This window comes from Lissotriton vulgaris, chromosome 3_1, assembly GCF_964263255.1.
Source record: "Lissotriton vulgaris chromosome 3_1, aLisVul1.2, whole genome shotgun sequence".
Taxonomy (NCBI): Eukaryota; Metazoa; Chordata; class Amphibia; order Caudata; family Salamandridae; genus Lissotriton; species Lissotriton vulgaris.
Window position 1 is genome coordinate 607632835 of NC_141689.1, and position 72089 is coordinate 607704923.

General features: G+C 46.3%; 1 protein-coding gene across 1 annotated transcript; it reads right to left on the reverse strand.

Annotated features, from left to right (window-relative positions):
• Positions 1 to 32197: 32197 nt before the first annotated feature.
• On the reverse strand, positions 32198 to 33733 carry LOC147726831 (uncharacterized). Its single transcript, XM_086963516.1, has one exon. The coding sequence runs from the start codon at positions 33731 to 33733 to the stop codon at positions 32198 to 32200; it is 1536 nt and encodes a 511-aa protein (XP_086819642.1).
• Between the last annotated feature and the right edge of the window lie 38356 nt (positions 33734 to 72089).

Below are 72089 nucleotides of genomic sequence, written 5' to 3' on the forward strand. Positions count from 1 at the left end.
TCCAAAAGCAAATTCAACTGGAGAAATACCAGCAGAAATCGGTTTTACAGATTTGTCACTTAAAGAACACGGAGAACAGTTTCTAACCCACCTGTCAACCATGGCGTCCATACTAGGCCACCAGTAAAATTCTCTAATCCTTCTCTTGGTCGTAGACATTCCAATATGGCCTTCATGAGCCAAACCACAAATGGACTCTCTAACTTTTTTTGGAGGAACAATTTTAACATCTCTATAGACCATGTCATCAATTACCATCAATTCATCTTTAACCTTAAAAAAGGAAGCCAAATCACCACTCAATTTCCTTTCTTCAGGCCAACCATTTCTTAAGAAAACCTTAACTTTCCCAAGAACATCATCATGAAGCATAGCTTTTGACCAAACACTTTCAGTAATAGAATTTTCCTGATCTTTCCCAGCAATTAAGTTAACATCACACAAAGTAAAGGCTACATCACACTCCTCAGAATGATTCCTGTTCGAACAATCACTAATAGGAAAACGTAACATGCAATCCGCATGCACATTGAAACGTCCAGGAACATAAACAACTTCACAACGATATTCTTGCAACTTAGCAGCAAGACGGGCGAGACGAGCAGTGAGAGTTCTACCACCACCAGCTGACAACATACTGACAAGGGGTTTATGATCTGTCCTCAAAGTAAATTTCGTCCCCCACAGGAATTGACGAAAATGTTGGGTCGCCCAAGTACAAGCGAGGAGCTCTTTCTCTATCGTGGAATAATTAAATTCAGCATCTCGTAGACTCCTTGATGCATAAGACACCACATGTTCACCCAAACTGTCCTTTTGCATCAAAACAGCACCTAGGCCTACGTTACTCGCATCCACACAAACTATACATTCTTTATGGATAGAAAAAGGTTTAAGAAAAGGAGCATTGATAATTTTACCCTTCAAAGTGTCAAAAGAAACTTGTTGTTCTTTGCCCCAAAGAAACTTCGCTTGTTTTTTTAACAAAGACCGCAAAGGGTGCACAATAGTACAGTAATCTTTAACAAATTTACCATAAAATTCAGTGAGTCCTAAAAAAGACAACAATTGCTCTTTAGAAGAAGGAACAGGAGCATCAGTAATACTTTTGACATGATTAGATTTTGGTTTTATGCCATCTTTTGAGATTTCGTGTCCTAAATACTCAACCTTAGGCTGCCTAAACTTGCACTTGTTGAATTTTAAAGTGAGCCCTTTCTTCTGAACATTAGTCAATACACACTGCAAGTTGTGATCATGCTCTTTAAAATTTTCCCCAAAGATTAAAATGTCATCTTGGAACGCGATAGCTCCTTTACAGTTAAAAAGAACCTATTTCATTAAGCGCTGAAAAACAGATGCAGCACTGGCAAGTCCAAAAGGCATTCTCAAATACTGGAACATGCCCTCTGGAGTTACAAATTCCGTTAATTTCTTTGACTCTTCATGTAGCTCGACCTGGTGGTAAGCACTAGCCAAATCAATCGTGGAAAAAACAGTGGCACCAGTAAGTGAGGAGATTAATTCATGGATGTTAGGGAGGGGATGTTTATCAACCCAAATCTCTTTATTTAGACTGCAGAGATCCACACATATGCGGAGCTCGCCAGAACTTTTGAGTGACAAAACAATGGGAGAAACCCAGGGCGAAGATTCGATAGGTTCTATCATTTGTTTAGACACAAGATCTTCAAGAATTTCTTTAAGATCCTCACGATAAGCTAACGGAACATTCCTGACTCTGTGCCTGACTGGAATAGCATCATCATTAAGGATGATCTTGTGTTTAAAATCCGAAAATTTCCCTAAAGTGTCTTTAAAAACTTCAGGAAAATTCTTCTTAGTGTTCTCCACGAAAAGTGTATTGTCTCCCAAATCACTTACACTCAATACGCATGCATCACCCAAGTATACTGGAAGATCAGCATTAGGGTCAAGTTTAATTCCAAGCACACGTTGATGTGGCCACCCCAAAATAGCCACACCTTTAGTGGCCACATAGACTTTCCCTTTGGTGTATCTATCTTCTATCTGAATGTCAGCCCAAAAGAAACCTTCAATGTTTATTTTCTGCCCAGTATATCCACCAGGTGAAATATCAGGAGGTAGTAATTTCCTGTCACCCCAAAAACTTTTAAACAAATTTAGACCAATAATAGAATACCATGAGCAGGAATCAATCATTAAAAGAATGGGTTGGTTATCAATTAAAATTGTGTACGAGGGAAATTCCTTTTGTTCTGATTCATCTACAGACAAAATGCAGTTAAAACTATGTAGAACTTCTTCTTCTTCTTGTAAAATGTAATTAACCCTTTGGGAAGAACGACAAACATTAGCAAAATGACCTTTTCTCTTACATTTGACACACACTCCATCCCAAGCTGGACATCCCCTGTAGTTCCCCAAGTGATTTGAACTGCCACATCTATAACAAGAAAAAATTTTCCTGTAAGAAAACTTATTGTCAACAACATTCTTATTTTCAGAAAACTTCTTGTTACTATCTTTTTTAGGAGGCACTCTATTGGAATTGAATGAAGTTGTTTGATTCTTTACTAACGAGACTTCAGTCTCAGGAACCTGTGACTTTGGTGTTTGACCTCTTATCTCAGAGACAAATAATTCAGATTGTTCAATGCCTTTCGCAATATTAATTACGGCACTCAAAGAGGATTCTGTTCCCAACCAAAGTCTTTCTTGAATTTTCTTACTCTTTGTACGCATCATTATCTGATCTCTCAGGACTTGTTCGTAAGAAATAGTTTCAAAGGAACACGAACAAGCTAAAGAACGTAAGGCAGAAACATAATCTTCAATCGATTCATCTTGTTTCTGGACACAGGAATAAAACTTAAATCGATCCATCACAGTATTTTTTTTTTTCCAAAACGAATTTTCATCTGTCTAGAAGCTTTTTCAAAAACATCAATTTCTCCAGCGTCATCTATAGGCGGTAGATTGTCAAATTCCTTAATACCTGCTCCACCAAGGCAATGTCTAAGAAGAGCTAATTTACGTTTGGCTGAGCACCCATCCTTTTCTAGAACATCAACGTAAGCCAAAAACATTGGGTACCATAAATCCCATTCAATGTTAGGCTCACCAGCAATTTGAAGGAAATGAGGTGGAGCAGCAATGTTAGACATTTTTAGAACAGGAAAAAGATTGAAACAAAAAACAAAAAACAAAATAAATAAATCAATAAATGAAATTCAATACCTTGTTAATTGTTCGTGTTAATTGTTCGTAAATGGTAGCAAAACGCCAATTTATAAATCGGCAATTGAATAAAAAATGACGAAGTTATGATAAAAGAGAGAGATGCTTCGTGAAAATTTCCTTTCCGAAAATCACGAAAGGAAAACAAAATGGCGGCACGTTGCTGACGTCATAACGTCAGGGAGGTGAAAGGGTAATACCCAGAATGCACAACGCTACTCTCAGAAGCCGGAATGGGATGCAAAGCAGTAGCGTGGAGTTTCTCCACTGTTGCTATGGAACAGGATGCACGGGCGTAGCGAGAACAAGATTCCGCTACAGTTCAAAGAATGCACCACCCAACGGTGAAGTAGCGTAACGTAAGTAAAAAGCTCTCTTTCGTAATAAAAATCGTAGAAAACTCACAGTTGCAGTTTTCACGACGTAGTTTTTCCGACAAACAGCACTGCCTGTGTGCTTTCCCGCTCCAACCGAATCCAAGCAGCCTTGATGAGCAGCTGCTTTCATGAAAAGAGCAAAAAGAAAGAATTATTATCCGGAAAGCAAGAATCTTAGTCTTTGAGAGATGTCACTCAAATTAAAATACGTGACAAACAAAAATGAAGTTCAAACGTGAACGCTGTCTTCCAATGCCTCCTCCGGGCTGCAAAACCCGGTCTCCCAAACGTCGGCAATAATTATGTAAAGATGGGTCCACACGTAGAATTGCATGAAGTAGATTTAATGCAAGAGGAAGACAACTTAACATCCACAGCAGGCAGGAGTACGACTAGATCTCGTCCAACTGTAGCAGCACTACACGTCCAGTACATTCTACATGACATGCCAACATTCCATAAGTGACATCATATTAGAATACAACAATTCTAGGTATATGAATTACACATTCCGGCAATGTATAGAGAAGCTATGTTCTCTGGTCACTTCACAACATCATTAACGTATGTGTGTACAATGACCACATTTGTGTAGCTTTTACTTTTCTATGATTGTGTACAATTGTTGGTGCGTAGGGTATGTAATTTACATTTGTGTTCATAGTTGTCCTAATTCTTAATGGTATAGACATATCTGACGACGGATTCAAGATTCATATGCTTCTAAATACCCCAGCCTAAAATGACATACGCAAACATAAACCAAGCAGACTTTTGTTCCTTGTTTCCTCATCCTGTTCCCTGACAGTGTTACTACTTTAGGAAACACACAATAACTAAGAGATACGTGGGTGGAGAACATGTTCAGCTACCAACGAGGTTTACAGGCAGAAGTGAAATGTACTACTTTCACTTTACTGTTGCGGTGATAGTTCATTCCATTGTGACTTGTTGCACACAAGTTAAGTTTCCACTTGCCCACACAGTTAGGGTGGCAACACTATGGCCTGTGATGGAGATCTCCAACAACAGCGTTGATACCCTGAGCACACTGAAGGCCATGCTGTTTCAAAGTGTTGTGGCCTTACCTTCCGCCAGATACCCAGTTAAGCTCCTATTTTGAAGGTTTGCATCCGACATAGAGACAGTACTTCATACAAACTTCCAAAAGCAGTTATGGGCGCTGGTTCATCGTATCTTTAACATGTTCGATATAAAGGAAGTAGTTAACTTTTTACATCATACTATCTCTGGATTGGTTAGCTACTTTGACTCCATGTTCTTTGTAATTCCAACTTTTCTACACTTTGCATTTGTATGCTTTTGTGGAGGTATTCCGCTTGTGCTTCTTCTTGATGCTGAGACAGCTATTGCAGTGTTTCTGAGCTGCTATGGATGTTCCAGGTCAAGACGGATTGGAACAAGTACTACCACTTGTGCTGCTATGTTGTGAGCATTGTTCAATGCGTCAGTACGCCACGGCTTCTGGAGCTTAATGAGCATTACATTGTATCCTTTTGCCTGTGTGGTATCCTTGCGTACAACCTGTGTTCCTCTGTTTGTTGTCTGTAATGATGATGAATGTGGATGCTGACTTACAAGCTCCATTAAAGACAAACCTTTGGATTATATTTATTGCCTCTGGATCTACATTACTGTCTTTGGATAATATTTTACAGTTGTACATACATGAATGTGCACTGGATACCTGCCTCGAATTGGCAATGTTACAGACATCATACATGAATGTACTGTTAGACCCCTTAGAGGCGATTTGTGTAGTTGTCCTCAGCATATTCCATTGTGGGTGAATGCATTCTTCAAGGCATCCTGCAGAGTTGCTGCTCTTAGTGATATTGCAGTGGAATTTCAAGAGCTTGGAATCCTTCCCTTAGCGGCTGCAGTGGGACCTGACTGGGAGCATATGTGCTCTAGTGACTTGCTTTGAACAGCACCTCTGGAACCACCATCTATGTTTGCTGACACCAGCAATGTTGCATCTACCACTGGGCTCAAATAAAGTTTAAGCTTTTCCATGTTGTGTGAATTATGGAATCTGCCTGTGTATCTCTGACTGATGTTCTACCAAAAATGTTATTCTGAAGGACTTTCCATGTTTTCTGCTTACATTGCTTTCTGTGTTCCTTGACTTTCGAACAGCATGAACATCTTTGTGAGCTTTTTTAAGATGCTTTGTTTTAGGTTGTTTTCTCTCATGTTTTTGGTAATTGCTTGCTTCCAAGGGTTGCTGCTGAAATGTATTTTCAGTAAAAAATCTGGGTTGTGAGATGTGACTCTTCTGGTTTTAGATGGCTCCTTGTGGGCATCCCTTAGGATAAGCAGTGGGTGTCATGTGTCTCTATTCAATACAGTAATATGTTTCACTTACATAGTCTCATGTTAACAAGATACTTTGACCTATTAGGACATTGCGGCATACATGACAATGGTGACTAACATTCTCTGATACAGCTTCTCATCCGTAAGCTGCAAAGCCTGACATTTTCACAGCTCCTTGGGCACAGCATACTAGGCCTCACAATCAGTATACAAACGTCAGTCCAGTTTACATCCAGGAGATGAAATGACTGTGTGCAAGCCCGTGACAGATGGTACTTTGTGTGTATCCTGGAAGGACGCTCTAATTTCTGCTTGAACAAGCATTTCCGGTAGTCAGGTAGCGAAGAGACTTCTGCTCACATCGTGATATCCCTGCAACCTCACACTGTGCCTAGCAAGTACCAAACTTCTACATGAGGAGTGTCCAACTAGTGTCCAGTCCCAAGTAATGTTCAGGGTCATCCATAAAGGATAAACTTGGCATTACATGTACACTTGCCCTAGACATGTAGGTTAGGCAATGCTTTGATGTTGTGTTTAAATATCCTCCTAATGTAATTTGCCTGACTAGATATGCAGTGTTGGAAGCATGATTGAACGTTTTCTGAGGAGCACTATTTGGATGCCTGTGATCACTTACACCTACTTAAGTCCTCTGTGTAGACCTTGTATATTTTTGTGAAAATTAAAGTGCACAGGTGGCTGAGCAATGTGCTTGTAGATCTGTTTTCAGATCACCTGAGGGTACAGGGTCACCATATTCAGTGGTTGCAAATGTTCAATACCATGCCTCTCTGTTCTGGGGGCTGGCTAGTCTATTTGACAAGTAGCTTACAGGGGGCATGGATTCAGTATTGCACCATCACCCAAGTGTGTGGGGCTAGCTACCGAGCGGTTCCTACTGATGTTTTAAGAGTAAATGACAGTCACACTTATGTTTAGCAATCCTGGTGCTATGTGCTATGTATGTGTAATGTTATGAACAGGTAAGGATCAAGTGAGGCTTGTGTGCAGTTGATATAAAGAAGCAAACCAGAAATGCACTCTTAACACTGTGCCTATGGAGATACGTATTCTGCAGAGGCTCCCTCGTAGTGCCACACAAAGGTAATGTCACACATGGCATGGCCCTGAGATGTACATTCTCATCTGGAGTGTTGTAAATGTATTGTACATATGGTTTGAGTGTGTACTGGATGCAGAGGACAAGATATGATGCATATTAGTGCCCATCATTGTGAACGGCAGAGGCTGATAGGCATAGTCACTTTAGACCCTTCAATGTTTTTCTGGTTTAGCTCCCTGTCATTTAGCTGATGCTTGCCTTTTCCAAATCTGAGTCCCTTCCCCCACTGCTCTTTCATGATTGACTGTCATGTTGTACATTCTGTATGTTGACTGTGGTCAGCCCCTGACCTGGGATTTGATTCTGCTGTTACACACTGTGGGTGTATGTGATATAATAAAGTTCTGGCAAAAACTTCCACTGCTGTGTGTTATTACTGTTCATGTTGCTTAGAATATTCAGGCCTACTGATTCCCAAAAATGTGCCTGTACTGCATCTTTCTCATGTGTAGATTCTCAGCTTGTTAACTGTCACCATGTACAACTAGGATTTCAAATGTCTGTGGATGTAATCCATGAATAAGTGCCAAATGTGTTAAATGCTTTTTTAGGGTAGGATGTCTAGACTTTAGTTACAGTGTTGTTTATGGGTGTTCTGTACATCTAGGGCCTAATTATGATATGGTAGGATACGGCTCAGACTGTTTGTCAGAGCTGTTCCGACCACCAGTCGATGGAGTCAGTCGGAAAGGAATGCAAACGGTCATTTTACTGCCTTCTGGCGGCTTTAGGGTGCCGGACAGAGACGATGTTGGGCAGAGGAATCTCCACCAAACATTGTAATGAGGCCCTTAGTTGTATTAATAGTAATGTTTTTCACTAGTGTGTTGGTTTATGTTTTCGTAATGTTTCGATGTCTTAAGTGATATTGTGATGTTACTTGCTTTTTGATTATTAAGTGTAATGAATATATGATTTGGGGAACGGAATGTTCTCTGCAGGTCGATTTTCTGTTTAAATTTCACTGGAGGTGAGTGCTTGAAAAGTTTCAAAACTCCGCCCATCATTTTTTTTCTGATGTTGATATGTGCGCCCAGAGTGGCTAGGGGGATGCCCATGCGTGGGCCACTTGCTTCCTGCACCACTGGATTCAAGATAGCCTAGCTAATGAGGGGTGAAACCCCAAAACCTATCCTCAATGCTTCTTTCCGGTCCAGGGAGGACCTGGATTGGCAGTTCTGGCTGGATTGTTCCCATGGGGAGCAGAATCAAGACTGATTATAATTTGCCTTGGTCTAAACTGGGGTGATGCGGTGAGCAAAGTAACAATGCATCAAACCCAGATGTGTGACTGGGGGTGAGTGTTTGAAAAGTTTAAACACTCCATCCTTCATTTTGTTTTGTGATGTTGCTATGTGCACACTAAGTGGCCAAGGGTATGCCCGGACGTGGGTCCCTTGCTCACTGCACCACTAGATTCAAGCTAGCCTGGTTGATGAGAGGTGAAACCCTGAAACTGATCTTAGGATGCTTGTTTCCGTTCGAGGGAGGATCTGGCTTGGCAGTATGGGCTGGATTGTTCCCATGTGGAGCATGGTCAAGAGTGATTAACCTATGGATGGGTCCAAACTATGATGATGCGGTGAGAAAAATAACACTGGATTAAACCCAGATCTGTCACTAAGGGTTTTTGTTTGAAAAGTTAAGTGGCTAAGGGTATGCCCAGACTCGGGTTCTTTGATTTCTACAGCACTTGATTCAAGATAACCAGGCTGATAGGGGTAAAACCCCGAAACCGATCGTAGGTTGCTTGCTTCCGATCCACGGAGGACCTGGCTTGGCAGATTTGGCTGGACTGTTCCCATCGGGAGCAGGGTCAAGACTGATTTGCATTTGGCTTAGTCCAAACTGGGTGATGTGGCAAGCAAATTAACAATTGATTAAACCCAGATGTGTGACTAGCGGTGAGTGTTCGAAAAATTTCACCACTCCATCCATCACTTTGTTTTGTGATGTTGCTATGTGCGCCCTAATTTGCTGAGGGTATGCCCAGATGTGGGTCCCTTGCCATCTGCACCACTGGATTCATTCTGGCCTGGCTGATGTAACTCTGAAACCTATCCTAGAATGCTTGCTACCAGTCAAGGGATGACCTGGCCTTGCAGTTCAGGCTGTACATTTCCCATCGAGAGCAGGGTCAAGACTGATTTGCATATGGCTTTGTCTAAACTGCCATACTGGTGTGATGTGGCCAGAAAAGTAATGATGGATTAAACCTAGATCTGTGACAGGGAGTGAGTGTTTGAAAAGTTTCAACACTCCGTCCATCATTTTATTTAGTGATGTTGATACTTCTCCATTGCTTTATAATAAACCAACATTTTTACTTTGATTTTTTTTTCCGGGTATTAAGGAGCATTTTTGCTTTGTAAGTATTTGTTCAGGTTTTTATGGTGCCCAGATAACTTTAGATTGGTTTGAGGGATCTCTATTGGATGATCTGCAACTCCAGAAGAGTGAACCACATTTAATTTATTTGTTTTTGATGGGAAATCTTATAATTTATTATTAAATTAAGTGTAATGTGATTGTTAGCTGGACTTGTGTATTTTATGTGTTATTATTGTTGGGCTGATTGTGAGTTTTGCGGGGACACCACCAGCCCACAGCGGTTGCAGTCGGGAGAATGCTGCCGAACCGGCAGAATCCCAATTGCTGCAGTATACTATTACCGTGGGGCTGGCAGTGCTGTGGTGGCCCAGCCAAGGCGGCAGCATGCTTAAGCTCTAGGAGAGAGGCTGAAGCCAAAGCTGACTGCACTGCTACACCTGCAGCAAGTTAGACGCACTGTTGCCATGCACTATGTCGTGAACGGGAAAGAGTGCACGCTCTAACACGGCTGGCATAAGAGGGCACCATATGTGTCGGGACCACAGGCTACATGGGCTTATTTGTCCAGGGACCCGTTTCTTCGACCCTATTGCAGTGGAATTTCAAGAGCTTGGAATCCTTCCCTTAGCGGCTGCAGTGGGACCTGACTGGGAGCATATGTGCTCTAGTGACTTGCTTTGAACAGCACCTCTGGAACCACCATCTATGTTTGCTGACACCAGCAATGTTGCATCTACCACTGGGCTCAAATAAAGTTTAAGCTTTTCCATGTTGTGTGAATTATGGAATCTGCCTGTGTATCTCTGACTGATGTTCTACCAAAATTGTTATTCTGAAGGACTTTCCATGTTTTCTGCTTACATTGCTTTCTGTGTTCCTTGACTTTCGAACAGCATGAACATCTTTGTGAGCTTTTTTAAGATGCTTTGTTTTAGGTTGTTTTCTCTCATGTTTTTGGTAATTGCTTGCTTCCAAGGGTTGCTGCTGAAATGTATTTTCAGTAAAAAATCTGGGTTGTGAGATGTGACTCTTCTGGTTTTAGATGGCTCCTTGTGGGCATCCCTTAGGATAAGCAGTGGGTGTCATGTGTCTCTATTCAATACAGTAATATGTTTCACTTACATAGTCTCATGTTAACAAGATACTTTGACCTATTAGGACATTGCGGCATACATGACAATGGTGACAAACATTCTCTGATACAGCTTCTCATCCGTAAGCTGCAAAGCCTGACATTTTCACAGCTCCTTGGGCACAGCATACTAGGCCTCACAATCAGTATACAAACGTCAGTCCAGTTTACATCCAGGAGATGAAATGACTGTGTGCAAGCCCGTGACAGATGGTACTTTGTGTGTATCCTGGAAGGACGCTCTAATTTCTGCTTGAACAAGCATTTCCGGTAGTCAGGTAGCGAAGAGACTTCTGCTCACATCGTGATATCCCTGCAACCTCACACTGTGCCTAGCAAGTACCAAACTTCTACATGAGGAGTGTCCAACTAGTGTCCAGTCCCAAGTAATGTTCAGGGTCATCCATAAAGGATAAACTTGGCATTACATGTACACTTGCCCTAGACATGTAGGTTAGGCAATGCTTTGATGTTGTGTTTAAATATCCTCCTAATGTAATTTGCCTGACTAGATATGCAGTGTTGGAAGCATGATTGAACGTTTTCTGAGGAGCACTATTTGGATGCCTGTGATCACTTACACCTACTTAAGTCCTCTGTGTAGACCTTGTATATTTTTGTGAAAATTAAAGTGCACAGGTGGCTGAGCAATGTGCTTGTAGATCTGTTTTCAGATCACCTGAGGGTACAGGGTCACCATATTCAGTGGTTGCAAATGTTCAATACCATGCCTCTCTGTTCTGGGGGCTGGCTAGTCTATTTGACAAGTAGCTTACAGGGGGCATGGATTCAGTATTGCACCATCACCCAAGTGTGTGGGGCTAGCTACCGAGCGGTTCCTACTGATGTTTTAAGAGTAAATGACAGTCACACTTATGTTTAGCAATCCTGGTGCTATGTGCTATGTATGTGTAATGTTATGAACAGGTACGGATCAAGTGAGGCTTGTGTGCAGTTGATATAAAGAAGCAAACCAGAAATGCACTCTTAACACTGTGCCTATGGAGATACGTATTCTGCAGAGGCTCCCTCGTAGTGCCACACAAAGGTAATGTCACACATGGCATGGCCCTGAGATGTACATTCTCATCTGGAGTGTTGTAAATGTATTGTACATATGGTTTGAGTGTGTACTGGATGCAGAGGACAAGATATGATGCATATTAGTGCCCATCATTGTGAACGGCAGAGGCTGATAGGCATAGTCACTTTAGACCCTTCAATGTTTTTCTGGTTTAGCTCCCTGTCATTTAGCTGATGCTTGCCTTTTCCAAATCTGAGTCCCTTCCCCCACTGCTCTTTCATGATTGACTGTCATGTTGTACATTCTGTATGTTGACTGTGGTCAGCCCCTGACCTGGGATTTGATTCTGCTGTTACACACTGTGGGTGTATGTGATATAATAAAGTTCTGGCAAAAACTTCCACTGCTGTGTGTTATTACTGTTCATGTTGCTTAGAATATTCAGGCCTACTGATTCCCAAAAATATGCCTGTACTGCATCTTTCTCATGTGTAGATTCTCAGCTTTTTAACTGTCACCATGTACAACTAGGATTTCAAATGTCTGTGGATGTAATCCATGAATAAGTGCCAAATGTGTTAAATGCTTTTTTAGGGTAGGATGTCTAGACTTTAGTTACAGTGTTGTTTATGGGTGTTCTGTACATCTAGGGCCTAATTATGATATGGTAGGATACGGCTCAGACTGTTTGTCAGAGCTGTTCCGACCACCAGTCGATGGAGTCAGTCGGAAAGGAATGCAAACGGTCATTTTACTGCCTTCTGGCGGCTTTAGGGTGCCGGACAGAGACGATGTTGGGCAGAGGAATCTCCACCAAACATTGTAATGAGGCCCTTAGTTGTATTAATAGTAATGTTTTTCACTAGTGTGTTGGTTTATGTTTTCGTAATGTTTCGATGTCTTAAGTGATATTGTGATGTTACTTGCTTTTTGATTATTAAGTGTAATGAATATATGATTTGGGGAACGGAATGTTCTCTGCAGGTCGATTTTCTGTTTAAATTTCACTGGAGGTGAGTGCTTGAAAAGTTTCAAAACTCCGCCCATCATTTTTTTTCTGATGTTGATATGTGCGCCCAGAGTGGCTAGGGGGATGCCCATGCGTGGGCCACTTGCTTCCTGCACCACTGGATTCAAGATAGCCTAGCTAATGAGGGGTGAAACCCCAAAACCTATCCTCAATGCTTCTTTCCGGTCCAGGGAGGACCTGGATTGGCAGTTCTGGCTGGATTGTTCCCATGGGGAGCAGAATCAAGACTGATTATAATTTGCCTTGGTCTAAACTGGGGTGATGCGGTGAGCAAAGTAACAATGCATCAAACCCAGATGTGTGACTGGGGGTGAGTGTTTGAAAAGTTTAAACACTCCATCCTTCATTTTGTTTTGTGATGTTGCTATGTGCACACTAAGTGGCCAAGGGTATGCCCGGACGTGGGTCCCTTGCTCACTGCACCACTAGATTCAAGCTAGCCTGGTTGATGAGAGGTGAAACCCTGAAACTGATCTTAGGATGCTTGTTTCCGTTCGAGGGAGGATCTGGCTTGGCAGTATGGGCTCGATTGTTCCCATGTGGAGCATGGTCAAGAGTGATTAACCTATGGATGGGTCCAAACTATGATGATGCGGTGAGAAAAATAACACTGGATTAAACCCAGATCTGTCACTAAGGGTTTTTGTTTGAAAAGTTAAGTGGGTAAGGGTATGCCCAGACTCGGGTTCTTTGATTTCTACAGCACTTGATTCAAGATAACCAGGCTGATAGGGGTAAAACCCCGAAACCGATCGTAGGTTGCTTGCTTCCGATCCACGGAGGACCTGGCTTGGCAGATTTGGCTGGACTGTTCCCATCGGGAGCAGGGTCAAGACTGATTTGCATTTGGCTTAGTCCAAACTGGGTGATGTGGCAAGCAAATTAACAATTGATTAAACCCAGATGTGTGACTAGCGGTGAGTGTTCGAAAAATTTCACCACTCCATCCATCACTTTGTTTTGTGATGTTGCTATGTGCGCCCTAATTTGCTGAGGGTATGCCCAGATGTGGGTCCCTTGCCATCTGCACCACTGGATTCATTCTGGCCTGGCTGATGTAACTCTGAAACCTATCCTAGAATGCTTGCTACCAGTCAAGGGATGACCTGGCCTTGCAGTTCAGGCAGTACATTTCCCATCGAGAGCAGGGTCAAGACTGATTTGCATATGGCTTTGTCTAAACTGCCATACTGGTGTGATGTGGCCAGAAAAGTAATGATGGATTAAACCTAGATCTGTGACAGGGAGTGAGTGTTTGAAAAGTTTCAACACTCCGTCCATCATTTTATTTAGTGATGTTGATACTTCTCCATTGCTTTATAATAAACCAACATTTTTACTTTGATTTTTTTTTTTCGGGTATTAAGGAGCATTTTTGCTTTGTAAGTATTTGTTCAGGTTTTTATGGTGCCCAGATAACTTTAGATTGGTTTGAGGGATCTCTATTGGATGATCTGCAACTCCAGAAGAGTGAACCACATTTAATTTATTTGTTTTTGATGGGAAATCTTATAATTTATTATTAAATTAAGTGTAATGTGATTGTTAGCTGGACTTGTGTATTTTATGTGTTATTATTGTTGGGCTGATTGTGAGTTTTGCGGGGACACCACCAGCCCAGAGCGGTTGCAGTCGGGAGAATGCTGCCGAACCGGCAGAATCCCAATTGCTGCAGTATACTATTACCGTGGGGCTGGCAGTGCTGTGGTGGCCCAGCCAAGGCGGCAGCATGCTTAAGCTCTAGGAGAGAGGCTGAAGCCAAAGCTGACTGCACTGCTACACCTGCAGCAAGTTAGACGCACTGTTGCCATGCACTATGTCGTGAACGGGAAAGAGTGCACGCTCTAACACGGCTGGCATAAGAGGGCACCATATGTGTCGGGACCACAGGCTACATGGGCTTATTTGTCCAGGGACCCGTTTCTTCGACCCTTTACCTACGTTTCCATCGTCCTTTCTATGTCGATATCCCCGCCATGAAAAGGTCTGTGGAAAAGCAGGTCATAAGACCCACGGCAGAGCTGATGCCGACACCACTACAATTGACAACTGCTGTCCACACCGCTGCAGAACCAGAGATTTGCACAGTGGTGGCGGACTTGTGGCAGTCTTGCAGTGATCCACCTGCCCACATTGTAATCCGGCAGTCAGACCGCCAGGGTAGCAGGCGGTCAGACTGCCAAACGACGATAGTGGTCCAAGGATTGCCAAAATTGTAATTAGGCCCTTTATCACCTAACGGATTGAGTTTCTTCCGTGAGCCTTTTGGTTGGTGTGGGTTAGATTTTTAATATAAATGGTGTATATATTATTTTGGTATATCTGTCGACCAAACTGCTGTCATAGGCATTCCATAATGGTATTTGGGTTGGCGTCTGTGTCTGAAGTGATGTAGTCTACCAACCCAACAATTTTTGAAACAATCTATGAGAGGGCTTAGTTTGTGTTTTTTTAGGGCTTTCATATTAGTAAATTGTAAAGGTTAGTTACCTCAGAGACATAGGCTATTGCTATTATTTTTTAATGTCAAAGGCAAATTGACTATTTGCAGCATATGCCAGTCAGACTGTCCTAATTAATTGCAAGCTGAATCGTTCACTATAGGAACCAATGATGGTCCTACCACTACGGCCACTGGATGGCCTAATGTAAAGTGCTCTCGTCTTTTCAATGTCCTGACGAAGAACCCAGAATGAGGTTTCAACTAACCCTTACATCTCACGGGGTCGAAACGTAGACTAGACTACATTACTTCTCCAAACATAGGAAGAAAACAGACGGAATAAAACCTATCCTATGTAAAGAGAGATATATGGAACTGTCGATCTAAATTAGACTGTAAAGGTCCTATTGAGTCTTATTGTGATTGTGTTTTGGTCACAACACCTTTACCCAGTCCCCACACTTATCCCGGATGTATGACGTTACAACGCATACTTTTACCACGCATACCATTACAACGCGGTATTTACAACGAATACCGTTACAACGCATAGCGCTTAGAGGTGCTGGATAGTGGTAAGTATAATTTTATATTCCAACTCCAGTCCCCCTGGACACTAGGGAAGGTGTTGGATATAAAATTATACCTATTCCCTATCCTAGAGCGCCCCCCAGCGCAATGCGTTGTAATGGTATGCATGGTAATGCCTGCGTTGTAAAAACTTTGTTGTAACAGTTGTATACCACTTATCCCATCACACCTATCCCACCTAACTACCTTTCTCTTTTTCACTGAGACTGTGCCGATGTTTATTTATGTAATTACTATGTTACAACTTTGATTGATAATAGTTCACACAGTTTTTTTTCTAAATAATTTCTCTATGTTTTTTCGCTATAAGTGAAATGCAATGAATAACTTACGGAACTTATTGATTGATGCTGAGTTTCCGTTCACTTCTGTGCTAAATAAATTGTGCATTGAATACATTGGACTGGTTAAGATTTGAGTTATATAATGTATATATTTGACATTTGATGTTCTGAAAGCAACTAACACTGACCCCTTCATATGTACTTAATTATTGACCCAGGTCAGATAGTTTTAGGGTGTACCCCGTTAAAACTTATCATGTGGTCTCATCGGAAGCGGTCGGTCTGACTGCCGGATTACGATGCCTGCTAAAAGACTACCGACTTCAGCATCCTTTCTCCAGTTGCCTAGATGGCGGTCAGAGAAAAACAACATCAATAGGGCAGTACTGGGCTCTCCGACCGCCGTCTGAATTACGATGTGGGTTTTTGATGACCCCACTCTGACAGTCCGACTGACTGCCTTAATTGATTTGGGGTGCTCACCCAAATACGCTCTTCTCCAGCAGTCTCCACCGTGGCTCCCTTCCTACAGGTCCCCCTACACCTGTGCAGCTGCATTTGATCACTACAATCCTGTGGGTGCCGAAATCCAGGTAAGTTCTTATGCGGTATGAATCCCCTTTGACTGGACTGTGCACATTCCACCACACTCAAGAAATGCGGTTCATGGTGCACAAAGCTCATCCCATATATGTCACTCATGTGTGTACATTTTACATGTGTTCTTTGATTTTGCACTCATTTGCAGCGACATATTCAGGGATATTCGCTCTGCTGTAGATATGACAGCTGTGGTAGCAATACTTGCATCGTAATATGGCAGGGGGAAACTTCCCGGTCTCAGCGGTTGCATCGGGCCCACGGTGGGCTGATTAGTATCATAATTAGGCCCTTAGAGCCAGATTACAAGTTTGGCGGTCCCAAGACTGCCGTACCCGCTGTGGCGGTCTGACCGCTTCCTCCTTGGCACCCGGCGTATTACTAGGTTGTCGTGCTGTTGACCGAAAGCCCGGCAGAGGACTGCTGACATGCCAGCCATTCGCAGTCTGTCGCCATGGCGGTGGCGGAATAGCAGCTGCTATAGGGCGGTACAGAGAAGTGCACTGCTGTCATTACAAGTTGGCTTGGCTCTCTGATGAGTCCACAGTGGTGGTGGAACCATCTGCTTCGAGTCAGCAGAATGGAATGCTTTAGGGTGCATACTCACCCATTTTCTTTTCTTCCCTTCAGACTCCAACATTTATCTCTTTCTCTAGGTCCCTTCTTCACAACAGAATCTTGACGATAAAGAAAATGACCCTGTCATTGCCGATATACCAGTAAGTCCATTTTGTACCATATGCCCATTGACTGAACTGGCAGCATATGGTCCAGACTCCAGCAATGGGTGAATCCTCAGATGTGTGGTATTAAGTATAGGGATTTTGGCGCCACTAGGTAGATTTGAACAAATTGTAACTTTGAAAGATTTATGTCAACGGTGCTCAAAGGTGTGGAGAACCACTAAACTCCACAAAATAAAGCAAAGGCTCTGAAGGGACCTAGTCAACTCCCAAGCACACGTTATGATTTCAAAAGGGTGTCCCCACTAGTAAAAACAAAATAATATATTACAAGACATAGACAATTTCTTTTTTTTTATCCTTTCTTTTCAGGCTTTTTATTCTTGGATTTTAGCCACAGCCAACGTGTGTTTCGACGCAATTGGGGTTTGATCCCGCAACTTAATCAAGGCTGTATAAACATAAACATACAGAATTCCTCTGTATTCATACTTTCAAAATCATATTATATACATTGTATGCTTATTATTCACTTCATAAGCTAAAAGAGCTAATAAAAAAGCACAAGGTGTAAAACAAATTCTACAGTTCTCCATGGTCTAAATACATGTGCCTCAAAGGCATACCGTTACCAAAAGCGATGGAGAGAATAGAGTGAGGTGCACATTTTGAAACAGAATTCTAAGTGCCACCTTATTACCCGAGTGTTGGATACCAAAACGACGTGATATACTGAAAATCGTTGTTATAAGAACTATAAATAAGTGCAATGCAAAGTGTGTGTCCCAAGTGTCAGTCACGGCAACCATCGATACCATAACCACAGCACGATGCCAAAAAAAGTACCTACGTTTTTCAAAATGTTGTATTCTGAAATAAAGCGAAACATACACTCATAAGTACACATCATGTCACTTCATATAGTGACCTATTTTTCTAACGAAAGTTATTAATCCTTCTTCAAATAATAAAATAGACCTACTATGAATGCGGTGATACTTCCAACCCACATTGGGGTTCTCGTTTAATCCAGATACAATTCCAATATTCAATACTTCTTTGCCATTGACGGCCTTTCTGGAAATCATGTAGAGTTAAATTAGAAACACTCATCCGATTAACTTGTATACATTTGCAAGGTGTCTATCACTTCAACAGTTATATGCCCCGTTTACCTGTAATTCGCCTAACCAGATCGTTGTCTATTCTAAAACGCCCTCAATCAATAAATTCATCTAACATTTTCCCAACCCATTTCTTTAATGCCACCTGTTAATATATTGTTAGAAGGTAATGAGCCTTTCGCTCATCCACATATTTAAAGAAAACTTGCTCTACTAATTCTATTGCCTCTCGTCATCACCATCTCTCACGATGCTAACATGATGTTTGACTCTCTTCCAAGCCCATTAAGACGCTTATGAGTAAGCTTTCCGCTGCACTGTCGCACAAACTACTGCCATGCGCCGGCACAGGCACCGTTGCACCATGGTTCAATGACGCCTGTGTCGTGGGGAGATTGTTTTTGTACAGGAAGTTAATGTACAAAAACAATCTGAAATGCCATTTTTCAACTTTTATGTGTCCTACATTAACACACATAGAAGTTGAAAAACTGAATTGTTTCAATAATTGATTATGTGCAGGAAGAGAACCCTTCCTGTACATAAACAATCAGTACAGGTAATTTCCTCTTTCTATGTGTGTTGCAGAATGCAGCACGCATAGAAAGATTAAAGAAACACGAGGAAAAAAGAATACATTTCTCCTTGTTGCCCCTGGGGGTAGCATTCACACAGAGTTCCAGATTATAATTCTTGTAAATCTGGAAATGTGTCTGGTTCCATGAGTGTTGCGTGAGAACACCCACTGTATCACCCATGGAACACCCCTTTCATGCAAAGTGGCCATATTTACAAGGACAGGAAATCATGAAGGGTGACTTTTCCTGTCCTTGTGGATATATGGAGCAGTAAAATGCACCACCGATATGTCACAAAAAGTGATGCACTGGTGGCACAAGGGGCTTTTAAATCTTCCCTTCAGGGTTTAGGATCCCTGCACGAGGTTGCTGGACGGGGGATGGCAAGTGCAAAAGGCTTCAATTCCCTGCTTCATTCAGATCTGGGTTTGGCTATTGTAGGCAGGCTCAATAGCATGCCCTTTAGTGCAGACGTGCTGCATGCATGCTCTTTATAGTGCAGACGTGCTGCATGCATGCTCTTTAGTGCAGACATGCTGCATGCTTAGGACAAAGGTGGGCTACTGGCGGCATGCCAATCCCCATGCACTTTGTGGATTTTAACTTATTTGGATTTTTTACCGTTTTTTATAGGGAAAATATGGTTGTATTGGTGAAGTGTATTGTTGGCTTTTACATTTGTCTGTTTTTCGTAATTTGACAAGCAATGTTTGCTTTTATTTCGCATTTTTTTATCCTGAAAATACGATAAATGCACACTTTGTACATGTTTATGGTTTTAATTAACTATTAAACTATATATTGATTGATTGACTACTAGACTGTTCTGCCAATTGAATACATTTGTTACATCACTTCCATTTATAAATGACTTCAAAAGTAGTGATGTGCAAAGTTTCGGTTGAAGCAAATGCACAAAGTTGACCTGACCACTTCTAAGGTTCTTTGAAGATGAAATGTATGAGCACTTTGTACAACTTCAGCAGGTTAAAAAAAAGGTTTTGCAGAAGTTTCTCCAAAACCCATGCAGCAACATTGTTCAGGTGCCTGATTTGAAATCTGCATTAGTTGTCACAGTCTTCTGAATAATTGCAAACAAGAAGACTTAGGAGCCTCATTTCAAGATTAATGTTACAACTTGGAATGACATCTGAATTTTTTTTGCCCTTGATTCCCGTTTTCTGCTTTACGTTTGTGATTACTATACAAAAACTATTGGTTTTTTTTTTTCACAAATGAAAGTCCCCTATTTCAAAATATTTTGAACATACAGTAAGGATTTGGAGTGGATTCCAACCCAGATTCACTAACGCTTTGTGACACAAGCGTGGAGTTTTGTTGTGGTCGTATTTACTTTGCAAACCAGCTTTTGTATTGGAAAGTTGACCAAAGAAATGCAAAGTAGTGCTGGGCACTATTTTGCATCAAAGGGGCATCCATAGGTGGCACATGGGCATTCCATTTCAACCACCCACAGGTTTTGTTGCAATGATTTTATACAGGAATTTGCATCACAATCTTATGCCTTCTTGCTGGAGTAGTAACTGTGGAGCAAGTTTTAAAGCTCCCCATATTGTTTAAACTTTGCCAGTGTGCTGCACTGTAGAGCACACATACAAAGTGGGAAAATTAGTAAAGAATAGTTTTAGTACAGGAAGAACAAAACGAATGCTTGATAGACCATATCCATCCTCTGGTGCAGGCGTGTGTACGTTGGTGCATGGCAGCCTGAAGAGTGGCAGTGCAGGGATATGGAAAAACAACACAATGTCTTAGAAACTGGGCTGTGCTCTCTCCCTTTCCAGCAGCGGAGCTCAACAACTTTGGTTACTGTGCTGAGGTGTGTGAAATATTATTTAATCTGCTGCTCCATGTGTAAAAACTCCGGATCCTAGCTCATTTTGCACAAGGGACTTGCTGAGAGCCAAGTAAAAACATGACCTAAATATTCAGAATCAGGAGGAACGCGGGTTGTGCAGGTCACTTTGGTTTTGATGTCGTGCATGTAAAACGTACAGCAAAACATACAAAACGTATTAAAGGAAGGGAGCACCGAAGTTACAAAGCAGCCGAGCCTCATCTTTATCCAGTCCACCTCTTCTTTGGACTCTCAAACTGTAAATTAAAAGAGATCACGTCTGGGGACAATTCACAGCATTAACACGATGAAAAGGGGCACAGTGGCATTCAACAGCAATTAGCTGTAAATGAGTGTAAATTGAGGTCAAGAGCGTACTCCCATGGGAACTTTTTCAGAAGTTCAAATGCGGAGAATGTGTGCTCTGGAGTGTGGGAGAAAATGAGATATGCGCAGAGCCCGAGAAGAGGGAAACTAACGAACGAGTATGAGAAATGAAGCACCGGGCATGTCTCTTCACGTCCCGCTGCAAGAAGGAAATAACGCGTCATTTTAACCCTGCCGAGATTACAATGGATTTCATGAACTTCTTACATGCAAGGCACAATAAACCAAGCTTGCCTCCTTGCTAATTTACTGTAACGATGATCATGCAACCCAAGACTATTACTGACCGTTCGTTATAGGAATAAAAGGCCTATTTGAATACAATATAAATTAAATGGTGGCTTAAATCATTTTATCCTCAATTGTTCTGTTTGTTGGCTTGTGTCCATTCCTTTAGGGAATTGGCACATGCTTTTTTGTGTGAAAGAAAGACGTGCCGACGCTAATTACTTCCTTCTACAAACTGAGGGGCATTATCTCAAGAACGTGTGATAACTATCGCAAAAGTAACTTAACGCAACTCTCAACATCGCGGTCTATTGTGGGAAAATTACACAGTGTTAACTAAGTATTCACAAAACGGTGGTACCATGCTATAGTCTCCAGATAACACGTCAAATGACCTCGTTAAAATCAATGCTACGCTGCAAAAATGCAAAACACAAACGCAAAAAAAGTTGCGATGAGGCCAATCACGATACAAAAAGCAGCAAAATCCCACACATCTGGCAGGAAAAAGAACTTAAAAAAAGACAAAAACAACATACCAGAAACAAACCAAAGTGCCTAGCATTATTGATGCACCCTGTCCCAGTACAGAGGCCAATGCCAACTCCACAAGCCCCACAGACCACCTGCAAGGAACCCTGGGATCGGAGAAGGCCAGAGAGAAGAGGAAGAGGATGACAGGGTGCAGTTCTCAGCAAAACCAGGCCAGCATCACAGAGGTGACAGTACACTACCATCAACTGACCCACAATGAGACTAACATGAATGCAGTTGAAGGACAAGAGGCACTGGCATGATGTGAAAAGCCATAACAAGTCCAAACCCGCTGCCAACAGGAAGCAGCAACAGCGACAGGAGGTGGGAGTCCTGCGCCAAAGGCAGAGCTGGAGGAAATGGAGAGCACAGTCATCAGTGTGTAGAAGGTGCAAGGAGTTGGGAGTACGGACACAGCTCGATAGGACCTGACACAACATCAACAGGGTAACGACCAGGGACTGGGGGTATGGGGGGAGATGGGCACAATGACACACATGCACAATGATGTGTAGCATACTGCACACCTACAATGACCCTGAATCATGTCCCTGATCCCCGTTTCACACTGCAGCAGACACACATAGCAATAACAGCACAACAATGCTGTACAAAGTGCAATACAGACACAGCAGAACAGGGGACACAACTGGGACCGCTCATGAGCAGAAACAGGCCAAACACATCGAATAGAGAAGGAAACCGTTTCATAAGTACGAATACAATCTCACATCCGTCACGCAGTCCAAAAGTCCAATGTCCTGCATCAAATTTGCAACACTGCCCAAACAGTCACAATGTACATTGTCATACAGTCTGCATGTCAACAGGAGCAATGCACAAACATAAATGTCAATACAATGTCAACATGTATCTCCCCTTCACATTGCAGAGAGGCAAACAACAAGTCCAGCAGACCAGACCAGACAAGCCATCAGTTATGCTGGAGAGGACCACCACACCTTCAACATCAACGCCCTAGAACAGTTCATGGACATCCCAGGCAACCCACCACCAGGGCAGCCAAGCTACATAGAGGAGAACCCAGCCCCTGCACAGCAGAAAGCACCAGCAAGCACGGCTGGCACCCAACATGCCACTGAAGGACACATCGCATTCAAATGTCAGATGCCAGAATGCCAAAAGGAGTTGGCCAAACAGGTGCTCATGGAAGCCGAACAACATTACATACTGGACCTCCAAGTCCCATCAGGGCAAACCTGCATCCCACAAAAGAGACCCACACTGCAACAGAGACACATGCATTTGCACATTTCCTGTACTGAGCCACGATCAGTGCCCCGGAATTACCATTCACACACCCACGCTAGACCTCTGTACGATGCCCCAGTACACTCTTCTTACGTAATGAGTTGCTGACGACAAAACTACATGTCCAAGCATTGACACACTGCCTGCGAGGACATGGCTGCGTCCGCTGTACACAGCATAATGTAATGTTGTAGAGCCCTGGGCACTCATGCACACTACATGACCACACAGACACATGCAGATTGTTTGTGGAACTGGCTAGGGGCACGTGCACCCGACCCCTTTATTGGCAGGGTCACATGTACAGTGACGCCTGTGCTAGATGTGTGTGGGGTGAGTGTAAGCCAGCCCTCACCGAGTGGATGGTGCTGGCAACAAATACAACAGTGACCACTATTAAGACGGAAAAAGTAAACACCAGTATTACAGTGACAACAGCGGTGCATTATGGTGGTAGCGGGAGCTAGTACAGAGGTCACCCAATGAGCAAACAGAAGTGTCCGTGAGTTGCAGTTCACTGAGGTTTGGGCAAAAGAGCTAGCGCGCTCATGTGAACATAATGTCTAGGATTTGGTCCCTTTGGGATATTCCTGATGCAGCTGCAGTGGGGGGAGTCACACCTGCATTGTCTTACCCATCATCGACCCAGGTCTGCCACACGCCTGAGGTGACATTGCACATAATCAAAACAGTAATGGAAAATGACATGTGGTGCACAGAGTTAGTGGCACCTGGAGTGCTGAGCAAGGGATCAGGCAGATGATGGCATCCACAACAGGTGTGAGCAACTGCGTTAGTCTGCCAGTACAACCTTTTCGACACTGGCAGTTGGAGATGGTCCTGGCAGTGGTGGCGTGTGCCTCCTGCTTTGATGCGACCTCCGGCCGCTCAGGACATGTTTTGATGTGTGAGCTCTGGTGTATCACAGTTGAGGACAGAGCAGGGCCACAGACACATTACATTGATGACCCAAGGCCATCGTCTCAGAGGCCATCCAATATCTCAGAAGACAGAGTCCCTGACTTTAGCTGCACAGAGTTAGTGGCCCCGGATGCCAGCGGCCGGCACAGGCATCCCCCACAGGATGGTGCCTTGGGGTGCACTGAGACAGGGCCACGTGGACTGAGTGGGTCCTCATTGATGTCCGAGGTGAATGTGGTGGAGGGTTGCGGGGGACAGTGGAAGGTGTCCTCCAGGCCATGATGCAGAGGGCATAAGCCATCCGGAAGCAGCAAATGGAGGAGTGGAATGCTATGGCATCGTTTCCACCAACATTTCGGTATCAGCTACATGAGGATGAAGCCAACTCCCAGTCCATAGACTCAGACGCCACCGTAGTTCTACCAGAGAGTGTCCATGAATGTCAGGAAAAAGACACGGGGCCAAAAGTATCAAGCCTGTTTCCCTTTGCAAACGCGCAAACTCTGAGAATCGGCCCGTTTGCAAACGGGAAAAAGGCTTGATACATATGGCCCACAGGGGGCCATATTAATCAAGCCTTTTTCCTGTTTGCAAACGGGCCGATTCTCATTCTGAAAGAGATAAGTCAAACTTTTTTCATTTGCCTGTATAAATGTTGGATTTGTTTTAAAATGTTTGGATGTAAGAGAATTTTATTTCGAGTTTGAGCTAGCTTCTTATTTGTAGAAGCATGCTCATTTTTAAGTTTGTTTAGAGTGACTATTTATGGTAGTTAAAAAAATGAAGGATATAATATTTAATTCAGGTATTTAAGAAGGTTATGCTTTAGGAAGTTTCAAATTTCAATTCGTTTTTTGAGCTTAGTTGTTAGGAATTGTTCAAAGTATTTATTAGGTAGGTAAACAGTTTCCAGTAAAGAGTTTATTGCCGTTTGAAAGTGGCGTCATTTGAATAGTGACGGAATAGGCACGAGCTTACCTCGTGGAGTGGCGTCGTTTGCGAGGCAGGATCTGAAGTGCTAGAGGCTCGCGGAAGACTCGCAGTGAACAAACAAATGGATAAAAGCGGATCACACGTCAGACGTGACGTGTGATCTCGCGATAAAAAGGAACCCATTTCGAAATGAGAGAAGAGACATGATGAGGATACATTTCAAGATGAGAGAGAGATCGGTTTAACGATTGGGTCAGAGTCAGCTTGTGAGGAGCTGATTTTTTTCGGATCGAACGGAAGGAGAGACTTGTTAGGAGAGAAAGGGGAGTTTAAGAAGTTTTGGAATAGGTATATTTACATGGTGAGAGAGTAGATTTTTTAGATTCTAGATATAGAAGGAAATATTGAGAAAGAAATGGATGTTACTGGAGGGAAAATTGATGAAGAGATAGTAAAGAAATTATTCGAGTATGAAATGAAAAGGCAGGTAAAGGAAACTATGGATACATTTTTAAAAGGTAGGAAAAGGAGTGCAAATGAGTCAGGAGAGGAATGTTATTCTTTGTCTGAGGGTGAAGGAACGAGTACAGAAAAAAAAGGTAAGAAAAAATCTGAAAAAAAGAAACATATTGAAGAGGTGGAAATGATTAAAAAAGGAAAGAATTAAAATAATATTAAGAAAGGTGTTCCTTGCAGCACAATGAGAAAAGGTGTCCAAAGCAGCACACATAGAGAGGATGCCCCTGGCGGCACACAGGAGGAAAAGAATTTTAATGAAGAAATGCGAAACATATGGTCAGTAAAAGATGATGATATCTTAGAAGAGTATGTTTTGGATTTAGAAGAGGATGACGGATTTGAGGAATTTGAGAATATGGAGGTGGAAGCCTCAAATGAAAGTATAAAGGATCCTATTGGTAGAGAAATGTTCAGTCCAATAAATATGAAACACCCAAGAAGTGGTGAATGGTGGACTATGGACCACGTCGCAAAATTCATAAAAAAATTGGATTTCAAAATCTTTAGACAGAGAAGTAAGGAGACTGATGAGAGCAGAATGCTCCAGGCCAAGTATTGAGGAAAAGGTCTGTGCTACTCCTAATTTAGATACAAATCTAATTAGTTACTTGTTTAGATTAGGAAGGGATCCTAGGAAGGGATTAGAGAGCTCATTGAAAATATGTCAAGATAAATTGTTGGTCGTATTTGGTCCATTAGGAAGAATATTTGATATGTCTTAAGACGCATATGCTAATGATGAGCAGATTGATATAGAGTTGTTGAGAGGATGGAGCCAGAGGGCGGTTGTCCTTTTGGGAAATGCCAATGCAGGACTACTTCAAGAGAGAGAAGAAAGGCAATATTTATGAAAATCAATCCTAAATTGAGAGACTTAGCTCAGAAAGAAATACAAGAGGACAGGAAGGGTCTTTTGTTTGGAGATAGTTTAGTAAAGGGATTAGATAAATATGTAGGAACGTTCCGTTCACAGCTTTGGATAAATCTCAGGGGAATATTCGAAAGATTTTTGGTCTTTTTGGAAGGGCCAGTAAAAGGGGACCCTTTACTGGCCGTGGCATGCAGAGGTCCCAGTACAGAGCGCAAAACTACAATATAATAATAATCCACATTAGTACAGTGCAAACAATCACCCGTAAGGGTCTCTAGGCGCTGGGGGCCGTCGGAAAGATTAAGCAAGCTATTGCCCAGAGTCACATGGTGCTGGGCTAATCTGCCGCTGGCACCGAGGATCGAACCGTGATCCCCGGATTCCGGAGTCAGTCGCCCTAGCCGCGGCGCCACACCTCTTCCACAATCAGTATGGATGGCAGAACAGAGGAAGGGGTTTTCAACAAAACCACATTTTTATCAGAGAAAAGGAAGATATGGTAGAACGAGAAGATATTCAAGGGGAAGAGGACAAAATAGTAGAGGACAAGGTGAGTAAGGGGATTTCTTTTGGTTTTTCCCTTTCAGGAGTAGGAGGTCGAATAAAATATTTCAAGGAAGAATGGCAAAAACTAATGAAAGATCCTTGGGTATTACAAACAATACACAGGTTTGTAATAGATTTTGTAAGTAGTGCTTTCCAGGAAGTAGATCTAAAAGGGATAAAGATGTCTCAGGAGCAAGAAGCTATTGTGGGAAAGGAGATAATATCATTATTAGAGAAAAATGCAATAAAGGAAGTGGAAGAAGCTGCAGAATTATTGGAAGATTCATGGGCTCCAGGCACTAGAAGAAAGTACAGAGGAAATTGGAGAGTTTGGTCTAGTTGGAGCTTGTCAAGGGGTCTGGATCCTATGGAAGTTTCTGTAGTAGAAGTGGTTAATTTTTTAGTAGAGAAATTTAAGGAGGGTTTGGAATACAGAACTGTAAATTGTTCTAGGTCTGCAATTTCGGCTTGTAATTTATTAATAAATGGGAAATCAATAGGAAGAGATGTGATGGTGTGTAGAGTACTTAAAAGCATGAGGATCAGGAGACCTCCTGAAGCCCGATATAGGTTTTTATGGGACGTAAATATTATGTTACCTTTGTTACAGCACTGGCAGGTTAATAGGTATTTAGACATTAAAAGATTGACTGAGAAACTGGCCTGTTTACTTTGCCTTGTGTCATGTAAAAGAGTTTCTGATGTAAAGGCTTTAGAGGTAGATAACAAAGTTGTAGCACCAGCTGGTATATTTTTTTTAATTTACAGGAGAACTAAAACGATGTCTGGTTCGTTTTTTTTATCCAAGTTTCTCTGATAACAGGAAGTTGTGTGTTGTTGATTGTATACAAGAATATGAGTGCAGGGTTTTAGAAAATAAAAAGGATGGTGATAAACAGGTTTTGATTTCTTATGTAAAACCATTTCGTATGGTAAGCACTGCTACTATTTTGTGATGGGTTAAACATGTTATGTCTGAGCATGGAATTGATGTCAGAGTGTTTAAATCTCATTCTCAGAGGGGTGCTATGGCAGGTAAGATGTATTGGTGAGGCGCTTCTTTAGGGGAGATTTTAAAGGCAGCAGATTGGGCAAATGCAAGCACTTTTGCGAAGCATTAGATTAGACCAATAAAAGAATGTTACAAATTTAGTTTTAAGGGACTTTGAACATGCTTAATGATAGCCTCCGGTCTTGTAATGAAATGGCGATTCTCCAAACTTAGTGAAATGAGAATCAAGATTTCATTAAAGACACGGAGTCTAGCATTATCCCTCTCTCCGCAATCCTTTGGTTAGGATTTGGGGGGTAAGTTTGTTTGTTTTTTAATTTAAAAGTATCTAGTAAAATAAGTAGTAATTGAAAAGAGATGAGGATATCTGTTTTTCTTGGAATATTTTATTTAATTTGTGTTTTTTTCCTATGCAGAGTAATAGATAGAATTTAACAAGAGGATGAAAAGAATTTTTCCTGGAGAAGTTTTTCAGTTTCAGCATTAAAAGTGGATGAATGTTGGTGTGCTTTTGGAATACTTAAGGACTTTGGGCCATATGTATCATAGTTCCGTTTTGCGATTTCTAAATAGCGATTTTTAAGGAATCGCTATTTAGAAATCGCAAAACGGTATGTATGTAAAAATCGCAAATAAGGATTAATTTCCCATTCCCATTCATTCCTATGGGCCAAGAGGCCCATAGGAATGATTGTGAAATGCATTTCATTTTGCGAATGGCAATTTGCTAATCGCAAAATGAGATTGATTTCAAGGGTGCAGGGGTGTCTAAAGGACACCCTGCTGCACCCCTGAAATCAGCATGTGTGTGCATATGGCGAACATACATGCCCTATGGGCATGTATGTGCGTCACATGCCACATTCATTTTTACAAGAAATCGCAAATTACCACCAATTGAAAGTTGGTGGTAAATTGCGATTTCATAAGCCTAATTCGCTATAGAAAAATGCTTCATACATAGCATTTAAGGAATCGCAAAATTGCGATTCCTTAAATGCTATAGCAAAATAAGGAATCACAAATTTATGCGATTCCTTATGATGCGATTTTTTTATTACATATGAAAAAAATGCAAAACAGCCTTTGGCAATTCGCAAAGGCCGGAATTCGCTGAATTCCGGCCTTTGCGAATCGAAAAAGGCTTGATACATATGGCCCAAAGTGTTCTGTTCTAGTGTATCGGTTTTACAGTGAGGTTCTTCAAAGTGCTGCAAGAGTGGCAAATAAAAGTTGTTTGCATAATGCTAGCCTCCGTGTCTTTAATGAAATCTTGTTTCTCATTTGACTATATTTGGAGAATCGCCATTACCATTCATTAATGGTCTCATGTGGGCAAATAATAGAAACCCACTTTTTGAACCTCCATTACATGTGTCCTCTTTACAAACCCACATAATATTTAGAAGGTTAACTGCTTTATCAATTTTGTGTGGATTGATAAAATGTAGCCAAAAATGTAATAGTGACCCTTCATGAAATATATATTTATAGGGATAGCCGCTTACACCAGTAGGTCAAGTGGGTGGGGTACCGAGACTACTACTCTGGGTAGTACTGTATTGTCAGATTTTGTCAGATTTTGCCTGACCTTTTAAACCTCTTTGTACATACTATGGGAAGTAGATGTGTACTAAATCTTTCCTCACTATTCTTGTATTCCTTGATACCCACGATGAATATGTACTGTGTGTCATGTTTTATTATGGCAAAATGCAAAATAAAGTTGTTAACAAAAAGTATCTTTTCTAATGATTACTAATGACAACAACAGCAGACACTCTTTATAGTTATGGTTGAGTTGTTTAGGCTATAGGAAAAGCTGTTTTAAGGATTAATACAGGTGTATGTGGTTTACAGCTCAATGATGCAAATGCCTGCACTGGGAAAATCCAAACCACTGTTGATGGATGCACCATTGTCTCCATGCTGTGGACAGCATGCTTAATCCTGCTGGGCAAACTATTCCCAAATAAAAATAGTCCAGCCAAAACAGCATTCCAAGACTTCAGAAGCTATAATTAATGCTTAGTGTGAATGGATGGTGGGTGTGTCTATTGTGATATTTTATTAAATGTTATTCTAACCTGACAAGATGACTAATGCTCAGACAAGATCAAGTGAGACCATGATTTGAATGTCTCTTTTAATGCTGAATATTGATGTAGCTCTCTAGAATATTTTCTAATTATTCTGTAGTATAAGACAAATACTTGTTGTATTGTTCTATTTCTAACACAATCCCAGCATGATACCTACGATGGGGGAGAATACTAAGAGAAGTTTAACGTGTAGACAGGATGACACCAATGATCTACATATGCTTGTGACTTTTCCTCAACTCAACAGTTACTAACAAGGAGTGAAAAATGAACTGGCAGAAGTTTTAGAAAGACACATTAACATAAAACTTTTGTAAATATACTTGAGTTTGAAGAGAGTACACCGGAACGTTTTGGCTCAAATTAAGCTAATTGGGAAGGAAATTTGTAAAGGAGTTCAATCTAGGAGGCAGGTGCTGAAGCTTGCAATGCTGCTAAAGTGCAAAATCCAAATAAAAAAGAAAACAGGGATTACAAAGAAAAAGCAAGATTCTCAAAATATTATTAATTAGTTAATTAATTAATTCATTCATTAAATACTTTATTTTGGTTCTTTTGCAAACCATAAAAGTGCAAATACAATAACAAATACATTGGCCCAAAAGGACAGAAAGTACACACATTTCATATAGAAGAGCCCGTGCTATACAAATATTATTTCCACCCAATAGAACAATGCTGTTAAAAACATCAAACGCAAAATTTCACAAAGTTACATTACTGGTAAAGTTTTCATGAGAGGTCAATGAACCAGCCAAATATGGTTCAAGGGTTTCACAGGTTTTAAGCATGGTAAATATCCTCACACTGTGTCTCTGGAGCTCCACCTCTTCTCTCAGGGTCCTCCTGTTCATCAGAAATGTCCGTTTAATGGACTCCAGGTCCCCTTTCACAATTTGGCTTGGGTTTTCAAAAAGTTCTGGTCGCCCAAGCCTTGCAAAGTCAGACTTCAGATATGTTACCCAAGGCGAATGAATTGCCATATCCTGACCCAAAAAGTCCTTCGAAACGAGGTGCGTTAAGGGTATGTCCTCATTCAGCCATAATTTCAACCAACAGGTCAGGGGATGCAGAGAAAACAAGTCACCCAAATAACGCGTCCCCAGCTCCTCATGGACAACAAAATTGGACGTGCCAGTAGGGACACACAGGAGACGCTTCAGGAATTGATTCTCAGCAATCTGTAGTTGCTCCCCACCAACATACCCCCAAATTTCACTGCCATAAATTGCAGTTGCCACAGACTTTGCATTGTACAGTTTCAACATGGCACAAGTGGGTTTTTCCCTAATTTAGCAGCAAAATTAAAAATGGAAGCATTAACCCTCACTAGTTCTCCTTTCATTTTTACAAGTTGAGAGATCCAGTTTAATTAAGTGTCAAATAGAACCCCTAAGTAAGAGAAGGTTGTTGTTGAGGGAATTACCGCTTTACCAATCTTAAATATGAAAGACCTTTTTGGTTGCTGACCTACTTGCATGACAAAAGACTTAGTATTATTGACCATAAGATCTCTCTCCGTCATAAATAAATTAAATGCATTCAAGAGGGATTGGAGACCCTTCTCTGTTCTTGAAATTAAAACCGCATCATCTGCGTAAAGTAGTATAGGAATTCCCCTCCTACCTACTCTAGGACAATCAGCCTGCACATTCTGTAACACGCCATCTAGCTCATTAATATAAAAGTTAAAAAGGAAGGGGGCCAGTATGCAACCCTGCCGAACACCCTTACCAATACTAAAATTGTCCGTGACACTCAGATCTTGTGAGTATCTCACGTTGGCCCAGGTGTTGTTATGCAAATCAACCAGGAAGTCAACCACCCCACTGTCTACCCCCTTCACCCTCATGGACTGCCACAGCTTTCCCCTGTTTACACAGTCGAAAGCACAGGAACAGTCCATGAAGGCGAGATGGATGGTACACTTTTGCACTACAGCATATTTACTTAGTATTAAAAAGAGGTTGAGGCACTGAGTTATTGTAGAACGGCCTCTGCAGAAACCATACTGAGAGATGGACAAAATATTGTTTTCCTCCGCCCAAACAGTAAGTCTCTGCAGTACAATTCTTCCTACAATTTTGACCATAGAGTCTATTAGAGAAATGGGTCTGTAACAGAGTGGGCTACCCCTGTCCGCCCTTCTTAATAACCGGAACAATTGTAGACACACCCCAAGATTGCGGAAACCCTTCTTTCACAGCAGCATTAAAAACAGACTCTAGGATGGGTGCCCAAAAACTAGGGTCAGACTTATATAAGTCAGGGGGAATCCCATCGGGCCCTGGCGCTTTCCCAGCTGTTAGCCCCACAATACCCTCAGTCACCTCACCTCTATAAAAACATATTTTCTCTCCCCTATCAACAAGGGCAGGGTTCGAAGACTCATCCAACGTGCAACAGTACAACTTCTTAAAATGTGCTTCCCACTCCTTCTTAGTTATGTGACATTCTAGACCATCACCCGGCTCTTGAACTAAAAATGGTTTCTTCATCATTGCCCAAAATCTAGTACTACTCTGCAAGGTATCAGGGTCAAGGATCTCCCTCCATACCTCTTCCCTGAGGAACTTCTTGTGTCTGGCAATAGTATTTTTATATGTCTTCCCACACAACTGGACATTTGCCTTTATCCTTGGTTTCGCTGCCAGTGCTAATCTTACATTTCTGGCAGCTTTTGAACAAGCATGATTGAACCATTTTGGTCCTTTAATATCCAACTTCTTTGCTGGTGCTGATAATAACTGTGTGACCTTATCTGCTAAGTGTTGAAAAGCCTTAAGGACAATAGTTGGCTGTGCACCTTCTTGCGTACATGCCATAATCTCATCTGCACATGTAACTTTAATCTCCTTGTACAGCGCATCTGGGGTGATCATGGACCATTTCAAACGGCGTCTCCCATCTATGGTACTCACCCTTCCAATGGGGATGTTCACTCCTTCTTTAATTATCAACAGACCCCTCAAGTGAACAGTAAGTGGATTATGATCACTGTATTCACTGGCTTCAATGGTAAATGAACCCACAAAAGACTGCATTCCTGATTTTAAAAGAACAAAATCTATGAAGGTTCCCTTTCCATTACCCTTAAAGGTAGGTGTCTCAAAGCATGTGATAGGGTCCGTCAGGGCCATTGTCGCCGTTAGATCTAGGTCACAGAGCATAGTATTTAAATGTTCCCCCTCAAATGTATGCTCAAAGTGAAAATCCTCACAGCGTTGACAATTGAAGTCTGTAATACTTTTAAAGAGAGGGTCCCCACAGGGGTGCACATTAAAATCCCCCATCACCATGAGATTATAGGTGCAATCCTTCATAGAACTACTAATAAAAACATTCAATGCCACTATCTGACTGGAAACAGTATAAGAATTAATAGAATTGTAAAAATTAACTATGCCGGCCGTACAGTTTTCCCCCGTTAGAACTAGTCCAATAAGACCAGTAAGACTTGATGAAATCCTCCGTATTTTGCAGGTAAGTGCAATGGAAATAAACACAACCAATCCCCCTTTGGGTCTGCCCCTATTCTGCGCTAAAGTAGGGACGTAATAAGCTTTATACCCTTCAAGGAAGAAATTACAATCAGTTGACCATGTTTCCTGCAAACAAATGATTTGGAACCGCTTAATGTACCTAATCCAGTTGCAGTCCTGCATCTTAGTGCCCAAACCTGCAATATTTCAGGAGATAACATTGTTTAATTTTGTGTCCACTAGCACATTCTCTAAGCATCCCACTCCCTCTGATCTCCCATTTTTCCTACCCACAGGTTCCTCATGTCAGTCACATGACTCTAGACCAGAAAGAGCATCAAATCCGTTCTGAGTTCCATTATTGAATCCATTCCCACCCTGGTTACCAACATTATTCAAATAGGCTCCCTTGGGGATTGGTGGCTGAAGAGAGGTTCCCTGGTTACCAACATTGTACAGATATGCTCTATTAGGGGTCGGTGGCTGAAAAATGGTACAGTGTTTTAGAAGCGCATGGTTCGGTGGGATTTTAATCAGATGGGAATAAAAATGCCCGAGAGGGCGTATACAGATACTGTTAGCATTATAAACCAAAGATGCTGCTCTTAATAAGACTATGGCAACATGTTGAGGGTGCCTGAAATTAACGATGATACAGTCACCATTGGTTGACTTTCTCGAAGTACCAATCCAGTTCACCCTCCTTGTTGAGATAATTTGGTCAGCAAATTTAACTGGAAACCCACAGTTTTTACTCAGCCAAGGGACCGTTCTATTCTTTAATGAATCATGAGATTCTTCATATGCTAGGTCTGGATGGGACTCGATAGGGGGGACATTTGTGAGAACTGCCACAAAAGGCGCACAGTCAGGAGGGAGGTGAGCATGACGGGGTTTCCTTACATATCTAGGTGCTGACATTCCCTCATGATCTCCAGGGGTCTTTTTATTCTGCGCAATTAGTGGGGTAAGAACATGTGCGGTAGACACAGTACCAGATGTTCCCTGGCTGGTTTGCTGTAAATTTACTGTGCCTACTCCCTGGCCCTCACCAGCTGGTCTCTTATTCACCACCTTAGAACTACCTGCTACTGAGGTCAGGTGTGTTGTTAGCAGCCCACCCAGTCTCTCAACTTCAAGTGCCACTGTATCTAGTTTGGCTATCAGAGGTTGCATCAGTTCTGTCATTTTTGCCTCTAACCTATCTTCCAACGATTGAAATAGGAGGGCAAATGGTTCCATATCAATATTCAAGTTTGTTCCACCCGTACTTATATCAGCCAGTGGGTTTGTTGGGACTACAACAGTACTTGGGGTTACCTTACTCTTCTCTGCCCTTCTATTACTGTTTCCCCCACGTTTGAATTGTGCCTTCCTGCAAAATCGAACTGGTTTACGGGAGGGTGCTGGCTCATCTTCTGCTGAGTCAGTCATTACATCTGGAAAAACTTCATTTTGATCAACATGGACTTGTGCCTCGACTGTTATGTAGTCCTTAACACCCTCCCTCTGAGTGTCTTTTCCCACCAGATCCACTAGTGGTGAAGGCAACTCATCATGTAAGTCCAAATTATTCCCTCGCCCTAAAGAGGCTCTGCGATCACTATTAATTTGGGTCACCTTTTGAACCAGATAATTATCCATTGTTCCTGACCCAGGTACAGATTTACTGGTCTTCACCTTAGCCATTTCAAAACTTGCTTGTATACCACAATGTACCACACATTTTCCACAAGCAAAACACAGGCGCGTAACTTCTATAGAATAGTAAAATGAAACTCACTCAGTATTTAAATAAATCTGACAGAACCAAAATCCGTGGCCCAGCCCAGTCTCTTCAGGCCTCAGAGGACCTAAGAGGGCCCGTCTTTTGCCCAAGCTTAGTCCGGCTAGTCCCGCGCGCGTCCCGCGACGCTGAGGGAACGCCTGAACTTTTATAGCGCCTCCGGGCGTGATCGGGGCGAAAACCAGAAGTCCACGCTAAGCTCTCTGGGAGCTGTAGTCTTTGGCCGCAAGATGGTGCTGGAAGCGGCGTGGAGACTACAGCGTGTGGCGCCCAGGAGCAACTCCAGCAGGACAGCGTCTTTGTGGGCAGCAGGTGAGTCCTTGGACCGCTTTGGGCCGCTTGCAGTCCGACAATGCCCCCTGCTCCACAGAGGGAGCACCTAAACTTTTATAGCGCCTCCGGGCGCGATCGGGGCAAAAACCGGAAGTCCCCACTAAGCTCTCTGGGAGCTGTAGTCTCTGGCCGCAAGATGGTGCTGGAACCAGCGTGGAGACTACAGCGTGTGGCGCCCAGGAGCAACTCCAGCAGGACAGCGTCTTTGTGGGCAGCAGGTGAGTCTTTGGACCGCTTTGGGCCGCTTGCAGTCCGACAATGCCCCCCCTATTATTATTAATTCTTCATTTGATTTATTCTTTTTTTTCTTATCTCATAAGTATTGCTGAGTCTACAGCATTCGTTCGTACTGCTATATCAAAACATGTTTTGCTTATTGTTCTCAAAATACCCACTTTGAGCCATGTATGAGGACAAAACAAAGGCTCCCAATTTGACCTTGTATGATAAATCTATGCAAAAAATTCCCACAAATGTACTTGGCCACATTTTTGTTTACAGTGACTAATTAGGGGCAGCATTCAGAGAGATCCTTAAATGCATCTCTTCCATCCAAATTAAGTGCCTGATTCCGAGGTTTGGCAGTCTTAGCACCGGTTTCACATTGGCATTAGAATCACCGCAGCACCGTTGGTGGTACAACTACCCTATTACGATGCATGTAGTTTCATAAACGAGAGGCTGCCACGATCCCGCCACCAGGAATTCACGATAACTGTGGGATAGGTCAATGCCTCTATTTGAGGGCCGACTACCAGTGTTACTGCCGGACCAATTCTGATGTGCCTTCCCAATGGGTGACTTTTTCTTTTCACCCACCATATCTGAGCTGGCCGAAGGGAGGCATATAAAGCTGAAACTCACCTGCACTCAGCTTCACATGTCCTATGCCACCATGGAGCTAATTGTACAAGCATTGCCACTGCTGCTCCTGCTTGATAATCTCTAAAACCGACACCTTCATGGGGGCAACTGGTGGAAAGCTGTTTCCATAGACTCCTCCGCAAAGAGATGCCCCTCCATGGACCTGGGAGTTTGGGGTCCCTGTGTCAAACATATTTTGTGGGCCCCTGTTGGACTTGGCCCTTTTTCCCAAAATGTTTCGCTTTTCACCCCCCTATTTTAGGATGTCTCCCCCATGGTAGACAGTTGTATAGGCCATGTGTGGTGTGAGATGCTCCAGTAAATTTACTGCAATGGTATGCTCACGTGTTAACCCCATTGATGTACCCTGGTAACATGCTGCTCTTAAAACGGATGCCACGGCTGTGTGTTGTGCTACCTGATTTCCGTGGATTAGCCGTCTAGATGTTCGGTTCCCAGCCATCCCAGCTTTTGGAGGGAAAGACTGGCACCCAGGGTGCTCTACTCCTCCCCCTGAGACAGTTAGAACCAGTTCCCCAGAGGCATCTAGAAGCTTCTGACACTGTCTGGGAGGTGGGGTGAGGGGTATATAAATAAAGGGGCTGTGCCACCATGTGCTCAGACAGAGCAGGGACATGAATGAGAGGGGACCTACTGCCAGGGGGTATCGCCACTTGGGCCTGTGGGCTGGACCCTGCACCCAACTGAAACCCCTTCGCTGTCCACAGGGATAGTGGAAGCCCCACTGCAGGAGTACAGGCGGCTGTACAGGAGGAGTGCCACGCCACAGTGGAGGATGGTTTGTAAAGCCTACCGCCCTGTCTTGATGAGTACCTACTGACTGCTGACGTTGCTCAGTAGTGCTTGCTGCTCTGCTCCCTGGCCCCTGAAGAAGGAGGGAGCGCTACTACAAGTGCCAGAAGAGGAGGAGCGCTGTACTGGTCTGGACTGGACTTCCTAGGAGGTGAGGAGCACTACCCTGGGGTCCCTGAGGCTGATGGTGGGACCTGGTGCCACGCAGGTGCTGCCTTGAAAGTGCCCGGGGAAGAGGAGTGTCTGCCCTCTGCAGCGCTGTGCTGTGGAAGCGCTATATTTCTGTGGACTGTACCCTAAATAATAAGCGTGAGGCCCACCAAGCGCTGCCCTGAGGGATCCTGCTGCCTGCGCTGTCCCACAAGAATCGGCTGCTGTGTAGTGCTACGAGGTGGCGCTGCCCGGGAGATCTGCCTGCTGCCCCTGAAGTTGGTGAGGCTGCTTAGCGGCTGTTAAGCGCTACACTGCAGGATCTGGAAGCGCGGTGGGGCCAAGGAGAATGGTTTTATTGTCTCAAGCCGCAGGAGCCTACCCTGCGTTTTGGCTTGCTTTTGACTAATTAACCCTGGTGGGTGCCTACCCCACCTTATACCAATGTTGCCGCACTTTTGCATAAATAAAACCCGCGGGATCCTACCCCAGGTTGTAAGTCCCCCTTTCGCGGGTTGCCTACCCTGCTTCATAAATAATTGATAAGCGGGCGCCTAACCCATGTGCGTGCCGTAACGTGGTGCTTGGTTAACTCTGCGGGTGCTCACCCCACACTAGCGCCAAAGGAAGATCACCGCCACGACCCAGGGAGAAGCTGGGGCTGCCGCTCTGCCTGCGGCGACCTGGAAGACTTGCGAGCCGCCTGGAGGTGGGCGGGGCCGGCATGAAGGAAGCCGCTGCCGGCAGGCAGGAAGAGGCTTGAAGCAAGTGGTGGCGGTGCGGGGCTCCCGTGGTGATGAGGGAGCCCCGTGTGGACAAAGGAGCCAGGTGGGGGCCTACCCCGCGCTGGCTCAGAGCCCGCGAGGATGTCTGCAGCCTCTTGGAGGCCGCATCGAAGTCCTGGGTCCCAGGAGGGGCCTGGGTGAAGTTGTTTGAGGTGCTGCCGCAGGCGGGGCTTCCAGGTGCATAGGAGAGCCCTGAAGCACTCCAGAAGGCAAAGCGGTGCGCCCCCCCAGCAACAGCCGTCAGAAGGGTGCTGCTGGCGGGGCTTCCACGTTAAAAATGAGAGCCTCGCAGTGCCCGTAGCCGCAGAGAGTGAATGCGAGAGAGAGGGGGCGTTGAGGCACGTTGTTGGTGCCTGCCCCCTCCTGAGCACCACGTGGGTGTCTCGGAGGACTTCGGGCGAGTGGGGCTCTGTATGACTGCGGTTGGGGGTGCGTCGGGGTATATGGTCGGTGCCCGCCCCCGTGACCAGGTTGATTTTACAGGTGCCCCGTCTGTCAGCAGGCACCTTCGACGTTGGGCATTTTTTATACCTAGAGTCACAGTACTAAGGGGGGGGCCTTGAGGCACATTGTGGGTGCCTGCCCCCAGTGCCAGCATTCCGTGGCGAGCTGCTGCCCCTGTATAATCCCACAAGGGCATTCTTGACTTTTAAGCCCCAGAGAGGGGCTCCCCACGGGGCAGTGTCAGGTCAGAACTAACTTTACGTGACACCACAGCCCCGCTGGACACTGAGCAGTAGCAACGGTTCGGGGCCCACAGTGTCTAGTGCGAGGCCCCAGAGTATTGATTGCAGGCTGATAAAATGCATAGTGCGCCCCCTACTTATGATTTGTTGTGCCTGATGCCTCTACGCCCCTTTTGCAGTGCGCGGATGTGACTTATGCTCGCATGTTTATGCCTACGCCTGGTAAGGTTCTGAGGCCAGCAATGTGACCTAATGTTGTGCTTTTATGCCCCTGGTAATGGTTCCCCCCCTGATGCAGATACTGTTTGCTAAGGTCAGGCTACTGGTTTAGGTGGCCCATGTTTATGCACGTATGCCAGGGAGGGTTGCGCGCCTAATGTGCGAGGCTCATGGTTAAGGCCTTATACCCTGTTATGTTATATGCCTGCGGTGGGCTCACGGTAATGTTGCACCTATGCCTACCCTGATGTTTTGGTTCATACCTAATGTCACGCCTAGTGCGTTGTCCATGCTCTTATGCTAATGGGGGTGTGGCCCCTCACTCATGTTTTTTCACCTAATGTTAGAGGCCTGATACATTTCTGCCTAAAGTGTTATGCCAGAAGGTAATGCTTATGTCTTTCTTGCAGTATTGGAACTGACAGACTAACCTTATTCATTTTTCATGTGTCCTTTACCCTACCCTTCCTCTGAACTGTATGGTCCTGGCAGCGGCCCGATTGGCGCTGCCCTGTAATTAGTCCCCGGCTAATTCCTTACATAGTGCCGGCTGGCGCAGGGTATTTGAACTGTGATTACATTCCAAGGTGTTTATCTTATAATGCTCTTACTGTTTCCACCTAATCTGGTGTGGTCTCTTTTTGTGGTGTGCCTTGTGTGTCGCCTGTGTGTACTGTGTGGATGCTTTGTACATGTCCTCTGGAGTTTGGCCTGCCCGCTCTGTACCATGCTACCCCATTTCTAACATTGTTGGTGAGCGGTGGGATAGGAGTTGTGTTTGCGCAGTACCGCAACGGGTTACACTGCAAATTGAGCATTGAAATGTAATCACAGTCTTTTTTTGGGGGATTAGTGTTTTCTACTAATTATTGCTTCATCCTGAAAGATTTGTTTTGAACTGTGTCCCCTGTTGCACTGTGGGTGGTGTGTCCCGCGTGTACCTTGCCAGGATGGGGTTGGTCTATGATGAGGATTACCTTATGGAGTACACCGAGCAGGAAGTGATGTACTTCTGCCGAGAGAGAGGGATACTGCTAGTAGGCAACATTCACAGGAAGCTGTTTCTCTATGAGGCCTTCAAGAGGGGGGAACCCTTAGAGCCCTGTGGGGACCTTTCTGATTACCCCTCCGTGTATTTAAAGGGTGGATTTGGTTGAGACCAGAGGGAGGGCTCCCAGTCCATAACCCTAGAGGGTGGGGACTCTGAGGAGGATGAAGAAATTGATAGGGCGGAGACGCCAGTAGCCAATGAGACACCATAGACAGGGAGTCCCGCGCTGGGCCCAGTCACAGGGGCACTGCCCCATCCCTTTCCCTGTCCCCAGAAGAATGGGTAGATAGGAGGGAAGAAAGGGAACATCAGCTTGCTTTGGAGAAGCTCAGGTTGGAGCATGCCAAGGAATTAGCGCAGCTGAGGGTGGAGGTGAAGAGGCTAGAGACTGAGAAGGTCATAGCGCAGGAGAGGATGGCGGAGGCGGAGAGGGCCTTTGCCTGTTAGAGACTAGCTCAGGTGGGTAGGTTGTCCCCTGATAGTGGTTTTTGTGGTCTGGATTCACCATTAAGGGTGGGATCCAGTGATGGCAGCGAGAGTGGTTCCAGTGCAGGGAGTTCCACTCCCAGAGCCCGGGAGACGGTGCCTGATTCCCAGGAAGAGGGGGACGGGTTGGAGTTCAGGGGCAGGGGAAAACTGTCCCACAAGTCCTGGGGGAGTTTGCGGAAGAGTGTTGGACTGCATTGGAGGATTGGGTGGTGAGTAGAGCAGTGGAGGATTGGGAAGGGCTGTGCCATGTAGTTATCAGGGAGCGCATGCTAAGGAATTGTTTCCCAAGGTTGCGTCACCACCTGTTACAGTGTGGGTACTCCAACCTCAGGGAACTTGCACGAGAGGCAGACCTTTGGGTAAGTGCCAGAGAGTCTGAGAGGGCATTGGGGAGTGGTCCCGAAGAGAGTGGTGCAGGGATCATCTGACCCAGCAAGGCAGGAGAGGTGCAGAGTAGCCTAGCTAGGTCCCAGGGAAGTGAGAGGGTTTTAGAGCCTCACATCCTATATACAGGAAGGAGTGAGACGGGGAGGTGTCCCGAGGTGCCCCAACTGCAGTCTCAGAGCCTGGAGAGTTTCACAAGGGAACCCCAGGTTGGGAGCCTAGGCTGTCCTGATAGGCAATCCATGGAAGGGACGCCCCTAGTGTCAGGAGAACCCGGAGCATCAGTAATCAGTGCTCTGGAGGTTCTGCTCAGTCACAGGGTTTAGATCATGGGCTGGGATGCCAGGTTCAGGGGTTACCTGACCTGGAGGGTGGGGCACTTGTAAACAAGGTCCCTACTGGTGTGACTTCCAGGGGTACTTCTCCCGGTGAGAGGGTGCAGAACTTTGGGAGGGGGTGCAGAAGGAAGAAGGTCTCTCCTCTGGCCCCGGCTCAGCCACAGGGTGCAGATCCTGGGTTGGGGTGGCCTGGGACAGGTACTGCCTGACCTGGCGGGTAAGATGTCTGTAATCAGTGTCCCCCAAAATTGTCTTCCGGGGGTACTACTCCAGTTACGAGGGTGCAGAACAGTGGGAGGAGGTCCAGGGGGAGGAAGGACTTGCCCCTGTCACCATTTTAACCTAAGGGTTTAGACTCTAGGTTGGGAAATCAGTTGCAGGGTCTAGGCCCTGGACTTGGGAGAGAGTAGTGTTCTGAGGGTGCCCCACGTAGGAGGAGAGGGCAGAACCCCAGAAGGAGAGGCAGGGGGATGAGAGCCTTGCCCCTGAGTGCTGGTCAGCCTGAGGGTGCGGATCCCAGGTGGGAGGACCAGTGGCAGTTTGGTAGAAGGAGAGTGGTAAAAGGGTACTACGGGCCTGGGGCTAAAGCCCCCACTCTGTGAGAGAGCAAGGGCCAGAGACATCTGGATGGCCTCGTGGCCGGTCCTGGCCCCATCCCGCTGGAGAGCTTCAGTGGGTGGTCAAGTTGGTGAAGGGAGGGTTGAGAGAGGGAACCATCGGGGTCCAGAATGGTGAAGAACCTGCAGATGCAAGTAATTTTTTACAGGGGAACCTTCTTAAGTACAGCACCTAGCATCAAATAACTCCAGATAGTGATTACTACCCCAAAAATTTCACATGGGTTTGTATGCATACTGGATAGCACCCACTGTAACAGTACTTGATCCCCAGAGGATCACAACAAGTTAAGAATAGCACAGATGCACCACAGAAATTTAACGTAAAACAAGTTGAGATTTAGGTCTATCTTTAGAAATGATTCAGAAGAAGATCAGAGTTCTTCACTTTAATTTATTTTATTTCATAGTGGAACATTGAGACACCATACAGCTGATGCGTTTCATCCCTAAGGGGGACTTCTTCAGGGCTGTTTAGACAAAAACATATAAACAATATATATAAAATATATATAAAACATCTATAAGCATCTATAAAATTGTAAGTATATATACAGTAACATAAAAACGCCCTAGTCAGAATAGACAAAATGTTCTGGTATACAGCAAATTTGACATACTAAAGAGTGATGTTGCCCATATCTGACTAGAAAGAGTCCATTATAAATAATAACGAACTAGAAAAAGCTCAAACTAGCAGACTGCTAGAACAAGACAATCCATTTTTAAGTCATAATAAAATTTGAGCAAACTTAAGCAAACAAGTTGCTACAAAGATGAGAAAATTCAAAACACCTCTTCATATCCAATGGTTTTAGTCTAGGGTCAAAAATTGATAAATCAAAACAACTTCATTATTTCCAGACATTTGTTACAGAGAGAGCATGAGAGGGAGAAAAAACAAGAGAAGAATTGGAAAATAGAGGCAAACAATAGTTCATGGCAAATCATTGCTAGTAATGTATTGTTCATATCAAAATGCATAAATAAATAAATAAATAAAATAAATTGAGGTATCTGTTATGTTATATGGTCTAAAAAGTGGCTATAATGCCTTATCAGGGACCCGATGTAGGTAAATCTAATTTACCACTTCTAAAATACAGAATCATACCGATTCGGTATTTAAGAAGCGGTAAATTAGAGGGGGGAAATGTAGGTAATTCTGATTCGGTATTTACCGAATCTGTAAATACCGAATCGGTATCCCCCATAGATTCCTATGGGCCTTGAAGCCCATAGGAATCAATGTGGAATACCAAATCGGTATTTACCGGTTCGGTAATTACCTATTCTTGCAAGGGTGCAGGGGGTGTCACTTTGACACCCTTTAGCACCCCAATTACAGGCTTGTGTGCCATGTGGCACACATACATGCCCTATGGGCATGTCTGTGTGTTACATGGCACAGGTGTGCATGCACGGATGTGCATGCACACCTGGATTCGGTATTTTACCACCCAATTGGATTGGGTGGTAAAATACCGATTCTTAAAGCCCTGTGGCACTCTGACATGTGCCAGCTACATCTGCATTTACAGAATCAGTATTTTACTGAGTCTGTATTTACCGATTCGGTAATTTTACCGAATCGGTAAATACAGAATCGGTAAAATACCGATTCTGTAAATGCATGCCCTACATCTGAAAACCCTAATACCGGTCGGAAACGGCCAAAATCAGCCATTTCCGACCGGTATTAGGGCTCCTACATCTGGCCCCAAGTGTCTAGTGTGGGACCTTCAACAGAGACTAAGGAAGAAAGGGGGGGGGCGAAAGGAACAAGAGAGTTAAGGTTAGAATATATACCTTATCACAGATCAAGAACATGTTCAGAGGAGCAGCGTGATAAAAGAAGCAATCTGAAGAGATGGCGTAGTTCTTGATGAGCGGGATCGTCTTGTCGGGTTTAAAAATGTGAAATGTAACAACTGCCCCTGTAGTTGCGGGCCTGCGTCCACCTTTTCTCGCCCCAAGCAGGAAAGCCCATCAAGGCATTGATCGGTCTACCCTGGCTTTTGGCTGGGGAGGGGTCGTGTTGGACTTGGCCCTTTTTTCCAAAACTTTTCGCTTTTCACCCCCCTATTTTAGGATGTCTCCCCCAAAGTAGACAGTTGTGTAAGCCATGTGTGGTGTGAGATGCCCTAGTAAATTTACTGCAATGGTGTGCACACGTGTTAACCCCTTTGATGTACTCTGGTAACATGCTGCTCTTAAAATGGATGCCATGGCTGTGTGTTGTGCCACATGACTGCCGTAGGTTAGCAGTCTGATGTTCGGTTCCCAGCCATCCCAGCTTTTCGAGGGAAAGCCTGGCCCCCAGAGTGCTCTACTCCTCCCCCTGAGCCAGTTAGAACCAGTTCCCTAGAGGCTTCTAAAAGCTTCTGGCACAGTCTGGGAGGTGGGGTGAGGGGCATATAAATAAGGGGGCTGTTCCACTATATGCTCAGACAGAGCAGGGACATTAACATGAGGGGACTTGCTGCCAGGGAGTACCGCCACTTGGGCCTGTGGGCTGGGTCCTGCATCCAAGTGAAACCCTCTGCTGTCCACAGGGCTAGTGGAAGCCCCAATGCAGGAGTACAGGTGGCTGTACAGGAGGAGTGCCACGCCAAAGTGGAGGATGGTTTGTAAAGCCTAACGCCCTGTCTTGATGAGTCCCCACTGACTGCTGACCTTGCCCAGTAGCGCTTGCTGCTCTGCTCCCTGGCCCCTGAAGAAGGAGGGAGCGCTACTACAAGTTCCAGAAGAAGAGGAGTGCTGTACTGGGCTGGACTGGACCCCCCAGGAGGTGAGGAGCGCTACCCTGGGGTCCCTGAAGCTGATGGTGGGACCTGGCGCCACGTGGGCGCTGCCTTGAAAGTGCCCGGGAAAGAGGAGTGTCTTCCCTCCACAGCGCTGGGCTGTGGAAGCGCTTTATTTCTGTGGACTGTACCCTAAATAACAAGCGCGGGGCCCACCAAGCGCTGCCCTAGGGGATCCTGCTGTCTGCGCTGTCCCACAAGAATCGGCTGCTGTGTGATGCTAGGAGGTGGAGCTACCCAAGAGAACTGCTTGCTGCCCCTGAAGTTGGTGCGGCTGCTTAGCCCCTTTTAAGCGCTATTCTGCAGGAACTGGAAGTGCTGTGGGGCCAAGGAGAAAGGTTTTATTGTGAAGCACCGCGGGAGCCTATCCCGCGTTTTGGTGCACTTTTTACTAATTAACCCTGGCGAGTGCCTACCCCACCTTATGCCAATGTTGCCGCACTTTTGCATGATTAAAACCCGCAGGTGCTTACCCCACGTTGTAAGGCCCCCTTTCGCGGGTGCCTACCCCGCTTCATGAATAATTGATAAGCGGGTGCCTACCCCGCGTTTGTGCCACGACGTGGTGCTTGGTTAACTCTGCGGGTGCCCACCCCGCATTAGCGCCGAATGAATTAATGTTTCCATGATTGGCTGGTTTGGTTTACCTGTCAGACCCTAGTACAGTGCATCAGGAGTGCCCAGGGCTTGCAAACCAAATGCTGCTGGTGGGCTTGCAGCCCTGGTTGGGCCACCCACAGGAGCAGTCTGTAAAAGTTTGTCTAAAGTCTGCCATTGCAGAGTTTGTGTGCAGTCTGGTACTGCCATGCTGACTGGGTGAGTGCACCCACTTGCCAGTCCCTAAACCTTCCCTTTTCTTCATATCAGACACCCCTATGGCAGGCCCAAGGGCAGGGTGCATTGTAAGTATAAGGTAGGACACGCCCTGGTGTGTGTGGCATGTCCTAATAGTGAATTACAGCCATTTTTGTTTTTCACCATTGCAAGGCTACCTGTTCTCCATAGGCCCAGAATAGGCAGTTAGATTGTTACATCTTATCATCCCAAATGACTCAGGGAACATGGTAGAAATTTGAGTTTAGTATGCCTGAAATCAGACAGAATGATAAAAGTCATCTTTTAGTGAAGTTGCTTTTAACATTCTGTGTTTGAAAATACCACTTTTAGAAAGTAGGTATTTTCTTGTCTAACTATCCAAGCCTGCTTGTGCTAGGTTGTGCATTCCTTGTCTGGAATTTGAGTGACCGGGGCTAGGGGATTCCCGGAGACAGGGTGAGTCAGCCCAGTGGTGAATATACAGATCTGCATCTAGATGAAAGGGAGGACCTGAATAGAGTTGTGTCTTGCCTCCACAATGCTGGCTCCACCTCCTGTGGTGCGTCTGATGTCTCTGCCCTGCATTGTGAAAGTAGAGAAGGAGTCATTTCAACAGAGTGCTCCAGGGCTGTGCCTTCCCTCCACAATGCTGGCTCCACCTCCTGTGGGGCGTCTGATGTTTCTGCCCTTCACTGTGAAAGGAAAGAAGGAGTCAGGTCAACAGAGTGCTCCAGGACTGACATGAACTGGTTTGCACTAGGCAAAGACCTCTCTGCCTTCAGAGAACATAGGATTTTGGGATATAAGTATTGGGCCCCTGATTCCAAGAATTTAGATCACTTTTGGACAACAGGAAAATACCTTTGCTGAGGGTAGGAACCTGAAAAGCTGAAGTGCTGCTTTGGGGATTGGCTTGCAGTGGTTGCCTGACTGCCAAAGAAAGGAGAAAGGACTTTGTGTGCACTTTATTCAACTTGTAAAGGATCTTCAAGTGCTTGGAGGAAGAGCTTGCCTACTGCTGAAGTCTCAGGGACAACAGACTTCACCCCCAGCTCCCCAAGAGTTCTTTGGAAGTGTGTGCTGCTGTTTTGGGTCTTCTGAGGGAGTGTGTGTTGCAAGGAGCTGGAAGAGTCTTGCAATGAAGAAAAAGCGTGTCGCAGTCACCAGTGCTGCCTCACAATGCAGATGTCGCCGCTGTAGCTGTCGCATTGCACCACATCAAGAGAAGCGTCTCACAACGAAGAAGAAGCATGTGGCTGTTGCTGCCGTCACATCGTGGATGTCGCTGATGTGGCTGTTGCATTGCACCGCATCAAGAGAAGCGCCTCGCATACACAGAAAAGCGTGCTGCCATCAGAGCTGCTTTAATTACATCACGAAACAAGGGTGTCGCCGCTGCAGTTGTCGCATCGAGCGGAAGCGTCTCGTAATATAGGAGAATTGTGTCACTACCAAAGCTGCTTTTGTCGCATCATGGAACAAGGGTGTCGCCGCTGCAGCTGATGCATTGAGTCGAGAAGCTTGCTGCAACAACAAGAAGAAAACGTCTTTATTTCTTTGCACCCACATTTCTACACATCACCATCTTTGCAGCACTTTTGCTGCCCTACGTATCGCATCTAAAGGTACATGGCTCAATGTGTCGCATTTTAAGATCCAAAGAGAACTAAGCTAATTCTACCATCTTAAGTAAAGTATTGTGGATTTTTGTTGTTTGTGGTCTTGTGTTAAATCTATATAAAGAATACTCATTTTTGATAAAAAACCTGTGTGGTGTCCATCTGTAGTGTTTTCGCTGGAATACTGTATGTGGTCACAAATGCTTTACACACTGCCTCTGGGATAAGCCTGTCTGCTCGTGCCCAGCTACTAAGGGGGTAAGCAGGGGTTATTTTAGGAGTGTACCTACCCCCTTACCCTAACTAGAGGCAAGGGTCCCTAATTGTCACAAGTACCTACCTGTGCCAACTAGAGACCCCCAAACCTAACATTGGTGGCAGCGGTGGGATTCTGGACTTGCATTTGTGACCCATGTACAGTGATTGGTGAACACTACTAGTGAGTGCAGACCAAAACTCGACCACATACTTTTTAGTAGATTTCTTTTTGGGATTTTTGAGAACTGCCAAGTTTAACCATCATAGAGAGAGTAGAATTGATAGCCTCTGTTGATTTTGAGTGGGAAGAGGAGAAAGTGGAATCCTACAAAGTAAAGCAGCTGAAGCACTTCTGCAAGAAATTCAATGCGCGTAGAAGTGGGACTTTGCCTTGATTTGGAATCCCTTTTGCCTGCATCTCCTGGACTGCGAGGACCAGCAGCCCGAAAATCATACACAGCTGGGTCCTCTTCCCACCTCCTCCCTGAGGCTTCAAAACTGCTTGCGGGCCCTGCTTCGCGGGCGCCGCTCGCAGAAGTGGGACTTTGCCTTGATTTGGAATCCTTTTGCCTGCTTCTCCGGGACTGCGAGGACCAGCAGCCGGAAAATCATGCACAGCTGGCTTCTCTTCCCGCCACCTCCCGGAGGCTTGAAAACTGCTCGCGACCCCGCTTCGCGGGCGCCGCCTGCAGCAGTGGGACTTTGCCTTGATTTGGAATCCTTTTGCCTGCATCTCTGGGACTGGGAGGACCAGCAGCCCGAAAATCATACACAGCTGGGTCCTCTTCCCGCCACCTCCTGAGGCTTGAAAACTGCTAGCGGCCCCTACTTCGCGGGAGCCGCAAGCAGCAGTGGGATTTTGCCTTGATTTAGAATCCTTTTGCCTGCATCTCCGGGACTGCGAGGACCAGCAGCCTGAAAATCATGCACAGCTAGGTCCTCTTCCCAACACCTCCTTACAGCATATTTAAATCACCTCAACTTCCTGCCCCGCGGACGCCCGCGGGCGCGCGCCGGACAAAGCCCTGGTCAGGGGCGGGCCCGTTTAAGCCTGTTGTAGCCCGGAGGATACGAGACCGGGCCACCCCTCTTTCACTTGGCGAATTTCACATTCCCACTGCCGCTACCAATAGTAGGTGCCTTTCTGGGTGAAGATTTGTATCAGTAACATGGCAGCGCGCGACAGTAGGAGTAAGGCAGCTACCTCAAGTGGATTATTAAAAGGAACGTTGGATAACTTTATTATCAGAGCCAACTCAGTTATTAACCAGGTGATAATCTTAATGGAGGGTCGGGTTTCTCAAGATCTAGTCATAGCGAAAAGATCGTCCCTGGGCCATTTTGCAAATGCTCGTACACCTGAACCCATCATGCGAGCGAATATAAATGTCTTTCCTGTGACCGTACACAGTCCACCTATATCCCAGGATCAGGGCCATATCTCCCCAGCTGAGCAGCTCCAACCATCAGAGGCAATAGAGACTACCATAGTGTCAACCACGGCTAGCTCTCCTGAAAGACCTAACACCCGGCAGCTGGGCGAGAGACATGAGGGGGTGATATCCTAGAGGAAGCGGGGGCTGCTACTGTCATTGGAGGCAGGAAGCCCAAACTTGGCAAAGGTACTGGTAATAGTGATATAACATCCCAGTACCAGGGGCCAGAGGTTTTGAACCCCACAGTCATAAATGCCTCACCACTACTGACTGTAATCAGTTCAGGAGTAATCTCTTCAGGTACGGCTGATTCCATTGGCGAAACAGCGGCATCGGAGGATCTTCTCCTTGCAAAATTAGGCACCTTACTAATATCTTCTCTCCAACCACTTGAAGATAGACTCACGCAGATTGAGCAGCAGCTCTCCAAGATCGAACAAGCTACACTGGAAACTGCGGACAGTATAAAGACAAATGTGTTGTCTCTGGGCAGCGCACAATCGAACACCGTACAGGTGGGGATTATGACACATAAATCTATTCCCCCTGTAGTACCCCTTACTCTTAATATACACACTGCAAAACCATCAGCACCTCTGGCCACACTTACTAATTCTCCAATTGGGGGTATTACAGTAAAGTCTAAAGAAGGCGGTAGGGATTTACCAGATGCGGGCTCTTCTGGGGAATGTAGAATTTACCTGCCCCCAAAATCGAGCCCGTATCTGGTAGTCTTGACAGGGGTTCCCGAAATAAGTAATCCCAGTTTGGAATCGTTTATGTCCCTAAAAAACAAAGTCTCTGATTGGCTCAATAAAAACAGACCACTCCCCCGCCACATTACCAGCAAAATCTTGATGGTGCGCAGGTTGTCTTGGGTGAGGCAGAGGCCAAAAACCATAACTGGTGATTGTGTGCTGGTAAATTTTAAGGACCCACGGACCGTGGAGCATATTTGTAATTTGAGGTACCATAGTCCTGGGGCAACCATCCAACCCCTCCCATTGTCATATTTTTACCCCCACCCCACATTTCTGATACGGAAGGTGTTTGGACCTTAGTAGAGCACCAAGGTGTGGGCAGGGCTGAGAGGGGGTGGCATGCACAACCACATGTACCCAGCCAAATAGGTACCCAAAATAGGTTCAGTGGTTTGGAAATGGTCGATTGACTGCAGTACAGTCGGGCGGTAACCTATGGCATCTCTCAAAGTAGGAGCAATGTCAACCCTGTGGGAGTTGCTGAGTCAACTAGTAGCCAATTGTCTAGTGATCCTTCAGATCCTCACCTGTTTACTCAGGGGACTATTACAGGTAATAGTGATGACCCACCCAGGAGAACCGTTGCAGGTCGTATATTGGAGCCCCTTCGAGAATGTGCAAGTGAAGGTGTCTTAATGGGGAGTGGTGCTATCTGCCCCATTGCTAGCAAACCGAGATCTGTGAGAATATTGCCTTGGAATGTGGCAGGCTTACCCAACAAATTGGCTTGCCCAGAGTGGGGTTCCTTTGTGGATAAGAATGACATCTGCCTCTTTCAAGAGACCTGGGCTAGGGATGAACAACTCCGAGTGGGATATGCCGCATTCCATGTACCCGCTCGTTGGGGGGGGAAGGGGCGACCGTCAGGGGGCCTTGCCACCTGGGTCAGTCTGCATCTGGGCTGCATGGCTGAGACTCTGACCACCCACTCAGATGATGTTCAGTGTGTAGTCTTGAAGTGGCCAAATTCTTTCAAGCTTGCCATCGTGAACGTTTATTCACGACCGGTAAGCGTAGCCAGTGAGTCAACCACCATCGACGAGTTGTTGCATTTTTGGCACACTATCACTAGTGACACCCACCTCCTGGTAGTTGGCAATTTGGATTGTCACTACGAGCCCCTACTGGGGATGAATGAAGGTGTACACACAAAAGGGGTGGGAAGAGTAAATAATAACACCATATATACTAATACAGTGAGAGGACGATCATTGGGCCATACCTCCAAGTCAATCCCCATTCCCCATGACATGGTCCCCTCTAGCGATCCAGATCACGGCCCTAACTTCAAACCATTCTATTAGGGCCTGTAATGGCCGTACTCTTTCGTATACTCCATCAAGGTGTACCTTCAATGAAATGGGACAAGAGTTGCGCCTTGACTATATTATGGTCGAGACATGGCTGTGGTCCAAGGTTATTGATTTTATGTTAATTTCCAGGGTCGATAGTGATCTTAGCGCTCTAAGTCTGGAGATGGTTTTTCCTGGCCCAGGAGAGAATGTGACGGCAGATCTGGAAGCCCCATGAGACAGGACAATATTAACAAATGATAGACGCAGGGTTAAGTGGGAAAAAATAGTGGCATCCCCGGATGAAATATCTAAATTATATAATCTAATTTTTCCCCTGTTTGTGGAGGTCGATGTTTTAAGTACCCAGCCTCCGCCTTCTGATTTCAATGAAAAAATGCAGGCTCTGCATAGGGACCCAGTTTCTAGCCAAGCCGAGGTTTTTAACCCCCAGGTGCCCAAAAAGAGAAAAAGGGCTCCTGCATCCTCCTGGTATAATGCTGCATGTAGAACGGCTAAGTCCGAGCTGGTTCAGGCTGTAAAGCTTGGCAGCAATAAACCCCAAATTCATGCCAGGAGATTGCAGTACAAAGAAATAATGAAACATGCAAAGCAAGAGTGGAATCTTGAAAAGTGGACTAACCTAACTAGCGCCCTAAATTCACAGGATGCACGCAGATTTTGGTCAATAGTTAGTACAGGCTGTGGAGAACCAAAATCTGCTATTGAACCAAATATAGAGGCAAAAGTTTGGGAAGACCACTTTAAGGTCCTATATTCAGTAGACTCAGGTGTGGAAAGTATGCCGGTACCCCTAGTTTTAACTGACCAGTACGATGACTTAGAATTCACCATAGAGGAAGTATGTCATGCAATAGCTAAACTTGTGGTGGGAAAAGCCCCGTGCCTTGATAAACTTCCGGGAGACCTCGTCAGACACCAACCTAGGATTTGGGGCCCTGACCTCCATATAATTTTTAATGCAGTCCTGAGGGGCATGGAGGTTCCCTGTACTTGGCTGGGAGCAGCGATTGTCCCAATATTTAAGAAGGGCTCTCCTCTGCTCCCGGCCAACTACAGGCCCATCAGCCTCATTGATGATCCGCAAAAAAAATGTGCGCAGCTCATCTTAGATCGTTTACAGGACTGGATGGAGGAGCGCGCAATCCCTAGCCCGTACCAAGCGGGGTTTAGGAGGAACACCTCCACCATGGATCAAATCTTTCGCCTAATATTACTGTTCTGGAAAACTGCGAAGATTGAGGGTGGCAGCCTCTACATGGTGTTTGTGGACCTCCGCTCCGCTTTTGACTTAGTGCCCCGGGGAAAACTTTGGACCGTGCTCCAAAAACTGGGTGTCCCGCCCCAACTCCTGAACGTGCTGATGAGGTTGCATGAGGGGAACTTCGTGCAGGTTAGATGTGGGAGGAATTGGGCGCTATCATCAAGGTTCTCCGTCGGCAGGGGGTAAGGCAGCGGTGCGTATTGGCACCTACCCTGTTTTGCCTCTATGTAAATGGCGTAATTGCACATCTAGATGGTGTTGTTCCCAACAATGATGCGCCAAGGCTGGCAGGTAGCAGGGTGCCGGCGATCATGTTCGCAGATGACACCCTGCTACTTTCCAAGTCTTCTATGGGGATACAGCGCATATTGGACGGCTTTTAGGATTTCTGCAGAAGCCAAGCTTTGGAGATAAACGCCTAAAAAACTAAATTTATGATCTTCAACCCTCCAGCATCTACCAGCCCGAATCCTAGCTTGGGCACAGTAAGATTAGAAAGGGTGACGACCTTTGAATATTTGGGGGTAACCATAAATGAAGAACCTGTCATGGGGCCCCCAACAAGTATAATAACAAATTCAACTGGCCCAGCTTGCGGGGGGAATCCTTAAGCTCTCCAATACATCTACACTTAAACTTGTGAGTCCCCCTGTGGAGATCTTTAAAATCCAGGCGAGGGCTAAAATTTTGTATGGGGGGGAGCTGTGGGGACATTCTTGTAGGCCAGAAATTGCCAAAATGGAAAATAAATTTATTAGACAGCTGTTGGCACTACCACAAAGTACCCCGCTTCTTCCTTTAACGTTGGACTTGGGGTTGAGACCCATTGAAGATGAACTAGCACTCAAACCCCTCAGATTCTGGCATAGGCTCTGGACAACGCCAGAGTTGCTGAATTATAGGCTAGACCTTAAGGAAATATTATATTGTCATAGTGCAGCAAAAATACCCTGCCTTATGTTTTTAAAGCAGGAATTTGTAAGATTGGGATTGCCTGCCTTGTGGTATGATCCGGAAAGGAGGTCTCGCGTAAGTCGCTCACTAGGATTTTTGTGGACAAAAAACTCACTGCTGTTTTGTCTGAGCATCATGCTGGCACCTTGATTAATTCCTTTTTAACACTCAAAGGGCCCGATGTAGGTAATTAAATGTTACCACTTCTTAAATACCGAATGATACAGAATCGGTATTTAAGAAGTGGTAAAATAGAGGGGGGGGGGGGATGTAGGTAATACAGATTCGGTAAATACCGAATCCTTAAGATTCGGTATTTACCGATTCTGTAACTACCGAATCGGTAATGCCCATTGATTCCAATGGGCATTGAAGCCCATAGGAATCAATGGGCATTACCGAATCGGTATTTACCGATTCGGTAAATACCGATTTCAGCAAGGATGCATGGGGTGTCACTTTGACACCCTCTAGCACCCCAATTTCGGACTTGTGTGCCATGTGGCACACATACATGCCCTAAGGGCATGTCTGTGTGTCACATTGCACAGGTGTGCATGCACAGATGTGCATGCACACCTGAATTCGGTATTTTACCACCCAATAGGATTGGGTGGTAAAATACAGATTCTTAAGGGCCTGTGGCACTCTTAGGAGTGCCATCTACATGTGGATTTACCGAATTGGTAAATATACCGTTTCGGTATTTTTACCGATTCTGTAAATTTACCGATTCGGTAAATTTACAGAATTGGTAAAATATAGGCCCCCTACATCTGAAAACCCATTTACCGGTCGGTAACGGCCGAATTCGGCCGTTACCGGCCGGTAAATGGCCACCTACATCGGACCCAAAGTTTCTTATTCTTTCGAGGACCTTATGGATGGTATTTATCCCATTGCATCCAGGAAACTTTATTTACAATGGAGATACGGTACTCTACTTTTAAGAGCTTTTACAAGCAAATGGTGAGCCTTTACCAACAGGATTTGTCCAGGGTGTAGCTGTGACTTAGAAGACAAACTTCACGTTCTCTTCTTCTGTCCAGCCTACAGCAAATCCAGGAAGTATTGGCTAGTACCTCTATGCAAAAATGTGGGTTCTGTACAGTGTATATATGCTTTTAGAATTTTAAAAACTGATACATCTAGGCATATTGTATTTGCAGTTTCCCAGTTCTTGCTAGCTATGTAGACTAAGCGCAGGTGTATGACTGCTAATGAATGTTAAGGTTCATTTATTGATAGATCTGTTATATTGAATTCATGTGCCACTCTAGCAGGAATTAATATTTTCATCTACTGTGTTTATTTTAATGAATTGCATTATCATCTTTGTATATTATTTTATTTTTTACTCTTTTAGCCGAAATAAAGATTTCATGATGATGTTTCCATTATTGGGCTCTCCAGGAAAGAAGAGTTCTACACGGTGCTGAGGGCCTGGGTAGATGCAAGGAGTACCCCTGAGAATGAGGAAGGGGGTGAGAATGCAGATGTGCAGCTTGAATGGCCATTGGGTCCTGGAGGAAGGAGAGTACCTTCCCCCATAGGTAGCAGTGTTTCTGCCAAGAGTCTGTCTCCAGAAGAGCTGGAGAACAGAGAGAGATTCAGGAGGCATGAGATGAAGCTGACACAGGTCAAGTTAAATGGGCAGTTGAAATTGGAAATGCAAACTAGGAAGTTAGCCTTGGAAGAAAATAAATTGCAGTTTGAACATGAAAAGGTTTTAAGGGCCTCTGGTGGCAGCAGAGTTATATTCCTAAGGATGTGGTGAAGGAGTTTTATAAGAATGATGATATTGGGCAGTGTTTCAGAGCCCTGAAGTCCATAATTCTTATAACCACATGAAGGAAACATTAATCTCCAGGTACGGTTTGACCCCTGAACTAGGTTCAGGAGTTGCAGGAAGATAGAGAGCAGTACCTGGGTGGAATATGTCACTTTCTTTTGCAGAGCATAGGATGGTTAGGTGAAGGGCAGCAAATTTAATGATTTTCAGGGGCTTCTTGATTTGATTGCATGGGAGCACTTGTCCAGAAATTGTTTTCCAGAGCTGCAACAGCACCTGATTGACAGCAGGCTGACTAACCCTAGGAAGCTTGCTGAGGAGGCGAACCGCTGAGTGAGAGCCCGGGTCCACAAGCGTCACATGGGAGACTCAGTCAAAGGTGGACAGGGTCCCCAGCAGAAGAGTGGGGGGACAAGGGTAAACAGAAGGAGCTCCATAAAGGGCCCCAAAGTAATTCCTAAGGGAACCCAGGGAAAGGTTGCCAGCCTCCCCATCGAGTGAAATTAAGGGGCCCAACAGGTAACCCTGTTCAAGGGGACCCCTAAAGTGTTACAAATGTGGGAACCTGGGCCATAAGGCAAATGACCCCAGGGGACGCCTATTTAGAAAAGCAGCACCCCCTGGTGCTCCACCCCGGCAGATGGCGAGTGTAGCCTTGGCGGAGGAGATTGGTGTCCAAGGTGGGTGGAGTCCTGCAGAGATGTCCCTTGACTCTTTAGGAGACTGTGAGGTGGTCCCGGGGACCCAACTGCCAAACAACACTAAGAAATATGGGCAGTGGGTTACCATCAATGGCCATAAGGTGGAGGCTCTTAGAGACACAGAAGCCAGTGTGACAGCTGTCAAGTAACACCTGGTGTCTTAAGAGCAGATTGTCCCGTATGCATTTTGCTGAGTTGTTGCCACCGACAACACATTGTCCAATTGCTCAGGTTTCCTTTGAGAAGGGGGGGCGTCTCTGGTACTCTTCAGGTAGCTGTGAGGCCCGCCATGCCTGTTGACTGTTTGTTGGGGAACGATTTAGAGAGTTCACCTTGGGTGAAAGTTGGAGCGGAGTATCTCCCTTGGAGATGTTGGGTCTGCCTTACTGGGTGTGTGTGACCACCCGGTCAGTGCAAGCCCGTAGGGGTGCTCAAGAGGACCTGGAGCCTGAGAGGGAGGCCCAGGAACCTGCCTTAGAGAGAGGAGGCAGGGGACACGGAAAACCGGCCTGAAGATCCTGCAGTCCAGGAGGAGGTAGATCCTGAGGGGGATACCCTGGACCCTACAGGGGAACAGGTAGCTGAAGTAGGGGACCTGCCTGAGCTGACCCATTGGCAGCAGGAATGAGGACCATCCATGGAAGAATTCTGCAAGGAGCAGAAGGAATGCACTACTCTCGAGGGTTTGCAGCAACATGATGCAGGCCAGGCAGCAGGTGATCAATCTGGGTCACATTGGATCTACTGGGAGAATGCTCTCCTGTATAGTGAGCCTAAGGTTGCTGAGTCTGGGTCAGCCCATGTGCTGGTGGTTCCCCAGCGCTTCAGAGCCTTCCTTCCTACTGGGGCTGGTTCATGACCCGACATTGACAGGACATTTGGGGCAGGACAAGACCTTTGAGAGTCTTGTCACCCACTTTCATTGGCCCCAAATGCACAAGAGTTCAGACACTCATTGCAGGACATGTCAGACTTGCTAGGCAAGTGGAAAGAGTGGGAGGAAGCAGAAGACTTCTCTTCAGCCATTCAACGTGTTCACACCCCCTTTGAGCATGTGGGTATTGAAATTGTGGGGCCGCTGGACCGCAAGACAGCCATGGGCAACAGGTTCATTCTGGTCATGGTGGACCATGCATCAGGTACCCGGAAGCCATACCTCTGAGGACAGTGATGGCCCCTGTGGTGGGACGAGCACTGAATTTTCTCCTAAGTGGGATTCCCTAGAGAGTTAGAGTCTGACTGGGGAACCAACTTCATTTCCAAGTATATGAAGTCCCTGTGGCAGGAGAGTGGGGTAACTTACAAGTTTACTACTCCTTACCACCCCAAAGGAAACGGATTGGTTGAGAGATTCAACCAAACCCTGAAAGGCATGATATGATTATGGGTCTTGAGGAACCTATGAGGCATAAGTGGGACGTCCTCTTTCCATGCCTGTTGTTTGCATACCGTGAGGATCCACCGAAATCTCTAGGGTTCAGTTCATTTGAGCTTCTCTATGGCCACCCAGTGAGAGGACCTCTGAGTCTGGTTAAGGAAGGCTGGGAGTAATCTCCGAGGACATTTCCCCAGGATGTATATAGCTACATCCTGGCCTTCAGGAACCAGACTAGACATTTCAGACAACTCGCTGAGGTGAATCTGAAAGCCAGCCAGGAAGAGATGAAGCGATGGTATGACCAGAATGTCACTCTGGTAGAGCTTCAGCCTGGTTAGAAAGTGTGGGCCATGGGCCAGTGGAGCCCTGCAAGCTCCAGGATATTGGACTGGACCATTTGAGGTTGTGGAGCTCAAAAGTCCTGTTACCTACTTGGTGGACTTGCGTTCTCCCAGGAACCCCTTGCGGGTCATTCATGTCAACCGCCTGAAACCCCACTTGGAGTAGGCATTCTCTCAGCAACAGATGCTGGAATGGAGGAGGAGACTGAGCCTCTTCCTGATCTCCTGTCTGCAACAGAGCATGATGGGTCAGTGGATGGTGTAAACCTCTCTTCCACCCTGAACTCTGAGCAACAGAGTGACTGCTGCCAGTTGCTGGGACATATTTATGATCTGTTCTCCCTGGTTCCTGGTGTCACAGATTGGTGCCTCCATGATGCGGTCACTTTCCTGTGAACCACAAAACTTATAGGGTGACTTATAGGGTGACTAACAGGGTGAGAGCTTGCATCAAAGATGAGGTCTTAAAGATGCTTGCGTTAGGAATGATTGAGTCCTCTAACAGTCTTTGTGTTAGCCCAGTGGTCCTGGTCCCAAAGTCTGCTGCACCGGGTGTCACACCAGAACTCTGGTTCTGTGTGGACTACCAGGGCTCAATTCAATCACCAGGACTGAAGCTCTCCCTATCCCCAGGGCTGATGAGCTCATTGATCAGCTAGGGGGGCACGGCACCTCAGTACGTTTGACCTAACATCTGGGTACTGGCCTACATCGACTTGACTGATGGAGAAAAGGAGAGGTCAGCATTCTCCACACAAGATGGGCACTTCCAGTTCCGGGTTATGCCCTTTGGGATGAAGAATTCCCCTCCCGCCTTCCAGTGGTTGGTCAACCAGGTGTTGTTTGGACTGGACGAGTTCAGTGCCGCCTACCTGGATGACCTCACAGTGTTCAGCACCAGTTGTGAAGAACATGTATGCCACCTCTGGGAAGTGTTGATGATGCTGCGTGAGGCAGGCCTCACGATCAAGGCGAGTAAGTGCCAGATCTGGCAGGGTTCCATGGTGCACTTGGGACACCCGGTTGGGAGTGGCCAGGTGGCGCACCTACAGCCCAAGATTGAAACCATTCTGGCTTGGGAGCCCCCCAAGACCCAGACAGAGGTGAGAGCCTTTTTAGGACTCACTGGGTATTACAGGAGGTTTACAAGGGGTATGGCAACATCACAGAACAAGGGTGTAGCCGCTGCAGCTGACGGATCGAGTCGAGACTTCTCGCATCAACAGAGAAGCGTGCCACAACAATAAGAAGATGTCTGCAACACTTTCGTTGCCCTGCGTGTCGCATCTAAAGGTACATGGACTCAAAGTGTCGCATTTTAAGATCTAAAGAGAACTAAGCTAATTCTACCATCTTAAGTACAGTATTGTGGATTTTTGTCGTTTGTGGTCTTGTGTTAAATCTATACAAATAATGCTTATTTTTTATACAAAACCTGTGTGGTGTCCATCTGTAGTGTTGTCGCTGGATTACTGTATGTAGTCACAATTGCTTTACACACTGCCTCTGAGATAAGCCTGTCTGCTCGTGCCAAGCTAAAAAGGGGATGAGCAGGGGTTATTTTAGGAGTGTATCCCCTTACCCTGACTAGAGGCAAGAGTCCCTATTTGTCACAAGTGCCTACCTATGCCAACTAGCGACCCCCAAATCTAACAGATATGAAAGAGGCATCAGTATGGATGTGCTATGAAATTAAAACACACCTTATCTGCTAAATCTCTGTAATGGACCCTGACACATAATCCATATTAAAAGGTAATGTCAGGTATATGGGATTTCAAATAATCAGCGTGTGTAGCATTCAAATGACACAATATAAAGACTCTACAGAATAAGTAGGCCTCTCCCAGGGGGACCCCCTGAAAGGCTGGCACCCTGAACCACAGTCCAATTTGCACATGACTCAAAACTTCCATGTGTACAGGACCTGTGGATTGAAGTATATCAAGGAAAGCCAAAAGAACAACCAAGTGCCATGCATATGTGGGAAATGTGTAAGTGCTAGCCAGGAAAGGAAACACAGCAGTAACAGCTTTTGACACTCATTTAGATAAAGTAGGTGTAAGGTGCACACATGAAAATTGACATGTTCATAAAAACGTCTAAAAGGTATGACAATTTAACACCCTCCATGTGTAGATAAACAAAAATCTAACTTGCACATATCAAGCACATATCCAACCTACATCAATGAAAGAAGTGCAAGCTAAATGATGTTAACATTCTCCAAGCTCAGCTGAAATACTTACCAAATGAAATACCATCCAATGCAATGTCAGGCCCAAATGAATTTTCTCTCACATATGCATCAATTAAACATTTCCCCTTGTCCTGTGTGACTCTAGCATTGGTCAGATCATACTAACCACTTCAAATGGAAGAGCAATCAGGGTAAAACAAACACAACTGTGGTCATTCTCAAAGTATCCAACAACATCAAGTTGGAAAGATAGTAATGGCTGGAAAATGTGGTCTAAACAAAACAAATGTTTCATTTTGGAAGCACAAGAACATATACAAAACCAAAGGCCGATGGGCAGTCCATTTTCTAATTGCACAGTGCAGCACGCTGCTGTGCCACTAAACTTGCCCTTCATGCTAATGCCAGGGAACCTCCTCACAAAGGGGCATCTATTGGACATGGAAGGCACCTTGAAGATGTTACTTGGGAGGGTTTAGGTCTTTTCTTGGGAGGGGTGAGTTTGGTTTTAAAAGGGGGGTCTTTGGTTTTGAGAGTGTTCTTGGTTTTCTTAGGGGTGTGGTTTGGTTTAGTTTTGGGGGATCAGTTTTCTCAGGGATGGATTGGCAGGTGGTAGGGATGGGTTGGGGTGTGTATGAGATACTTTTGGCTTTGGGAGGGAGCTGGTCAGGTTTGACAGTGTGCAGGGCAAGGGAAAAGAAGACACTTTCATTGAGAAAAGGGGCAGGTTGTTTGGGAGGGAGTAGGGGTTAAAAGGTAGAGGAATTTGAAGTATCATATATGGGTGGGTGTGCTGGTGTAGGTGTCTGTGTGTCTGATGTTTCTTGTTTGTTTTTTATAGGTGTCTTTTGTGTGCATCATTGTGTGTTTGCGTTTTTTGTGTTTGTGTGATGTGAATTTGCTGGGTATGCTGGGTGTTGTGGATGGGTCTGTGAGGAAACCGTTGGGTCTTTTGTATTGCTGGGGATGGTGGATGCGTCTGTGTGTGTGAATGTGGTGTCTGTTATAATGATGGGTGTTGCAGATGAATCTGTGTGTGCGGCTGTGGTTTTTGGGCTTAGGCTAGCTGTCATGGATGAGTCTGTGTGTGTGGCTGTGTTGTCTGGGGTTAGGTAGGTGGGGGTGGCAGTGGTGAGGAGTGTCATGTGAGTGGAGGCCTGCTTGTGTGTTATCTGGTGTTTACGTTTGCTTGCGCTGCTTGAGGATGTTGAAATGTGTGCATGCATGTTTGAGTTTGCTTGGGACAAGCATGGTAATAGGGAATTTGGACAGGGAAGAGGCAGGAGGTGAGGTCGAAGTTTGGGATGGGTGGGAGGTTGCTGTGAGGGAGGAGGCCAGAGCCTTGAAACATCTCTGTAGTCCAGATATAGCACTGTGGAGGCGTTCCAAGTAGGTCATCATCTGTTAAAGCTGGCTTCCTTTTGCCTGGATGACATTCAATAGTGCCATCTGACCCACATAGATGTTCCTCAGGCGGTCCACCCAGGGTGGTGTGGAGTGCAAAAAAACGATGGATTTGGGCCCAGATCTTTGGACTGGGGTGAGTGTGTGACATTGATCCACATTCGGTCCATCACCTGTTGTGTTTGCATATTCCGCCCTAAGTGCGCTGGGGATGCCCAGACGTGGGTCCCAGGCACTCCACACCACTGGAGTCAAGCTAGCCGGGCTGATGAGAGGTGTTACCTCGAAACCGGTCCGGTCCTCGGATGCTTGATTCCGTTCTGGGAAGGACATGGCTTTTGTAGTTCGGACTGGACTGTTCCCATGGGGCACAGGGTCAGAGCTGATTTGCATATCGCCATTGTCTAACCCAGGGTGGTGTGGAGTGCATAAAAACGATGGATTTGGGCCCAGATCTTTGGACTGGGGTGAGTGTGTGACATTGATCCACATTCGGTCCATCACCTGTTGTGTTTGCATATTCCGCCCTAAGTGCGCTGGGGATGCCCAGACGTGGGTCCCAGGCACTCCACACCACTGGAGTCAAGCTAGCCGGGCTGATGAGAGGTGTTACCTCAAAACCGGTCCGGTCCTCGGATGCTTGATTCCGTTCTGGGAAGGACATGGCTTTTGTAGTTCGGATTGGACTGTTCCCATGGGGCACAGGGTCAGAGCTGATTTGCATATTGCCATTGTCTAACCCAGGGTGGTGTGGAGTGCAAAAAAACGATGTATTTGGGCCCAGATCTTTGGACTGGGGTGAGTGTGTGACATTGATCCACATTCGCTCCATCACCTGTTGTGTTTGCATATTCCGCCCTAAGTGCGCTGGGGATGCCCAGACGTGGGTCCCAGGCACTCCACACCACTGGAGTCAAGCTAGCCGGGCTGATGAGAGGTGTTACCTCGAAACCGGTCCGGTCCTCGGATGCTTGATTCCGTTCTGGGAAGGACATGGCTTTTGTAGTTCGGACTGGACTGTTCCCATGGGGCACAGGGTCAGAGCTGATTTGCATATCGCCATTGTCTAACCCAGGGTGGTGTGGAGTGCAAAAAAACGATGGATTTGGGCCCAGATCTTTGGACTGGGGTGAGTGTGTGACATTGATCCACATTCGGTCCATCAACTATTGTGTTTGCATATTCCGCCCTAAGTGCGCTGGGGATGCCCAGACGTGGGTCCCAGGCAATCCACACCACTGGAGTCAAGCTAGCCGGGCTGATGAGAGGTGTTACCTCGAAACCGGTCCGGTCCTCGGATGCTTGATTCCGTTCTAGGAAGGACATGGCTTTTGTAGTTCGGACTGGACTGTTCCCATGGGGCACAGGGTCAGAGCTGATTTGCATATCGCCATTGTCTAACCCAGGGTGGTGTGGAGTGCAAAAAAACGATGGATTTGGGCCCAGATCTTTGGACTGGGGTGAGTGTGTGACATTGATCCACATTCGGTCCATCACCTGTTGTGTTTGCATATTCCGCCCTAAGTGCGTTGGGGATGCCCAGACGTGGGTCCCAGGCACTCCACACCACTGGAGTCAAGCTAGCCGGGCTGATGAGAGGTGTTACCTCGAAACCGGTCCAGTCCTCGGATGCTTGATTCCGTTCTGGGAAGGACATGGCTTTTGTAGTTCGGACTGGACTGTTCCCATGGGGCACAGGGTCAGAGCTGATTTGCATATCGCCATTGTCTAACCCAGGGTGGTGTGGAGTGCAAAAAAATGATGGATTTGGGCCCAGATCTTTGGACTGGGGTGAGTGTGTGACATTGATCCACATTCGGTCCATCACCAGTTGTGTTTGCATATTCCGCCCTAAGTGCGCTGGGGATGCCCAGACGTGGGTCCCAGGCACTCCACACCACTGGAGTCAAGCTAGCCGGGCTGATGAGAGGTGTTACCTCGAAACCGGTCCGGTCCTCGGATGCTTGATTCCGTTCTGGGAAGGACATGGCTTTTGTAGTTCGGACTGGACTGTTCCCATGGGGCACAGGGTCAGAGCTGATTTGCATATTGCCATTGTCTAACCCAGGGTGGTGTGGAGTGCAAAAAAACGATGTATTTGGGCCCAGATCTTTGGACTGGGGTGAGTGTGTGACATTGATCCACATTCGCTCCATCACCTGTTGTGTTTGCATATTCCGCCCTAAGTGCGCTGGGGATGCCCAGACGTGGGTCCCAGGCACTCCACACCACTGGAGTCAAGCTAGCCGGGCTGATGAGAGGTGTTACCTCGAAACCGGTCCGGTCCTCGGATGCTTGATTCCGTTCTGGGAAGGACATGGCTTTTGTAGTTCGGACTGGACTGTTCCCATGGGGCACAGGGTCAGAGCTGATTTGCATATCGCCATTGTCTAACCCAGGGTGGTGTGGAGTGCAAAAAAACGATGGATTTGGGCCCAGATCTTTGGACTGGGGTGAGTGTGTGACATTGATCCACATTCGGTCCATCAACTGTTGTGTTTGCATATTCCGCCCTAAGTGCGCTGGGGATGCCCAGACGTGGGTCCCAGGCACTCCACACCACTGGAGTCAAGCTAGCCGGGCTGATGAGAGGTGTTACCTCGAAACCGGTCCGGTCCTCGGATGCTTGATTCCGTTCTGGGAAGGACATGGCTTTTGTAGTTCGGACTGGACTGTTCCCATGGGGCACAGGGTCAGAGCTGATTTGCATATCGCCATTGTCTAACCCAGGGTGGTGTGGAGTGCAAAAAAACGATGGATTTGGGCCCAGATCTTTGGACTGGGGTGAGTGTGTGACATTGATCCACATTCGGTCCATCACCTGTTGTGTTCGCATATTCCGCCCTAAGTGCGCTGGGGATGCCCAGACGTGGGTCCCAGGCACTCCACACCACTGGAGTCAAGCTAGCCGGGCTGATGAGAGGTGTTACCTCAAAACCGGTCCGGTCCTCGGATGCTTGATTCCGTTCTGGGAAGGACATGGCTTTTGTAGTTCGGACTGGACTGTTCCCATGGGGCACAGGGTCAGAGCTGATTTGCATATCGCCATTGTCTAACCCAGGGTGGTGTGGAGTGCAAAAAAACGATGGATTTAGGCCCAGATCTTTTGACTGGGGGAATGTGTGACATTGATCCACATTCGGTCCATCACTTGTTGTTTTTGCAATTGCCGCCCTGAGTGCGCTGGGGATGCCCAGACGTGGGTCCCAGGCACTCCACACCACTTGGAGTCAAGCTAGCCGGGCTGATGAGAGGTGTTACCTCAAAACCGGTCCGGTCCTCGGATGCTTGATTCCGTTCTGGGAAGGACATGGCTTTTGTAGTTCGGACTGGACTGTTCCCATGGGGCAACAGGGTCAGAGCTGATTTGCATATCGCCATTGTCTAACCCAGGGTGGTGTGGAGTGCAAAAAAACGATGGATTTAGGCCCAGATCTTTTGACTGGGGGAATGTGTGACATTGATCCACATTCGGTCCATCACTTGTTGTTTTTGCAATTGCCGCCCTGAGTGCGCTGGGGATGCCCAGACGTGGGTCCCAGGCACTCCACACCACTTGGAGTCAAGCTAGCTGGGCTGATGAGAGGTGTTACCTCGAAACCGGTCCGGTCCTCGGATGCTTGATTCCGTTCTGGGAAGGACATGGCTTTTGTAGTTCGGACTGGACTGTTCCCATGGGGCAACAGGGTCAGAGCTGATTTGCATATCGCCATTGTCTAACCCAGGGTGGTGTGGAGTGCAAAAAAACGATGGATTTAGGCCCAGATCTTTTGACTGGGGGAATGTGTGACATTGATCCACATTCGGTCCATCACTTGTTGTTTTTGCAATTGCCGCCCTGAGTGCACTGGGGATGCCCAGACGTGGGTCCCAGGCACTCCACACCACTTGGAGTCAAGCTAGCCGGGCTGATGAGAGGTGTTACCTCGAAACCGGTCCGGTCCTCGGATGCTTGATTCCGTTCTGGGAAGGACATGGCTTTTGTAGTTCGGACTGGACTGTTCCCATGGGGCAACAGGGTCAGAGCTGATTTGCATATCGCCATTGTCTAACCCAGGGTGGTGTGGAGTGCAAAAAAACGATGGATTTAGGCCCAGATCTTTTGACTGGGGGAATGTGTGACATTGATCCACATTCGGTCCATCACTTGTTGTTTTTGCAATTGCCGCCCTGAGTGCGCTGGGGATGCCCAGACTTGGGTCCCAGGCACTCCACACCACTTGGAGTCAAGCTAGCCGGGCTGATGAGAGGTGTTACCTCGAAACCGGTCCGGTCCTCGGATGCTTGATTCCGTTCTGGGAAGGACATGGCTTTTGTAGTTCGGACTGGACTGTTCCCATGGGGCAACAGGGTCAGAGCTGATTTGCATATCGCCATTGTCTAACCCAGGGTGGTGTGGAGTGCAAAAAAACGATGGATTTAGGCCCAGATCTTTTGAATGGGGGAATGTGTGACATTGATCCACATTCGGTCCATCACTTGTTGTTTTTGCAATTGCCGCCCTGAGTGCGCTGGGGATGCCCAGACGTGGGTCCCAGGCACTCCACACCACTTGGAGTCAAGCTAGCCGGGCTGATGAGAGGTGTTACCTCGAAACCGGTCCGGTCCTCGGATGCTTGATTCCGTTCTGGGAAGGACATGGCTTTTGTAGTTCGGACTGGACTGTTCCCATGGGGCAACAGGGTCAGAGCTGATTTGCATATCGCCATTGTCTAACCCAGGGTGGTGTGGAGTGCAAAAAAACGATGGATTTAGGCCCAGATCTTTTGACTGGGGGAATGTGTGACATTGATCCACATTCGGTCCATCACTTGTTGTTTTTGCAATTGCCGCCCTGAGTGCGCTGGGGATGCCCAGACGTGGGTCCCAGGCACTCCACACCACTTGGAGTCAAGCTAGCCGGTTGATGACAGGTGTTACCTCGAAACCGGTCCGGTCCTCGGATGCTTGATTCCGTTCTGGGAAGGACATGGCTTTTGTAGTTCGGACTGGACTGTTCCCATGGGGCAACAGGGTCAGAGCTGATTTGCATATTGCCATTGTCTAACCCAGGGTGGTGTGGAGTGCAAAAAAACGATGGATTTAGGCCCAGATCTTTTGACTGGGGGAATGTGTGACATTGATCCACATTCGGTCCATCACTTGTTGTTTTTGCAATTGCCGCCCTGAGTGCGCTGGGGATGCCCAGACGTGGGTCCCAGGCACTCCACACCACTTGGAGTCAAGCTAGCCGGGCTGATGAGAGGTGTTACCTCGAAACCGGTCCGGTCCTCGGATGCTTGATTCCGTTCTGGGAAGGACATGGCTTTTGTAGTTCGGACTGGACTGTTCCCATGGGGCAACAGGGTCAGAGCTGATTTGCATATCGCCATTGTCTAACCCAGGGTGGTGTGGAGTGCAAAAAAACGATGGATTTAGGCCCAGATCTTTTGACTGGGGGAATGTGTGACATTGATCCACATTCGGTCCATCACTTGTTGTTTTTGCAATTGCCGCCCTGAGTGCGCTGGGGATGCCCAGACGTGGGTCCCAGGCACTCCACACCACTTGGAGTCAAGCTAGCCGGGCTGATGAGAGGTGTTACCTCGAAACCGGTCCGGTCCTCGGATGCTTGATTCCGTTCTGGGAAGGACATGGCTTTTGTAGTTCGGACTGGACTGTTCCCATGGGGCAACAGGGTCAGAGCTGATTTGCATATCGCCATTGTCTAACCCACGGTGGTGTGGAGTGCAAAAAAACGATGGATTTAGGCCCAGATCTTTTGACTGGGGGAATGTGTGACATTGATCCACATTCGGTCCATCACTTGTTGTTTTTGCAGACGTGGGTCCCAGGCACTCCACACCACTGGAGTCAAGCTAGCCGGGCTGATGAGAGGTGTTACCTCGAAACCGGTCCGGTCCTCGGATGCTTGATTCCGTTCTGGGAAGGACATGGCTTTTGTAGTTCGGACTGGACTGTTCCCATGGGGCACAGGGTCAGAGCTGATTTGCATATCGCCATTGTCTAACCCAGGGTGGTGTGGAGTGCAAAAAAACGATGGATTTGGGCCCAGATCTTTGGACTGGGGTGAGTGTGTGACATTGATCCACATTCGGTCCATCACCTGTTGTGTTTGCATATTCCGCCCTAAGTGCGCTGGGGATGCCCAGACGTGGGTCCCAGGCACTCCACTAACCGTGGGCGGAAAATCCGTTCCGCTCGCGGATTTTGCGGATTTTCGGGAAATTCGCAATCCGCGAGATTCGCAAATCTCCCGCAAAATCCGCAAATCCGCGAGCAGCGGATTTTGCTCGCACTGCTCGCACTGTTCGCGTGAGTTCGCGGCTTCCCAGTACAACTTTGCGCCCCGCGAATAAGTGCTAAATTGCAGAAATACGATCTTAGCAAAACTGAAACTACTTACCAGGTTCAAAAGTTCAGGCTCATCATTAGTAGCCATTTCCTGTAGTGCTTCCTGAGGGGCCCCTCCAGAGTTCAGTTGCCAGTTGCAACTATTATGTGACCCTGCTCTGAACCTCAGAATAGTTACACATATGCCACAAAGGTCCTGAATTACAGCTAAGGGAGACAAGCAGGAGCCAGGCTGGAAGTTAAAATCCATTAATCAGCCCCTAATTCATTATTGTCAGTTGGGGCAGGGCAGGTGTTGTAACTAATTTTGCAACAATGAAAGCACTTAGCAAGTGCAAAAGATCACTAATCAGGGCGCACTAAGGAAGCAGGTGCCAGCTAAAAAAATATTCTGTGACACATTAATCAGCCCCAAATTAATTCAGGTCACTTGAGGCAGGGAAGGTGTGCTTTGCTTTGCCGAAAATAATGTACACTGGACAACCAGAGGGTGTGGTGATGAAACAGAGGGTGGCATGGGTGGGCCAGAGGGTGGCATGAGTAGTCAGAGAGTGGCAGTGGTGACAGAGAGTGGCAGTGATGAAGAAGAGTGTCCCAAACAGGCTGGACACGTAGAAACAACAAGTTTGCAAAACTTGCGACCCGACAGGTAAGTTCGCAAATTGCGAAATTGTAAAAACCCTCGCGAACTGGCAGAAACACGGGCGAACACAAAAAAAAAAAATCCGCAAATTTGCGGGAATTCGCGGATTTTGCGGATTGCGAGTTCGCAAATCCGCAAAATTCGCGAACGCGAGATCCGCAAAATTCGCCCACCACTGGAGTCAAGCTAGCCGGGCTGATGAGAGGTGTTACCTCGAAACCGGTCCGGTCCTCGGATGCTTGATTCCGTTCTGGGAAGGACATGGCTTTTGTAGTTCGGACTGGACTGTTCCCATGGGGCACAGGGTCAGAGCTGATTTGCATATCGCCATTGTCTAACCCAGGGTGGTGTGGAGTGCAAAAAAACGATGGATTTGGGCCCAGATCTTTGGACTGGGGTGAGTGTGTGACATTGATCCACATTCGGTCCATCACCTGTTGTGTTTGCATATTCCGCCCTAAGTGTGCTGGGGATGCCCAGACGTGGGTCCCAGGCACTCCACACCACTGGAGTCAAGCTAGCCGGGCTGATGAGAGGTGTTACCTCGAAACCGGTCCGGTCCTCGGATGCTTGATTCCGTTCTGGGAAGGACATGGCTTTTGTAGTTCGGACTGGACTGTTCCCATGGGGCACAGGGTCAGAGCTGATTTGCATATCGCCATTGTCTAACCCAGGGTGGTGTGGAGTGCAAAAAAACGATGGATTTGGGCCCAGATCTTTGGACTGGGGTGAGTGTGTGACATTGATCCACATTCGGTCCATCACCTGTTGTGTTTGCATATTCCGCCCTAAGTGTGCTGGGGATGCCCAGACGTGGGTCCCAGGCACTCCACACCACTGGAGTCAAGCTAGCCGGGCTGACGAGAGGTGTTACCTCGAAACCGGTCCGGTCCTCGGATGCTTGATTCCGTTCTGGGAAGGACATGGCTTTTGTAGTTCGGACTGGACTGTTCCCATGGGGCACAGGGTCAGAGCTGATTTGCATATCGCCATTGTCTAACCCAGGGTGGTGTGGAGTGCAAAAAAACGATGGATTTGGGCCCAGATCTTTGGACTGGGGTGAGTGTGTGACATTGATCCACATTCGGTCCATCACCTGTTGTGTTTGCATATTCCGCCCTAAGTGTGCTGGGGATGCCCAGACGTGGGTCCCAGGCACTCCACACCACTGGAGTCAAGCTAGCCGGGCTGATGAGAGGTGTTACCTCGAAACCGGTCCGGTCCTCGGATGCTTGATTCCGTTCTGGGAAGGACATGGCTTTTGTAGTTCGGACTGGACTGTTCCCATGGGGCACAGGGTCAGAGCTGATTTGCATATCGCCATTGTCTAACCCAGGGTGGTGTGGAGTGCAAAAAAACGATGGATTTGGGCCCAGATCTTTTGACTGGGGGAATGTGTGACATTGATCCACATTCGGTCCATCACTTGTTGTTTTTGCAATTGCCGCCCTGAGTGCGCTGGGGATGCCCAGACGTGGGTCCCAGGCACTCCACACCACTTGGAGTCAAGCTAGCCGGGCTGATGAGAGGTGTTACCTCGAAACCGGTCCGGTCCTCGGATGCTTGATTCCGTTCTGGGAAGGACATGGCTTTTGTAGTTCGGACTGGACTGTTCCCATGGGGCAACAGGGTCAGAGCTGATTTGCATATCGCCATTGTCTAACCCACGGTGGTGTGGAGTGCAAAAAAACGATGGATTTAGGCCCAGATCTTTTGACTGGGGGAATGTGTGACATTGATCCACATTCGGTCCATCACTTGTTGTTTTTGCAGACGTGGGTCCCAGGCACTCCACACCACTGGAGTCAAGCTAGCCGGGCTGATGAGAGGTGTTACCTCGAAACCGGTCCGGTCCTCGGATGCTTGATTCCGTTCTGGGAAGGACATGGCTTTTGTAGTTCGGACTGGACTGTTCCCATGGGGCACAGGGTCAGAGCTGATTTGCATATCGCCATTGTCTAACCCAGGGTGGTGTGGAGTGCAAAAAAACGATGGATTTGGGCCCAGATCTTTGGACTGGGGTGAGTGTGTGACATTGATCCACATTCGGTCCATCACCTGTTGTGTTTGCATATTCCGCCCTAAGTGCGCTGGGGATGCCCAGACGTGGGTCCCAGGCACTCCACTAACCGTGGGCGGAAAATCCGTTCCGCTTGCGGATTTTGCGGATTTTCGGGAAATTCGCAATCCGCGAGATTCGCGAATCTCCCGCAAAATCCGCAAATCCGCGAGCAGCGGATTTTGCTCGCACTGCTCGCACTGTTCGCGTGAGTTCGCGGCTTCCCAGTACAACTTCGCGCCCCGCGAATAAGTGCTAAATTGCAGAAATACGATCTTAGCAAAACTGAAACTACTTACCAGGTTCAAAAGTTCAGGCTCATCATTAGTAGCCATTTCCTGTAGTGCTTCCTGAGGGGCCCCTCCAGAGTTCAGTTGCCAGTTGCAACTATTATGTGACCCTGCTCTGAACCTCAGAATAGTTACACATATGCCACAAAGGTCCTGAATTACAGCTAAGGGAGACAAGCAGGAGCCAGGCTGGAAGTTAAAATCCATTAATCAGCCCCTAATTCATTATTGTCAGTTGGGGCAGGGCAGGTGTTGTAACTAATTTTGCAACAATGAAAGCACTTAGCAAGTGCAAAAGATCACTAATCAGGGCGCACTAAGGAAGCAGGTGCCAGCTAAAAAAATATTCTGTGACACATTAATCAGCCCCAAATTAATTCAGGTCACTTGAGGCAGGGAAGGTGTGCTTTGCTTTGCCGAAAATAATGTACACTGGACAACCAGAGGGTGTGGTGATGAAACAGAGGGTGGCATGGGTGGGCCAGAGGGTGGCATGAGTAGTCAGAGAGTGGCAGTGGTGACAGAGAGTGGCAGTGATGAAGAAGAGTGTCCCAAACAGGCTGGACACGTAGAAACAACAAGTTTGCAAAACTTGCGACCCGACAGGTAAGTTCGCAAATTGCGAAATTGTAAAAACCCTCGCGAACTGGCAGAAACACGGGCGAACACAAAAAAAAAAAATCCGCAAATTTGCGGGAATTCGCGGATTTTGCGGATTGCGAGTTCGCAAATCCGCAAAATTCGCGAACGCGAGATCCGCAAAATTCGCCCACCACTGGAGTCAAGCTAGCCGGGCTGATGAGAGGTGTTACCTCGAAACCGGTCCGGTCCTCGGATGCTTGATTCCGTTCTGGGAAGGACATGGCTTTTGTAGTTCGGACTGGACTGTTCCCATGGGGCACAGGGTCAGAGCTGATTTGCATATCGCCATTGTCTAACCCAGGGTGGTGTGGAGTGCAAAAAAACGATGGATTTGGGCCCAGATCTTTGGACTGGGGTGAGTGTGTGACATTGATCCACATTCGGTCCATCACCTGTTGTGTTTGCATATTCCGCCCTAAGTGTGCTGGGGATGCCCAGACGTGGGTCCCAGGCACTCCACACCACTGGAGTCAAGCTAGCCGGGCTGATGAGAGGTGTTACCTCGAAACCGGTCCGGTCCTCGGATGCTTGATTCCGTTCTGGGAAGGACATGGCTTTTGTAGTTCGGACTGGACTGTTCCCATGGGGCACAGGGTCAGAGCTGATTTGCATATCGCCATTGTCTAACCCAGGGTGGTGTGGAGTGCAAAAAAACGATGGATTTGGGCCCAGATCTTTGGACTGGGGTGAGTGTGTGACATTGATCCACATTCGGTCCATCACCTGTTGTGTTTGCATCCTCAAGCGGTCAATAGCCTCCTTCTCTGGGCAGCGGGGGAAACAGGCGAAGGGGCTGAGGTGTCTGGAGTGAAAGAGACAACTCCCCTCTTAGAGGAGCAGGGCCGGCCACCTGGGTAGGAGCAATAGGGTGGGTGGAGATGGAATTGGGGGTTGCACAAAAGAATGGTGTGGATACAGGTCCTGTTGGGTCCACCACCACTAGGGAATGTCCACTCGAGGACACTGTAGATAGAGAAGTCAAACTTCCATGCTCC

Bases quoted from the DNA above. Each gene is read 5' to 3' on its own strand.
- LOC147726831 (XM_086963516.1), bottom strand. From the start codon at position 33,733: ATGCAGGACTGCAACTGGATTAGGTACATTAAGCGGTTCCAAATCATT.